We start from the raw sequence: 72,089 nt of genomic DNA, 5'->3' as shown, positions 1-72,089 counted from the left end.
TGGTATAGTTCGCACACTGCTGTAGTGTACACTTACTACTAATAAATAACTTTAGTGCCGAGTTACTTATTTGCACTGTAAGAGAGAGTATATCAACGCAGCCTCTGTCGGTCTTCTCACTCATACTTTCCCGCCACGTCTGGCCGAACAATGAAACCTAGCCAAAGTAGCTAGATAGCATTAAACATATAGCTGCTGATGCTATCAATATAATGCCGATTGAAGAATGATGGTCACAGAAAAGAGTGTAAACTACATTAAGTTAAAATAAAATAAATATAATAAAAAAGAAGAAGAACGGCCTAAAGGAAAATAATTGTCATCCAGGCAGCTAAACTCAAACAATAGTTAGATGTTCAACATTGGCAAAACATACACTGAACAAAAATATAAATGCAACACTTTTGTTTTTGCTCCCATTTTTCATGAGATGAACTCAAAGATCTAAAACATTTTCTATATACACAAAATAACCATTTCTCTCAAATATTGTTCACAAATCTGAAAATATCTGTGATAGTGAGCACTTCTCCTTTGCCGAGATAATCCATCCCACCTCCAGTGCATGACATTAAGGATTTTTGGAGATGGCCCTGTGGGCCATCTAATGGCGCGTTTCCACTGCAGCGGGTAGCTCGCTTTAAGCGTGCCGAGCCGTGCGGGGCCCGTTTTTGGTTGCGTTTCCACTTTGCCTAGTTTTGGCCCGGGGCTACTTTTTCACCTTTTTTCTGGCCCGACTAAATCGTGGTTCGAGGGCCAGGAACAACCAGGCTGAGTCGGGCTGAGTATGCTAAACTAGAGAGAGAATCGCTGGCAAGGGGGCTACAACTACAACAAGATGAATATATTTGACCGTGATTTAATTGTAATACACGTTTCAAAATTATGCCGAAGTAACAACATACTGATACCGGTTAGTAAAAATCATGAATTAATGCTTTGACAAATCTGCAGACAGACGGCAGGCGAAAAACCCTTTTAAAATGCGTGTTTTCTAAATGGAGCTTGGCTAAGCTAACGTTATATATGCTCCGACCGTCCACACTCACAACAACGGCCTATACAGACATAAATAAACCAGCGACTGTATTCGCCATGACACAGGCAGTCTGTGGTTTGTACTTGTTTAACTTCTGTCTAGTTTCTGAACAGATATGAAGAGCTGTGAGCTCTGAGTGCTAACAGCTAACGGCTGTGTTGTTTTTCTGGGGCTCTCATTGAAGATGACGTCACGGCTCCGCCGACACTGCGTTACTATAGTAACTACCCCAATTCCTAAACTGTAATGGAAGCGCAGCATTAAAGTGAGCCGGGGCTAATAAGGCCTAACCAAACCGAGCGAGGCTTGCAGTGGAAACGCGCCATAAGCTAATTTACAGATGGCCCTGAGCCCAATAGAGATTGCCCTGAAAAATGCACGCGAACGAAATGACGCACGAAGGGTTTGGGGGGCCTGCCCCTAGACATTTTTGATTTTTGCAGGTCTTAGATGCTGTCTGGTGCATTCTCTAGACTGAATTATAAGATGAACCACCACAATATTATATTGTACAATTTCAATTTTATTCTTCATTTCACTTGTTTGTTTGTTTTTGTTTGTGTTTGCTCGCTTGCATGCCCTGCATAGCTATAAGAAATACTTAAGTTGTTGGTCAAGACACTTTCCATCTGATGAAGGCAAATGCCTTCCCAGATGTAAAAAAGTAGAACACATTACATTCAGTTATAACTGCCAAAACAAACATTATTTACACTCTTATGGCCCCTGTTAAAAATGTTTGTAATGTTATCTATTGTAAGTTGGTCGAACGAATGCCTCCTCATCCGGAAGCTGACCCGAGCAGCAGTCGAGAGGAGCCGAGCGCATCCGCGAAGCACACAAAATGGCGACGTCAGAGTTCCTGTTAGCCGGCAAATCGAAATCTCTTCGGTCAAAATGCCCGTTCAAAATGATTTCCCTTTAGCACAATACCGCTTCAGTTGAGCCACATATGTGACAGACAAGAATAGTCAATTCTAATGTCTAACACTTAATGTGGAGAAAGAGATATCCTGTATGGGTTGATTGTGCGTTGATCTGTTGGTAATGCCTGGGGGTTCCGGTGGGCATGTAAACAAATGCATAATGCTGCACAATACTTTGTGGCCTCACCCAGTTGCATAGCGACCCTTATTGTTTAGGTGTCTTTTAATAAGCAGGTAGTCATATCATTAGCTAGAACTAGCTGGATCTGATCGATATGGACATAAACGCGAGTGAAGTCTAATCTGACGGGAGAGAGATCAGCTGCTGGTGACGAGTCGACAAGCAGCTCAACATGCAGCGGTGAGCGGACAAAACACACACTTCAGGTTAGAATATCACACGTAGCTATTTTAATTACCTCTCAAACTACCTAAACTAGTTATAGATATGTTTAGTTTTACGGTCGGGTCACTCATTAATGGATCCGCGAGCTGCATGATACTGGCATAATAGATTGCCCGATCGGGCAACCAGCAGGTGAGGCTTCATTGCCCGAGCTAAATACTAGATGGCCCCGGGCCATCGTTAATGTCGAGCCCTGCCACCTCACAGGTGTGGCATATATCAAGATGCTGATTAGACAGCATGATTATTGCACAGGTGTGCCTTAGGCTGGCCACAATAAAAGGCCACTCTGAGACGTGCAGTTTTGCTTTATTGGGGGGGTCTGGGGGGGTCCGAAAACCAGTCAGTATCTGGTGTGACCACCATTTGGCTCACGCAGTGCAATAGGGCTGAACGATTAATCGATTTTAAATCGAAATCGCGATTTTAAATGATGCGATTATCAAATCGCAAAGCCTGCGATTTTTTTAACATTATTTTTTTTTTTCTTGTGTGTCAGTCATCCACACCAATCAGAAGTGCTGTGCTCCACATGTACCAGACATTGTTAACCAATCAGAAGTGGCCCATGATAGAAGGTGATAGACAGATTGATCCAATCACCTGCCAAGTGTTTTTGAAAGTGCCTGCTCTTTCCAAATGGCTTCCAATGGAGCTTTCCTAGATGGTTTGGTGAAACAAACCATCTGAGTCAGGTTAGTAATGCTCCATCACATGTTTCTATTACAGGGCGAATCTTAAACTGAAGCTTGACTTTAAAGCAACCCAACGGAAGTTACATGTAAGTTTAGTTTTTTCACTCGTAGCTAGGGCTGCGGGGGTGCTAGAGACGGGAGCACGTTGATATGACCTTCCTAGCCGGAGTTATGGCCGCATTTTACAATCAACTTCCGTTGGGTCGCTTAAAAACAAATATCGCAATACGAATCGCAATTGCAATATTTGTCAGAAAAATCGCAATTAGATTTTTTCCCAAAATCGTGCAGTACAGTGCAACACATCTCATTCGCATAGAGTTGATCAGGTTGTTGATTGTGGCCTGTGGAATGTTGGTCCACTCCTCTTCAATGGCTGTGCGAAGTTGCTGGATATTGGCAGGAACTGGAACACGCTGTCGTATACGCCGATCCAGAGCATCCCAAACATGCTCAATGGGTGACATGTCCGGTGAGTATGCTGGCCATGCAAGAACTGGGATGTGTTCAACCTCCAGGAATTGTGTACAGATCCTTGCAACATGGGGCCGTGCATTATCATGCTGCAACATGAGGTGATGGTCGTGGATGAATGGCACAACAATTGGCCTCAGAATCTCGTCACGGTATCTCTGTGCATTCACAATGCCATCAATAAAATGCACCTGTGTTCGTCGTCCATAACATACGCCTGCCCATACCATAACCCCACCACCACCATGGGCCACTCGATTCACAACATTGATATCAGAAAACCGCTCACCCACACAACGCCACACACGCTGTCTGCCATCTGCCCTGAACAGTGAAAACCGGGATTCATCCGTGAAGAGAACACCTCTCCAACGTGCCAGACGCCATCGAATGTGAGAATTTGCCCACTCAAGTTGGTTACGACGACGAACCGGAGTCAGGTCGAGACCCCGATGAGGACGACGAGCATGCAGATGAGCTTCCCTGAGACGGTTTCTGACAGTTTGTGCAGAAATTCTTTGGTTATGCAAACCGATTGTTGCAGCAGCTGTCCGAGTGGCTGGTCTCAGACGATCTTGGAGGTGAACATGCTGGATGTGAAGGTCCTGGGCTGGTGTGGTTACACGTGGTCTGCGGTTGTGAGGCCGGTTGGATGTACTGCCAAATTCTCTGAAACGCCTTTGGAGACGGCTTATGGTAGCGAAATGAACATTCAATTCACGGGCAACAGCTCTGGTGGACATTCCTGCTGTCAGCATGCAATTGCACGCTCCCTCAAAACATGCGACATCTGTGGCATTGTGCTGTGTGATAAAACTGAACATTTTAGAGTGGCCTTTTATTGTGGCCAGCCTAAGGCACACCTGTGCAATAATCATGCTGTCTAATCAGCATCTTGATATGCCACACCTGTGAGGTGGGATGGATTATCTCGGCAAAGGAGAAGTGCTCACTATCACAGATTTCTTCAGATTTGTGAACAATATTTGAGAGAAATGGTTATTTTGTGTATATAGAAAATGTTTTAGATCTTTGAGTTCATCTCATGAAAAATGGGAGCAAAAACAAAAATGTTGCATTTATATTTTTGTTCAGTGTATTTAATTCAGTTAAAAAATATGTATTTAGACCCCTAGCTTGCTCACATTATGACAATATATCTGCTCACTTTGTTAAAAACGTTTTGTTTCTGTATAACTTACTTAGTGTTAAGACTCTCCTCCGCTGACATCCATCCTCTACAGCAGCCAGAGGTGAAATGGCAGTTGGGATATTTGATGGACAGTGGGACAGTTGAAAAATGATACATTTGAAATAACTCAACCGTGATTTGGCAGGACAGTGGATACACTAATGTGTTGACTATGTGCATTTTGTTTTATACTAAGTCGAGCGAGGCCTGCGGTGGAAATGTGCCATTAAAGTCCTTGCAATTTCATTTAAGAATGAAAAGGAAAGAAAAAGAAATATCTACAATGTCCAAAGCACAAACCATCTCCTGGAAGTAGGATTTTAAAATACAACACAGACTTCTAAGAGTTTATAGATGTTGATAGAAGTGAGAACATAAGTGACTTTGACAGATTCCAAGTGCACTTTTCTGAAGCACCGGATCTTCAGCCTGTCCTAAGAGAAGTCTGTCAAACTCAGGTATACATTTACCATGCTTGTTAAATTGTGTTTCAAAAAATCACAGAGGCCAGAACTTTACTTTGTGCTGTGCTTATCTTATTGTTGTGTTCAGCCTACACAAGAACCAGTTCTTCTGAATGGCCTATAACTGAAGAAGAAAATTCCAGAAGTATTTGACGAACTGCAAACTAATGGCATTCTTACGGAGAACACCAGGCTTAAACTTGTCAACGTTTTCATCTCTGACTTGGTGGAGAGGCATGGGTTGTAAGTATGAATGTGAAATGTGTTTATATATAATTGTTGCATTTAAGTGATATATTGGTTGGTTTTTATTTGCTTGATACAAAAGGACATTCTTTATAACCAATTGCTCTATTATCACGCATTTGTAATATTTGTATGCTAGAACTTTTTGTATTCTTTTGAAAAATAAATAGCTCGGTTGTCATTCATTTTTATCCTTAGTTATCCATCCAACACTGAAAAGGTGGTCCTTGCGAAGAATCTCATCACTATATTCCCTCAGCTGAAAGTCATTTACAATAATAGTTTGCTGAAGATTAAGTTTGTTTTAAACAAAGTATAAGGTTTTTTTAGGTGTGATTTTATGAATGATCTGTTCCGTCAACATTTGATGAATTCGAAAAATATTAATGTTTTTAAATGTTAACAATTATTTTCTTAATGAGATATTGTGCTAATGAAATCCTTGTAAATAAATGTCCAATGAATGTATTTGATTTTTGAATAAAAACCATAACCACCACCTGGTACTTCCAGTAATCGTCATTGACACACAATGTACAGATATAACACAATCAAATGTTAATTCTGGTTAAAGAAATATAACAAAAATTTTGCAGAAATAACAAATGAGTGTGTTCATCTTGGTTACACATTTATGACACACAATGTGTAAAATGTGCACATTGTGTGTTCGGGGCATGTAACACATTTTATGTGAAAAAATGATTTACACATGAATAAACACAACACGTGTTGTCCCTGAGCACACTCTGTAGGTGGGTTGAAATTCAACACATGTTGTGTCATTTTTGACACATCCCTTCTAAGAGTGTACAACAGACAGTAGAAAAAAATATTTGCACCGGGGCCAACCACAACCTTGTTACGCCACTGATAAGCCCACAATTAGTATTGTCTCGCTGCGATAAAACATACCTTGTCAGCGCTGTCATCTGCCCCCAGTCACGTGACTTTGTTTACAATCTGACAGCTGAAAAGCAAAGGAAAGCCCTCCGAGTCCGGTCCGGCCTCAAATGGCTATGGTGATCATGTGCCTGCCTGGCTTTGGTGGCCGGGTCAATCTGTCCCCGGAAATGTCCCCGTTTTAAAAAATGCTTAAATTGATTTTGAGTTTTCTCATGGCAGTTAAAGTATAGGGGACAAACCAGGGGACTTTACTTCCTCTTGACACCGTCAGTTATTTACAAAAAAAACCACCTAAATATAAGCTACTTGTTATTGTGCTTGTGTCTTTTCATCTGCTCCGTAAACTCCCTCACCGCTCTTTCTCTTTCCTTGATCGCCCTCTCTCACATACGGGAGAAAACTTCACTGTCCCGCTTCATTGTAGGATTTCTGCCATGTCTCTACTTTAGTTTGACAATCTCTCTTATTAAGTTATGGAATACTAAATAAATAAGTGAAACGCACTCACACCTGAAACTCTCTCACACACTAAACGCTCTCCCACAGATATGGGATAGTGTGTTTTATATGTGTGTGTGAGAGCGTTTCAGGGATGAGTGCGTATCACATGTGTAAATGAGTGTGTTTCACATGTGTATGTGAATAACTTTGGATTTCATGTGTATGCGAGCGTTTCATGTGTATATGAGAGATTTTTACATATGTTTGTAAATGATTTTGGTTTCAGTTGTGTGTGTGAGTGTTTCACATGTGTATGTGAACGGTATTTCTGAATAATGTCCTTAGCGGCCTCTCATATATAAGTACCCTAATCACTTTTTCCAGTCGGCCATAGCCTTTTTGTATGAAGTAGTCATGTCACGGTCGTGAATGGCGTCAGTTATTCTTATAAATGTTCTTACCTCAAGGACGTGGAGCACAGCCTCACTTGCATGCCTTAACTTCTTGGGTGGGGCCATAGGTGATGGGAACATCTCTGGTAAAGCCTTCATCATGGCAATTGAGTGCTTTACTGTTGATAAAAGAACGTGTCATTCCGTTTCCTGCAGTCAGCTAATAAACAGACATGGTCAGAGATAATAATCACCTTTGTCAAGCTGCAGAGGCCTCATGAGCTTTTTGAAAACTCCATAAAACTGAGCCCTCTCACAAAAGGTCCCCCACCGGGTCTTAAGTTCTGTTAAGAAGTGGGAGTTGCCCTGATTGAGGACCCGCCGTAGTTCATCCATTAGCTAAGACAACGAGAGAGAAAATATATAGGAGAAATATTAAAAATCTACATTCCAAGGGTTAGTAATTTGTCTCATAACTGAATTTCCCAAAAAATATTCATATGTGATTGAAATGTGATTGAAATGGTCACTTAACAAAAATATTACAGTGCACATAGAAATATGTCTTTTTTTGCAAATGTATGTCTGATGCACACACTATTTTTAAATACGTATTGTGGACCAATACTACTCACAAAATAATGTTGTGTGTATCAGAAGCACATTTGTGAAATGTGTTCTTTTTAAACAAGTGGAGGGTTTTTATATATGCAGAATAACTATTTGTATTCAATAAGCATATTTGAGTCATTCATTTATAAATAATGAGACAGATCTGATTTAATTGTCATACCACTTCTCATTTCAAATTTGGTCTAACGTTAACCGAATTAGGAAGCATAGTTGTACATACAACGAAAACATTTGCTTACATGATCCAGTTCTCCAAAGCAAGGATAAGCTTTAAGAATGTTGGAAGGCCTGTCCTGCTCCTTTGTAACATCAGATTCAATGAAGGCCCTTCTCGCTTGGATTGCGAGGTCCAGGAGCTGAGCAACATCCATCTTGTTTGGTCTTGCCTTGGTTTTATACATCGCCTGTAGAGTCTTATAATGTCTCGCCTGGGTCTGTGGGCTCTCAGTTTCTGATGCTAGAAAACATAAACCCCACTATTTTCATTTCTGATGTTAAAGTTTAAATGAGACATTAACACACCAACAGCCATAGTGACTGACACAGGGCAAACATAGATGAGTAATCTTGAATAAAAAAGGGTTCTAAAATAGCTTATTGATATTGTTACATTTTCTTGAAGAGATTGAACCATCTACTATTTCAATGTCTGTACTTACCACATAACTGTTCAGCCTCCGGGGCGCTGCATCGAGATGGTGGTGATCTCTCCAAGATCAAGGTGGATGCGGTGGATTCATCAGTCTCATCAGTGGACGTCTCATGGCTGCTCTGAAAGCTTAAACTCCTAGGCCTATTTCTTGAAGGAGTTGAACCCTGCTTCTTTGTGGGGGTTGTCACATTCTGGATCCTTTTCAAAAGCTGCTTTTTCACAGTTTCCTTACAAGACACACACACACACACCAGGTTGTGTTATAACTCACATTAAACAAACTTGTATCAAACAAAATACACCATACAAGCAGTTGCACAGAGCTCTTATTGAACTGGATAAAACACATCACTCCCAGTTTGATAGGCAAATGATTGCAGTGCTTTGTCTGAACCATGAGTTGAAAACTTGAATAGTGACATACCCACTCAGCTCTACTGGTTTGAGATCTGTCCCGAAGCATTGGGTAGTACTCGATTAGCCGCTTCGCCATTACAGTGAGTTCACAGCTGCATGGATAGTTAAAGTCATCCCCAGCTGCTCTTTTAATGGAAATCATGCTTGTGACCGTATTCCTGATTAATCGACAGCGAAGATCTTTGGAAAGGACGTAGTCTCCTTCTTCTCCAGCACGCTGCTTTTCAGAAAAGGTGCTTTGTGATTGCTCCAATTCTGTGTCTGTGTATAAGACATACAGTGGACTAGGAAGCTGTACGGTTCTCCTGGCACCATGTTGGGGTTGTGGGCTTCGAGAGGGGAAGGAGGGTGGAGAAAAGACGGGGGATGGAGAGGGGTTGAGGCAGGAGGAGGAGGAGGAGGAGGAGGAGGAGGAGGAGGAGGAGGAGGAGGAGGAGGAGGAGGAGGAGGAGGAGGAGGAGGGAAACAAGGAAGGTTGGGGGCAGAGCCGTATAATAGAAGAGTTACGACATCTCCGTTCACTCCAATGGACCACTTTTTTACAGCAATGGCGGATCGTGGAGCCTCTCAATCGTTCCCCGGAAGTTAGCGCCAAGGCTAGCAGAGCTGCAGCATAATAGACCGTTCGTGACGGACTTTTAAAGGTAAGAAGAAGTTTAAAGATTTATATTGCGGATATTATCAGTACATCTGATTCAAATTAACATGTGCATTAAAGGATGTCAGTGGATTATCCCTAAATTAGTAGATTTAGGGAACGTTTACAGATAACAGATTAAGCTAGGATACCGAAGCAAGTTAGCAACAGACGTTGAACAGCCTTTTAATTGTAAATTCCATTCTCTTAATGTCATTTCGTCCAACGTTGTTGAATTAGAGAAGAGGGGCTTCTAAACGGGATTGTATGCGGGAGTTAAATATTAGATAAATATAACTTTGGTGCGTGTAAGAGTGAGTGTTTTTAGCAGAGCCATATTGTGTCCTTGTGATTATGTTGATTATTACCTGTCTGTATAATGTTGCAGCTCAGCTGATTTTGGATTGATGGCAAAGGGAGAGGGACTTAAAGGAGACCTATCATGCTATATTTAAATGATATAGTGTATGACCATACCTATATAAGGTATATTTATACATTTTATTTTTCAAAATACCAAACGGATCATTTTTAGCCATGCCTCGTTTCGCTCATTTTCGCTCTTTTCCAAGCCTGTCTTTGAAAATTCTGAGCAGCAGCTGACCACGCCCCCCTGCAGAAGAGCGGGGCATGAGTCGGTGAGAGTCACGTTAACATGCTTGCTGTGATTACGAGTGTGGAATAAACATGTCATCTCAGAGCAATGCATGTGTTCAAGCGTATTATCAATTTGATCCAGAGACTGACCCTGAAGCAGCGGAGGTTTTGGTGGAGGTGCAAAGATCTCGGTTGCAGCAGGACGTTTCTGAATGGTAAGTTGACAAGCTGTTGTTCCTATTTATTTTACTCTGTTACGATGATTGCTACTTATACCGTTCATATTTTGGCTAATTAGCAAGAATGCTATGTGTACAGTTTATAACTTAGAGCTTGTAACGCAAAAACAGCGATACATATATATATTTATAAAGGGAGACATTCATATTTTCAGCATATATACAATGGCCTCATTGCGTTTATTAATAGTTTACAGCCCTTTTCTTCCAACATCGTGCAACAACCGTTGGAAAGTTCAATAACTTAGGGTGATAAAAAGTATAACTCCAACAACACCTCAGTTGTCAGCAGTGTGTGTAGTTTCATGTGTTTTTAAAAGCTCAGTTATTGACTTCTTTCTACAGGTGTACATGTGCAAATTGCGCCACGATGCCTTCTGAACTGAGAATGTGTGCTGCATAGAGATACCACAGGTAACATTTTTGATAGCTTCACTAAGTTGTCTGTTTAGAGAATGCATTTTTAACATGTCATTCAATATGTTTATCACACTAGGTGTCAAGACGGATGCAGGAACTTGAGGACTCTGTAACCTGTATGGTGGACCATCCTGGATTGGAGCCTGTGTGCCTGAATGTGTTCTCCCTGCAGAATGCATTGAATATTTACAGAGCTGAACATGGTGGACTACAGTTGAGGCAAATAGAGCAGTGAGTGGTTTGTTTCTTTTGACTGAAATTGTAAAACGAATGCTAATATTGTTCATGGAAATAAATACTGGTGTATATGGCTTTATGCAATCTTTCATTGTACATGTACTATTATATATATATATATATATTATTACACAGCAATGGCATAACACACCCATGTGTACGACAAAAAAAGTCCACACACAACCTTATGCTTTTGAAATCAGAATATTCTTTACCCATCCAAACATGAATAATCACGACACATTTGATATCAACTCGGAACTTTATTGTCAAAATCAACGGTTCTTTGAACCCATAAAAAAAAATTAAATGTACTTGTATTTTGTATAAATTACACTAAATATATTTTTTAATGATTTCAGGCGTCACAGGTATCTAGCCTACAGAAGCTTTGTGAGCTGGTGCTGGGGCTTCCTTGGACGCAGGATCAGAGTGGTGATTCCGGCCTGCGTTGTCCTCAAGGAGGCAGGAGTTTCCTGATCCGCAAAATGTCGATGTTGGGTTCAGACAGCAGCCAAATTGAACCGTGTAGCATACCCGGCGATGACCTCGTCCCTGTCAGGTCGCTCATAATGGTGCAGGGTCCACAAAGACTTGGTCGAAGATGAGGTCCATCAAGTTGGCCACGTAGCCTGTGCAATGTTAAAAAAAAAGCACAACAAAAAATGTGGTTTAGATTAGTATATGCATGTAAAAAACTGAAAGTTCTTTCTAATTTTATATTTGTAAATAGTTGTATAATAAATATTTTAAACACTTACGGAATGTGGGGTCAGTCTTTACTGGTTTTGCTCTGCATTCTCCCTTCCTGGCCTTTGGGAACTGCAGTTTATACAGAGGGTTTCCAGTGGATGTTGGCTTGTGCACGCTCAGCGTTTTCATTGTAGTGCAGGGCTGCCAGGTACAGTCTTTCATTTCCGCCATGATACAAAAAAATGTAAATAATAGCAAAGGATGTACAAATTGTCACTAATTAGTAAGTATGTGAGGTGCTGGCCTGTAAAGAAGAAAACATAGTTAGAACAAAATCATCTCAATTTAGTATTCAGGATGAGAAAATACTATTTGGATAAATATAGTCTGAAATCCCAAAAGATGGGGCTTTAAAACTCTCTATTTAGCAAAGCTCTTTGCTTAGCCTTTTCCAATCTGAGTTAGTTTTGAACCGTAACGTGCATGCTGTGTTTCTGACTCAATACAGATGATATGTTGGAGAGGGGCTGAGCTCAGTAGACTGACTGTAATTTGTGCTAGCCACTAATTAGCCTGTTGCTAGGTAAGGCCTTGTCAACAACAACATACCAACGGGGCTTTAGCTCCGTTTTACTCGTGGTGTGTGTCCCCCCCTCGCATACATACAGTGTTGTATCCTCACACACCCCCATTTATATTCATGTGCGCAAACAATTAAACACACAAAAGCTTTTACATATAACGCTGCAAAAAACGGCATGTCTCATTAGCGTAGCGTAGCTTAGCTTACAGATCTGATCGTTCTTAGAGACTACAATCACAAAAGCTTTTACATATAACGCTGCAAAAAACGGCACTTACCTACAGAAGATTACGTTTGTTATTATAACTTACTCAATATGATTTTAGAGGATACAAAATACTAATAAATAGGAGAATAAATACTTGTGTTATCGGCTAGGGCGTGGCTTTACAGCCTTCACACAGATCGCCATTACGGCAGTATGACTGAACATGTTAGCAAATGCCTGATAATTAAAATAAAAGACAAACAAAGACTGCGGAGCGTACAATATAAAATGTTATAAAAACATATAAACACCTAACCGATTACTATTTGGGTTTGAGGCGACATTGATACGGCGAAGCTACATGCTACATGCTACATACTACAAGCTAGAGATAGCTTTATCAGGAAAAACACCGCTAAATAAAAACTTACAGCTTCATAATTGGATGTGTCCTCACTGGCCTGCTCCCGGATGGTTGGTATTGATCCCGGGTTTAGCATTAGCTTGGAGGCATATCCGTGTTGGACTTGAGAGAAGTTCATAAACACCTCCCGGATGGTTGGTATTGATCCCGGCAATGCACGTGGCCGTGGCTCATTCCCCTGATAGGTGGAGAGTTGACCAATAAGCGGAGCACGTCTCTTTGTGACGTAGGAAAGTGTTGAAATCTGGATCCGTTTTTTTCAGATCCGTTTCAGCCACTTTTTTAGAGATTTGGCGAAGGAGGAAAATAGAGAGGGTTGTGTTTTCTGACACTTGGTGAGTTCCCTGGAACACCGGGGACATATATTCATGTATACAAGACGTACAAAGGTGCATTTTGCATGATAGGTCCCCTTTAAGTGAGAGTGAAAACACAAGGTAAGTTTAATACTACTGTTTTATATAAGTAAGCATACTTAACATGTATTATATTACTGTATTATATAAGTAATCTTGTTAGTAACCTACTGTATGGCAGGTGGAGGGGCAGTGATGTTACAGGTGGAGGAGCAAAACTGCAAGACTGCAAACTCACAAGACAGAGAAATCTGAGAAAACTTGAGAGCTGTAACCAAGACAACTGTAACAACATGAGTAGAGAGCCACCAAGGTTTTTCAAGTCCCTCTCTTACTCCATTTTGCCAACCCAAACTTCCAGGTACATGACGGGACACCTTGCTTGTTTTTGTTGTTTGCGCTCCTCTGGCTGGGTGCTGGCAGGTGGAGGGCAGTGATGTTGGCAGGTGGAGGGGCAGTGATGTTACGGGTGGAGGGGCAGTGATGTTAGCTGGCAGGTGGAAGAGCAATGTTTAGTCCAAATATTTCCATTGCAACGGCTAATGGAAATGATTGCAGCTGTGGATCTGTTTGGGGGTTGCTGGATGTGGTAGCTTGGCTGCTGTTGTTCCTTTTCACCTTTTTGGATTGGCTCTTGCTTCCAAAATGGCCATCTTTTAATTTGATTTTTTTCTGTCATTTCTGATTTGTTTGGCCTCAATTCTCAGCCTCAGCCTCAGGAATCTTTTTACGAGTTTTTGTTGTACTCCACAGCATGACGGAAGCCTGCTGGAGAGGGCCTGAGCTTCTTTCTCCAAGACACCCACTGCGTTGGGGAGCTGCATGAAGGAGGAACCAGTCTTGGTCCTAAATAGTTCCACAATTTGGTGAATGAAGTCAAAGGCTTCTTGGGAGGGACGACAAATAGCACCTGCCTTGAAGTCTTTCAAGTCCACTAACAAGCTGTTGTCACCAGAAGGACTCTCATCATGGTGCTCTGTTGCAATTTTGCATTTTTCACAGATGCTGGCAAACTTGATGATTTTGTGGACGATGTAGCCTGCAAGATGGAAGAGAATACATTTCTCAGTTTTTGTGAGGTCAGGTGCTGCTGCTCTGTTCACCGCCATCAGCTGTTCCACTCTGACTGATGGAGTGATTTTTGGCTCCCCTGTGTCCAGGAAGTCTGCCAAAAAGCTACTGTGGTCTTCCTGGTAGCTCCCAGAGCTGATGGTGGTGAGGAACTGCCCCACAGATATGATTCTCAGTGCATGATGGAATTCCACTGGAGTTGGGACAGGATTTTTAGACCTCACACAGCTGAATGTATTTTCAAGGCAGTCTTGTGTGAACCTTGACGTTAACACAAACCTGTGTCCTTGTGTAGCATCTCCTCTTGTATGTCCAAAATTGATGTTGTTGCCATTATCACCCCTGTTTGAACAGGCTTCCAACCTCCCTTTTGACCTATCTTTATCCCACGAAACAGATGGACGATATTCTGGAGGAAGGTGATGGCCTTTTGGTACTCCTCCATCTTGAGCCTGCTCAGGGCTGTAATTGGATGGCGAGATGACATCAGATCAAACCAACGATCAACCTGCTCCAGGAACCACGCTGTCGTCAGGTATGACAGAGGGCGGTTTTCTTGCTGCACCATGTATTTCAGCCCAGCACTTGTAGCCTTACTGAACACATTTAGAGCAAGACCAACCTTCATCTTATCAAAGTGACTTGGCTCGATGGCTGCAGCTAAAAGATGGGGAGCTATTTTTAAGGCCATCCCTTCCTGAAAGGTCAATAAGTCCTTAATGGGGACCACAGAAACCTCGTTAGAGGGGAGGTTCTCTCTGTTAACAACATCCTCAGGAATTATGAAGACCTGCCGACGGACAAGGGCACTTTTTAAATGTTAACCAGATGTGGGACATCGGGCATGAAATAGAGCTGCCTGTCTGGTTTTGCTGGATGTGGCACCGATGTTTTATTTTGGTCCACCCCAAAGGATTTCCACATGGCTCGGTTAGGGCTACCCATGTCGGTGGTGACATCAAGCACATGTAGCCCTATGGATGCTGCCCTCTGTATTATATCAATAATGATTGGCCTGTACTCTGCTCCATTGGTAGAATTGCCAGTGTAATGATATGCCACTACTTGCTTCCACCGTGTTGTGTTTCCAGCCAACATAAACACACAAGCATGTGTTGCCACCCCTGTGTGACCTGGTAAAGTCACATCACCGTACAGTTTGCCTGTAATCATGTCTAACTCCACACTTGGTGTGATTGCCATTTCATCCAAGGTCAACACACACTCCCTTTCAAGGTCTGTCAATCTATCTGCCTTCAATTTTAGGAAATCAAAGACCTCTGTCAACACACCAGGCTCAAACTTAACACATTGCATCCTTCTTTGCAGTGTCCTTATTCTTGGAAGGGGAATCTTCAATTCCTGCAGAGTTTTGTAACCCGTTGGTCCGCTCGCAAAGAGAATTTTTAAAGCCTTCTTAATTGTCTCATTGCTCCATTTCATCCCCTTTGTGGTGAGTCTGCCTAATGCCTTCAGTTGGTCTTTTGAAAACGTTTTCTTATATTTCTTGTCCCTAATTTTCATTGTTTTCTTGAGAGCTGCATTTTCCTTCCTGATTTTTCTTAGTGCAGCTTTTGCTTTTTTGGTGATTCCTTCTTGGCTCTTTAATTTTCTCTTTAATTGTTGTAATAGATCTGTTTGACTGGCTGCTGGTTCCCTCGTATGCTGACTGGCTGCTGGTTCCCTCGTATGCTGACTGGCTGCTGGCTGAGTGGGTGGTGTCCGCCCTCCCTGTCTCTCCTCACTAGCCATGTCCTCTCTTTCTTCACCCTCACTTTCCTTTCTCTCAGTCTCCTCATCCCTTCTTCTCTCAATCTTTGAGACTAATGTAAGTAGAAGACATGGCACTGTACATTTTAAATATTATACCACTTAAAAATAACAAATATTACTTTTGTTACTAAGAGTTCATACTTATTATACCTGTGTCACCTTTCACACTATAGCTGTGATCATGAGCTATGGGCTTTGTAGATACAGGTCCCGGGGTGAATCGTGGTGCAGGGGCCCTTCTCTTTTTGACCACAGGGCGATGCACGAAGATGGTGGGTATAGCCTCTGCTCTCAGCCTTGCCCTTTTTTGTCTTGACAAACTGGTCTGCATCAAAATGTGCCTGCGGAGTGACTTGAGGTTACTTCACACACAGAACAACTCAGTTTTGTCTGCCCACATACATATTCCATAGTGGTTGAATACACAGTATTAGGAAACACTTTATACTTACTGGACATGTTATACTCATTACATACTGTATATAAAATATGACCAATAATGTGAGACAACTTTATAGAAATTCATATCACATCTGTTACTGATGCCATTTGTCATACTTTGTTAAACTCACAAATAATAAAGTTCCATAACTTCAGTTGGGAACAAAGACCACACCTTATCTCCCCAAGGCAATTTCCCATCCAATAGGTGTGCTGTGTGTGTATAACCCTTTCTCCTGTCTGTTTATCCCTCTTTCAGCACAAGAACCAGAGGGGGATTCAATGGAGCCTGAATACCTGCACTGAGACCCTCACCCTGCACCCTGAGTCTCAACTCTGTGTTTTTCAAGCCTTTCCCTGTTTTTTTGTATTAAACAAAACATTAAGCTTTCCCAATGGTGTGGTTTTCGTTTTGTGAAAAAGTGCAAATGCAGTGTTTGTATATAATTACCTCACATATTTTTTTGCTGTTGGTCGTGAAATTGCTCCTGCTGACTTGAGCCAGCCATTTTTTCCTCTGCTCTGTGTCAGTGGGGAAGCCGTACATTCTTACTCCTTTCTCGGAGCGATTTGAGCATCCCCAGGCAGCACAGCAAACCATGGTGGCGACTAGGAGGCAGCACAGCAAACCATGGTGGCGACTAGGAGGCAGCACAGCAAACCAGGACAACACGGAGGAAAAGGCACAGACAAACTGCATGATATGCTATTCAATGTTTATTGAATTCCATGTATTTGCAATGGATGTTCCTAAAACAACACATTTAACATCATCATCATCATGCTGCTGCTGCTAGTCCTTTGATAGTCACCTGTCGGTCTCCTGTCCTTTCTGAAAGCCATAAAGATGACATTAGTCATTTAGATAACTTGTGTCCTCAATTACCATGGGATTACTGAAACTACCATGAATTTAAAAATGGTAAGAAAATGGTAGACATTAATCTAATCTGAATTTTAAAGCATTACTTTAGATCCCCTCCCTCTAAATATATCAATAAACATTAGAAAGTGATGCTCCTGACTACCATACAAGTTTAAGAAGATAATATTGGTTTTAAAGAATTCAAAGCTATAAATAAACAGCAACAGGCTCTTTAACCAAGGCACTGTTAGCCTAACATGTAAACTAGTTGTTCACACTAATCCTAATATTATCACTTAATATTAGCAAATTCTATTTTATTTTTTAAAACATATTGATGTAAATACATACACATATCGATTTGTTGTATAAATATTGCAAATCAAAACCTTTATTCACTAATAATTACCAAAAATCGTAGTTCAATCTCCTGTTATCAATGCATTCACATTGCCCGCCATGAACTTCCGGGGAACGATCCTCGTCCACATAACCGTTTTTGGACTTCCGTTGTCGTAACTCTTCTATTATATGGCTCTGGTTGGGGGGTGGGAATAGGGCTGAAATCACAAGTCCCATGAGAGGTACTCGGTCTACACAGGTCTGTCTCCTGGCCCTGTATAAAAGATGCATATATATATATATATATATATATATATATATATATATATATATATATATAAAATGGTATTTAAAATGAAAAGAGCACTACACCGTGACAAAAGAAATAATCAACACAACCAAAAAAACTCCACTTCTTCAAATAACTGCATGATGACTAGGAAAGGCTTACTTGGTAACCGGTTTAAAGTCCCTCAAATGTTAGAATCTGGAATTACCTCATTTTCATCATGAGTGAGTCTCCAAATGGTTCTTCTTCTGAAGAAGTGCTCAGGCCCGGGAAGGAGATCACGCAAGTCCTCCTTAGAGTGGCTGGGCAGCATGTCTCTGCTTATATTAGCAGCTGAAAACAGATTTAACCACACAGTTAATAATAAGGTAAAAAGCAACTAATAACATATTTATCTAAATACATAAAATGAAAGAGTAATGTACATTTCTGGCTGGCTTCACAAGATTTTCTTTAACATTTAAAAAAAAAAATGTATTGCACTTACTTATAATTGACATTTAAAAAATTACTGTTACAATAGTTAAATAGTTAAAGTTATTTTGACCAAATGAAAATAAAAAGGCACCAGGGAAATTAATAAACGTGGCATGTTGTTAGGATAACTCCATAACACAAATGTGTAAAATCTCATAGGCTATAAAAGTTATACATTTTCGGCATGTTTTATAGTACAATAAAACAAATATTGATGTTTAAGAGCAAAGACAGTTAAACTTATTTTCAAAACAGTGTCTTTACCTTGAAATCTTTATTCAAATAAACATAATTTACGTCCCAAGCCAGCTTATATCCAAAGGACAGTGTACTTTCAATAGCATGCACTATCATGCAACAACGCATTTTGAAATGCTGTCTACAACAAAGAAGGGCGCCAAAGATGGCTATGCTAAATACTTTACTGTCAGTTGTGGAAGGCTCATTTGCTTCTTGACATTATTTCTGGCAAAAATACAGTATCAACTCAAATGTTAACCACGATTTGTCATTTGTGCAGTTATTAACAGTTTACAGTAGATATTAGCTAAGTTAACGCTAGATATGTAGCCAGCTAGCTAGCTTACTTTGCGTGCTAACTTGTTGTCCAACCGATTCAAATAATGTAAAGCTTGCTGGAGAGGTGCAGCATAAAATACACAATTACATTACCTTTTAATGCTGCAGTTGCTGTAGAATCCATGCCTGGATATGTGATATCTCTTCCATTTTCATCCATGGCGTAGTTAAATGTGAAATCACTTGCGGAGGTTCAGTCTTCTGCCTGAAGCAAAGCTAGCCAGCAACCCTGAAGCTACCTGACCTTAACCGACCCTCTTCGCGGTTCCCATTGGAAGGTACCATTTCTTAAAGAGGTGTGACAGAGATATGTCTCAAATATGTTGCAAATATTAGGAATATTAATAACTGATGCGGTCACATGTAACATTTCAAACATCTGTTTCTAGATGCACATCATTCCGCAAGTTATTCCCAGGCATTATATATATCATGTATATATATATAGGAACATGACTCACCGGCCTCCCCCATACAGCTAGAGAATGTGATAACCCCACTTCATTAGTTGTTTTTCCCAACGTTTACATGGCCTGCTGCAGAAACGTTTTAATAACTTAGATATTATAAGATTTCACGATGCTTTGGCGGTGCGTTATCTGCTGCGTTTTTATAACTTTTTCACTGAAATTATTATTGAGCCATATTAATCGACTGCACAGTCGCAGCCCTGGGGGGTGGCATTAGGATATTCTTTTTTTTAATCCTCTGGAGCAGAAAGAGGAGCTGTGGATTATTGTTATTGATTAATGCATCAGTGTTTCTTAGGGTCAAAAACACGAAACTCACAACTTAAAATGAAAGTGTTTAGTTTATTTAATAAAAGAGCACATGTTCAATGTGAAAAGGGACAGTAGAGATAGATTAGTTGCAATTTTGTGCTATATTTATATATATAAAATATATATATATTTTATTTTTTTAAATATGAATTTCAGGGGGGGCGCAGCGCCCCTCCAAGACAATGGGAAACACTGCTTAGGATTTGTTATTAGCAGATGCAAATGTTAGCTGTTTGGATTCCAGATGCGTTTTGCATTATAGTTTGTACGTATACATAAATCATCTGTATCTTTGTATAATACTGGGTCTTTCTTTCAGGTTGTTTTAAATGTTAATTACATAACATGTTATCAGCCATTTAGGTGTTTATCAACGCTGTTTATGTGTGCTAAATGCCCTTGGCCTGAAAAATGTTACCTACTTTAACTTTTCAAATGAGATATTTGCACATAGTGCTCAATCACTTTAGCTTGCTGAAGAATAATACATGCTGAAAAGAATGTTCTTAATGCAGTAGTTTGACTTGGCTGGTACTGTTATTTCTGTATACTGCATTTCATATATGGACATACTTAATTGATGTACTGGGTTTTAGACTGACCATAAAACAATGAATTTCATTTGGTCATTATCTGTTTTTAATATGTTAAGAGATGAAAAAGGATAGGATGCTTGCAATAAGATATTCTGACTTTGAAAAAGCAGTTTTCTACTTATCAGTGTTGATCTAATCAACCCACTCTCTTCAGTCTGCGTACAAATGACACGACTTTACACAAAACATGAAATGCAATAGATACGCTAAAGTCCGATTTTGCGTGCCTAACTGCCTATCATACTCCAACTATTCCCATTGAGTTCTGAGTCCGAGTTTTGCGTGCATACAGTATGAGATACGGATGGATACGGTCGGGTCTGAGAAGACCAGAAGCTGTGTGGTCCATAAAAACATGTTATTACTCAATATCAAGCGAGAGTGGGTTGGTTTTTCATCATCATGTCTTCATATCTGCCCTTGTTGATGTTTCATAAACTACTGAGTATAGTACGTCTAATATTTAAAAAAAGACATACTGTAGTATAGTATGTAAAAAACGATAAAGTATAGTATTTCGCATAATTAAAAAAACTACAGAGTACAGTACATCATATATTTAAAAAACGACATGTATGTCGAATATTTCAAAAAACGACATATGTCGAATATTGCAAAAAACGAAAACATAGTATGTTGAATATTTAAAAAAATATACATAGTACAGTATGTCGAATATTTCATAAAAACGACATATTATAGTATTTCACATATTTAAAAAAATACTACAGAGTATAGTACGTCTAATATTTAAAAGACGACACATTTTAGTATGTCGAATATTTCCAAAAAACGACAGAGTATAGTATGAGGAATATTTCTATATCCCTTACTTTTAGAGTTTGCTACACCAATATCGTAATGCAACCTAGAATTAGAGTAAACCTTTGTTGTGTATTTGGGTTTGGGATACCTTTACATCCAGCTCAGGCTTCAATGGTTCTCTTTTTATCTGCTGTTTAATTTTTTGCTAATTAACAGCGCTCAATGGTGGGTTGAAATGATTAGATATCAATTAAAAAGGTTTATCAACCTCTTGATCTAATTATAATTTAAACACAGTTGTGTTAGTCTTAAGTTAATTGTGAAGAGTAAATGTTAATGTGGTTGTAACCTCAACATGCAGAGGCACACATTCTGTATTCTGGGAAAATACAGTAATATATGCAATACATGCAGCAGGGTTATTAATCCAGAAACAAATATATATATATATATATATATATATATAATAGGGAACAATCGTATGCACCGTTAACACTAGAGTAGGCCTACTTAAATACCTACACACTTTAACTAAAGTGAGGTTTTGAATGCAGGATGTTTACTGGGTTATTTTCACACTCATTTTTACGTTTATTTCAATAACTTTGTTGAGCTTGTTTTGACCTTTATTTGTATCTCACTGAACATAGTCCCTGCATGACTGTGAACTGGTTCAGCTGGTAAGGCTGGTTATGAATCAAGAGGAGGAGCTGCACACAGGTGAGGGTGTTCAAGTCCAAATAAGAAGTCAGAATGCCAGACGCCATTTTACACCTGGACGGAGCAGGAGGAGAACAGGGTGAGTGTTAACACTAGGATCTGCTTTTTAACACATTATTTACTCTGTTTTACTGGATGTCAGAACATCAGCGTCCTAGAGTCCAAAGACACTTCTACAAGTGGTGTGAACTGGTTTTATTTCTTGTTTTCTGATTCATCAAAGCAACATAACATGCGACAGCCCAGCGCAGTCAAAATGGGGAGCGGCCTGTCTGAAGTCTGACTGATTTGATGTATTTTAACCAAGTGTTAAACTTCCCTGTCGGCTCCCAGACCGTAGTGGAGGAAGCAGGGGTGACTCTCTGCAGTCTTCCAGGGCCGAAGCAATAAACTTCGGGTTCAATAACCCACTTTTCAATAAGGCTGAGAGGCGAGCTCTTCTTTGGGAGGCCGTTGCATTTATTAAGGTCTTTGTTACAGATCTAACTTTGAAGACACTCGACAGACCTTTGCTGCTGCTTCGTTCACTTCATAAACACACACCACCGTGACCCTAATATCATAACACAAGTTTATTATTATGATGGTTATGATTGAAACAAGTGTGTTTATTATAATGTGTGTGTGTGTGTGTCTCCAGTGTTACTGGTGTATCTCTCAGACTGGAGAAGATGAGTGGTTTAAAAGACGAGGAAGAGGACACATCTTCAGTCTCCAGCTGTCTGTCTCTGAAGAGTGACCGGTCTAAAGGGGAACCTCCATACTTCAGTAATGAACCTGGACCCTCAGACACAAAGTAAGAGTTTCTGCTGTAACCTGACCTGAAGAGGATCCAGTTTTTATGTTATCTGATAATCTAACCTGTTCTTTAATGATCGCAGTAAAGAAACTTAGTAACAGTACAGTAACAAAGTTTAAACTCTTGATACCTGGCGTCATCAGCGATAGTAAATAATCTACATACAGACAGAAGTCAAAATGTGCTCTCTGAATGAACTAATGATGTTTAAAACATGTGTTGTTTCCACAGACAGAGAGCAGAGTCTCCAGTCCCCAGCTGTCTGTCTCTGAAGAGTGACCGGTCTAGAGACTCTCCTCCATACTTCAGTAATGAACCTGGACCCTCAGACACAAAGTAAGAGTTTCTGCTGTAACTGCTGTAGTGTAACTGTAGTGTAACTGAAGTGTAACTGACAAGTGTAACCGGTGTGGTGAAGCGGTATCTGTGTTGTGTTGATAATGGACGAGACCCGAGCCAGCGTGAAGTTGAGACGATCTCTGGAACGTTTACAAAAAGGGCAACGTACCTGACAACAGATAAAACGATCAGTTTCACATCAATTTCCCTCACAGTGACTCCTCTCACGTGGAACGTTTACAAAAAGGGCAGAGGAAACATGAGGGACACAATATATAGGGGGGGAAAGTCCTCACAGCAATAAACTCCTGAGCACAGCGACCACACGCCCACTGATCTCCGACCTTGCCAGGTATTTAACATTCAATAAAATGAAGAACACAGAATAAAATAATATAAAACAGAATTTGTGTGATAATACAAAATTAAATTAAATAAACCCCACTGAATATTTACATCTGTTACACTCTTCCCCCTAGAATTACACAAAATTCTGAGCACCAAAACAATCCACACATACAACACATCGGCCATGAAATACACAAACAAAGTGTATGGAATCAGCAATATAAACTTCCTACTGAAAGGATAAGAGAATCAGAGCATTACCCGGCGCCTAGCAATAACATATGACACCCTCTAGACAAAGTGAGATGGCTTATACATCACACATACGGCCAAACCATGTGGATACACAAAAGAAAGTGTGACATACAGCAGCAGAGTTAACCAAAAAACATTCCTTTGTCACAAGAAAAAAACATTATACATATAATAACAATAAAACAAAACGTCAATCCTATGCCACCCCAATTTCTCACACGTGGATAACAGCACCGGGGCCTGAATCAACCCCTAGAACAGACTCAAGTTGTGTCATGGACTCAATCAGACGACACACTGGCCTAAAGATTCTGCCAAACCGAGAGGCAAGCCCCCCATTGGCAGTCGGACACTGCTGTTGACCAGGATGGGCAGACAGTGACTGTGACAGGGGAACAGGGATTGGGGCAGGAACATCCAAAGCAGGGGAAATTGCCAGAGAGGGAGACAGTGGACACTAGGGCTGCACGATTTTGGGAAAAAATCGAATTGCAATTTTTCTGACAAATATTGTGATTGCGATTCGATTTGCGATATCTGTTTTTAAGCAACCCAACGGAAGTTTATTGTAAAATGCGGCCATATCTCCGGCTAGGAAGGTCGCATCAACGTGCTCCCGTCTCTAGCACCCCTGCAGCCCGAGCTAAGAGTGAAATAACTAAACTTACATGAAACTTCCGTTGGGTTGCTTTAAAGTCAAGCTTCAGTTTAAGATTCACGCTGTAATAGAAACATGTGATGGAGCATTACTAACCTGACTCAGATGCTTTGTTTCACCAAACCATCTAAAGCTCCATTGGAAGCCATTTGGAAAGGGCAGGCACTTTCAGAAGCACTTGGATCAATCTGTCCATCACCTTCTATCATGGGCCACTTCTGATTGGTTAACAATGGCTGGTACATGTGGAGCACAGCACTTCTGATTGGTGTGGATGACTGACACAAAAGAAGAAGAAAAAAAAAGTTTAGAAAAAATCGGAGGCTTTGCGATTTGATAATCGCATCATTTCAAATCGCGATTTCGATTTAAAATCGATTAATCGTTCAGCCCTAGTGGACACTCTGAACTAACTGAGCCATCAATGGAGGACTGTTCGTGGACCCATGGGTTGGGTATCATTTGAATTTCCACGATTCTGATTCCGATTCTACTTTTCGATTCCGGTTCTTAACGGTTCTCAATTCCGATTCTTTGAGGGGCAGGGTAAAAAAATGATACATGCTTCTTCCACCAAAAAAATTACATTTATTCGAGAAACTTTTACACAGGTTAGTTTACAGTAATATTCACATTAATCAGTCTGTTTATATTCACTGCTATGTAACTGTAACCTGAGAACCACTGAAGCTACAACAATGCAACTTTTAAAGGAACCCCCCCCCATTTAAAAACAGTTCTTGTTGAGAAAAACAAGCTTCGATCTGGTGCACTTTAAGCAGAATTACTAGAGACTAGATCTAGGGGGTACAACTCTAAACACCCATATAAAAAAGATCGGTTTACATTTTAATAATTAAATAAGTATGTGAACATAACCAATAACCTACCATAGCCAATAACAAATACATGTAACGTATTTTATTTTTGTTGTTCATTTATATCTTATTTTACTATTTTATTTGTGCATATGTTTTTTATCTCTCCAGTTTAAAACGATATGTCTGGTTTACTGTCCTATAGTATACATTGGAATGATTTAAAACCTGTTTTATCCCAATAATTATAAAGGAGTGCCTTGGAAATATGTGTTTACATAAATTGTGATCAAAACGTTTGAGACCCACTGAGATAACTTAGACTAAAGTGAACTATCTAAACACTCAGAGTCCTTTACCTCACTGAGCTGAAGTTATCAGCCTCTCAGTCTGACTGGAGAGGACTCTCCCTCCACATTATTATAGAAACATCTTCTTCTTCCATTAGAGCAGCTAGCACCAGATGCTAATAACAACAGCGCTGGTACTGGTGCACCCTCCCTTTCCCTCTCGCTCGCTCCCACGCTCTCACTTTGGCTGTGAGCTGCGGGTGCCAGATAAGCCAACATCCCCCATTTTCATCACTTACAGCGCCCATCATACAGGGCAAATGAAAAGTGTAACCGGGATGAAAAGGGTGTTACATTTACTTAATTATGAATGTTGTTACATCAAGGCCGAAAATTAGGATGAGCACCAACAGTCAAAACATTTTTTTCCCTTCCCAGAGCTGTCAGCGCAGCGCCTCCACAGATCTGGCGCCCTAGGCGAACATCTATAACGCCAGTGCGTGTCCCGGCCCTGGTCCCAAGTTACGCTGTAGGAAGTGTAGGTACAACGCTACATTTCCCGCCCGCCGCAGTCATACAGTAGGCTACGGAGAGCGGCGAGAAACATTTCCTCAGGCATCGAAAAGCGGAACCGAAATTCACATTTCTAAATGATGCCGTTGGAATCGAAATGTTGGAACCGGTTCTGAACCGGAACCAGTTCTCGGTACCCAACCCTACCCATGAGGCAGTGCGGCTATCTGCCCAGCCAACAGCACTCGAAAGGGAACCAGCAAGAGACGATCCGGCAGCAGCATCTGTAGTATCCAACTCAGAGATCGCAGTCTTGTGCAAATCAGTTGCAGGGGGAACATCGGCCAAGCTAACAGTCGGCATGGACAAAGGAGCAGGACTGCCATTTGAGGCCTCTTCCAGGGGCAGGAAGTCAACCTGGAGCAGCAGGTTCCAATGGACAACACGTTCATTCCCTTCTTGATCCGGTATATATGCAAGGCAGGTTTTGAGGCCACCACGGTGTAAATGACCATCCACTTGTCAGAAAGCTTACGTTTCCCCCTGGCTCCTTTGTTCGCCAGCAGCACCCTGTCACCAAGAGATAGGGGATGACCTCTGACCCGTTTATTGTACTGGTCACATTGATGTTGTTGCTCAGCAGTGCTGTTCTTTTGAGCCAGCACCATGGCGCAGTGAAGGTCATCCAAAAGGGATTTGACATAAGCGTTGTAGTCACACACTGTGTAATCATGCAATACATTCTTGAAAAGAAGGTCAACCGGCAGTCTGGGGACCCTCCCGAACATCAAATAGAAAGGCGCAAACCCAGTGGTCTCATGAAAGGTACAGTTGTACACAAAAATCATGGTCTGGACCATTTGTGGCCATTTCTGTTTGGAATGGAGGGGTAGAGATCTCAGCATGTTGCCCAGGGTGCGATTAAACCTTTCAGTACTGCCATTACCCATGGGGTGGTAAGGTGAAGTACGAGACTTGTTGATGCCTGACAACTCGAGTAGCTCTGCGATCAGCTCACTTTCAGAATGGAGGCGCTGAGGGAAGCCATAAACACAGAAAAAGCTGTCCCACAGCTTCTTCGCCACACTTTTAGCGGTCTGATCCTGACAGGGAAAGGCATGAGCCAACTTGGTGAAGTGATCGGTGATCACAAGAACATCCACAGACTTGTTGTTATTATCCTAAGCCGACCAAAAGTCACAAGTTCCAGAGGGGCAGAGGTCTTAATACTCTCCAATGGGGCTCTTGCGGAGGGCTCAGGGGCCTTGCTGAGTATGCATTTGTGACAGCTCCTTACATGATTGCGAAGATCCTTTTCCATATCATACCAGAAGAACCGCTGGCGGGCCAGAGAAAGTGTGCGGGGCTGACCTTGATGACCAGCATGGTGTTAAAAGGATATATGTTCTTTAGGTGATAGTAAGCTGATTTAGTAACTGTTTTAATGTGACTGTTGAAACTCAGGTCAGAGTCCATGACTACACCTAGATTTCTGGCTTTATCTGTTGTTTTGAACATTGCAGAGTGAAGCTCAGCGCTAACTTTTAAACGTTCTGCCTTGGCGCCAAAAACCATTACCTCAGTGTAGAGGAAACTTCTGTGTAGCTATGCTGTGGGAGTCACCGACTCAGGAAGGAAACACGGTAGGAGCAGTAGCTTTGATGTCAAACACTGATGGTTTATTTGGAGTTAACGGCCGGAGGATTCACATTACAAGTCCAAGAGCCAGAGGTTCTGACTTCACGGTAGAGTTGCCACGTCAATTCTCAAGAACTCTACCTCAGACCCATGTATTTAACTAGTTCTGAGAGCATCATCAAACTGCTGCATAACAAGATAAAATCATAACACCTCTATCAGCTGACGCCAACAGGCAGGAACAGGGAGACAGAACACTGAGAGCAGCAGCCAAGGTTACGAGGTGTGTGCTCAGTCAGGACAGTTTGAACTGATAAACTGGGTCAAAGTTATGGGCCTTGGAAATTATTTCCACAACAGTTTCTTCCTTTTTATCAATTTTGATAATCTAAAGTTTCTTTCTTTTTATCAAGTTTGATAATCTAAAACCCTTAGTCTAATAATATTTAGTTCAATACTTAAATCAATGGGAATCTTCAGATTTGAGTGTGGACTTACACAACATCAATTACATCAATAACAATCACATTAAGATTGAAACATTCAATCAAAATGATTGATACAGCCAATCATAATAGAAAATCATCTCTCATCAGTGTTTGATCATCCTTTGTCAAAGGCCTAATAATGAACACACATAAAACACAGGTGCACAATAGCAAAAATATTTGTTTTGGGCCAAAACTGAAATTAATCCAGTACTTGAAACATCATTGTAGGTCTTTCTGTGCATGGATAATACATTAAAGAGTAGTGTTGTTAAGCCTGATTGCTGGACGATTAAGGATATTAACATTATCTGTGATAATAGTAGAAATATCTTATGATTCAATACTTTATAATCTGAATTAATTTTGTTTAGTGCGAAAGTGTAATCTGATCCGGCAAAAATATATTAATCAGCACTATTCAACACATATCTGGCCATTGGAAATATAAAGACAGTCATTAATTGTATATATGTAAACATCCAAGATATAAAATCAATTCAAAGTTCATCTTTGTACGAGAGCTGTAAAAACGTGTCCTTCAGTCTTTCTGACTCGTTCTCCTCCTCTCTTTATGACAACGAGTGTCTGGTGTGTAAAGGCATCCTGATACTGTAGATTAGCACTGAGGTGCTGATTGGCTCAAACTCTTCTTCATCAGAGCGCCATATTTAAACCCCCCAATTGCTCTGCTTTTGTGTGGCTCATTAGTGAGCACTGTAGTTGATCCCCCCAGTGAAACGGAGGCTCATCCGCCTGCATTCCTTCTGCTATCTGCTTGATAGGGTCTCTAGGTCTCCCCCCGTGATGGGAGAGGTTAGGAAGATATCTGCCCCCCCAAGAAACAAGGAACCTGGTATGAAGCCTCTGAAGTCCTCGCTCGTCCCGCAGGGTTGTCTGCCTGAGCCCACCGAGCAGAAAGATGAAGAAGCATCCCATCTCCTCAGAAAGTTGAAGATTAGAATCCTCTCATCTCGAACGACCTCGTGCCTCCTTGCCCGTGGCTGGGGTTGCCCTCTGCAGCCGGAGAGTGTGACCCTTTCTCTCTGACCCTTGGCCTTCAGAGCTGTCCTAGTTATTGGGTTAACACTTGATAGGGATGTTTTCCTGAGTGCAGACAACTCAAAGTAATGGATTAGCACATTATCATTTAATTACAAAAATAGGATAGGCCCCCCAGAATTATTTGGGAGCCTTCCTGACACATGCACATGCATAAATGTAAGTTTTGTGTTAGTCATTTAACATGCAATAATCATATACTCATCAGTCCAAAGCAGAGAAATGTTATTTTAAGTTAAAGGTGAGCTCGTCCCTGTCGATATCACCCCTTCTCAATGATTATAAATGTTATATTAATTCACCATTTACCGTTTGATAACATATTAGTTTATCAGAAATATTTTCCTCTTCCATAAAACAGGTTTGAGAAATAAATGTTCCAATATAAAATCAATTATTCAATATAATTGACTCTTCCCTCCCTTTTCTTACATATGTCACATATGAAATAATAACTTAGGAGTCTATTTAAGCATGGTGTAATCTATTACTCGAGAAGACTCAGTATCACCTGTGTGCAGCTTACAAAAAAACAATTGTGAGAAACATATATTATGCAGGAACTGTATACCTTTGTTGAAAAACAAAGCATATCTGATTTGGGAGGAAAAGCTTCATCCCCCTTAAAGGGATAGTGGAAATCCGCGAATTTTGGGTTTAACTTATGTATTTTTATTAAAAATAAGCATAATAAACAATTTTTTTTTATTTCATGCGCCTAGTTTCATTTTATTTTCAATTTTACTGCGCCCTCTCAATGAAACGAAATACTTCGGGAATCGTCGGGAATCTTCGGGTGATGACGAGAGCATAGGAAGACGGGCACAAACAATGACGGACATTCAATAGCATTTGCATGTGAATAGCCGACCTTTATTATGGTGAATAGATGTGTTTTGTATGGCTGTAGTGCGACAGCAAATGCAGAGAATGGCGTATCGACGCATGCGTTTCCAAGAAACCCAGCCATTCGTCGTCAGTGGGTGAAATTTGTTCAGATAACACGGGCAAACTTCACGGAGCCGAAGCTGACGAGTACTTCGGCAGTCGTGTGCTCCCGTCATTTTACTGACGATTGTTTCGAGATTCCTCGGTCTCTAGCTCAAATTGAAAGTGGAATACATAAGAAGTGAGTATTTTATTATGTTTTCTTGTTGATTTAATGCATCATTAGCCTGTACCATTTTGTACAACGCCATTTATCCGGTACACAGTGTCGAATGTGTACACTACAGTCATCATATAGACATGATAGACTAACAGTACTGTGAGTACAGCCTACACTTGACAGGCAGCCTGGCTAGCCTAGGATTAGTGATGACATTACATGTGTGGAATCTGTGGAGTCTCAGCTTTAAATCGTATATCTTGTTTGTGCAGTTAAGATAGTAATAAGGGCATTTCTACCGTGTGTTGTGTGTAAAAAAGCGTTAGCATTAGTTAGCATTGTTTCGCTAAATGCTAATTCAAAGGCTTGGTATTACTCTTGTGTTTTTTCTAGCTAACAATTGTTCTTATTGTCAGTTAGCGGAGTTTCTTACCTTTAAAAGGGTATGAAACATTAATAGTTTCATAAATGTTCAGAAGCCCTGAGACATGTGAGAGAAAAAAAACTGTGGGAGGGGTCCACTGGGGGGACCTTCGGGCTTAACTGGTTAACAATGATTAATATTTGTAAAGGCTACAGGTGATCTTAAGATGCGTGAGCTATGCTTAGGGACCTACCAGTCAAGATTATTTGTGCGTAGGGGTGCATCATCTGGCGCCTGGTCCCGGTCATCCTCGCCATTGCCCATGCCGTGAACCATCACCTCGGGCTCGGGCTCGAACAAATAAGGACGTAATGGTCCATCGTCTGGCTCAATATTGTCACCATCGTCGCTTACTGAACCGGATTCAGATTCAGTTCCTAAAACGACATTTTCATAGGAAAGCCGAGAGGATGTTTCTGACTCGCTATCATCACTGGATACCTCGTACAATCCTTCTTCTTTGTCTGGTATATTTGCCCTTCCACGTTCATTCTGCATAGACGCCATGGTTTGTTATCGTATCGTCTTCCTGAGTTTTCGTCACTTTTCGTCACACCAGTTTGGCTGAGTCGAACATTTCGTTTCTAAAAAACTTCGGGGAAGCTGCAATAAAGTGCTTCTAACATGAGTAAGGCAATTATTATATTTTTTTAATCAGGTGTGATTGTTTTGGTACGTAATTATGCTTGTATATAAGTTAAAACGAAACTATTTGAGGTTCCATTTCCACTATCCCTTTAACATCTGAGTTACCACTGAAGGCATAGCATGAATGATAGTGGGCGTCTGAGGGTGTTATTACTGAGGAATGTCAAACAAATTCAAAACCTTACATTTGAAAACAGGTTTGCATTCCTCCACTTAAAATGACGTTATCATTGGAAACAATAAAAGCTAATTGTTTTGAAGTAGAATCTATCAATTGAATCGTTAGAGCAGAACATAATGGTCGTATTGTAGCCTGAGTACCGTGCAGCCTTTAGTTTTACCAGGTGGAAACATTGTTCATATAATGTGAATACATGTAGAACTAAGAGGCCCCTGACATTAGGCCTATTTTTAAAAATAGTAGGGGCTTTGAACAGCTTGTCAACCTACAGGCATCCTCTGCATAGCAGTATGAATAGCCTTAAAAAAAACAACCCACTCTGCGGTAACGAGAGTCATATTTCTGAACCAAATGGCCAAAGCTAAGCCGTTAGTCCCATCTGACTGACCCAAGGGTTGGTGCTGGTGTGACCGGGAGGCTTCCAGGTGTTCAAAGCAGATGTCAAGCTTTCAGTTCATGGCTTGGTGGGGGGAGTGGCCCACGTGAGACAGTATTGTTCAGTTTGAGGAGCGTCATTGTCTCTGGGAGTGTCATTTTATGTAGAGCAGCCATAGCATCTCTGTGACTGCACTCAGCCGGACTGTCAGAACTGGGTGACTCTTAGTGAAATCGTCCAAGGCCATAGACAGAATGGAACCACGTACCAACAAAAGGGACACAAGGTCATCAATGTCTCTCTTTACCATTGGCCTAATTGCACAACAAATTAGTGGGAAAAATGTGGAGCACTAATCCATCATGTGAAATGTTGAGTTAATCTAAATAATTCCATATGGGTTGAAATCAAATTAACATTAGAACTAAAGTCAGTCAAAATTGGACTTGCACGGATAAGAATCGAATCAATACACCATTTTCCCAGCTCTGTAATGAAAAGGACAAGATTAGGTACATTACAGGAGTGTTCCACACCCAAACATGCACACTTATCTTATTCTAGTAGATATTAGAGGACAAGGTCTAATGTTGTGAACAAAATCATCAAATCAAAGTTATTTTGTTTATTCTATGTTATGTACCTAATTTAATTTAATAATTAATCTTGAATTACTAATAACTTTAAAGAAGGCAACAATTTACAATTTGGATAAAGTGATTACTCATCCAAAGTGTGCGTGTGTGTGTGTGTGTGTGTGTGTGTGTGTGTGTGTGTGTGTGTGTGTGTGTGTGTGTGTGTGTGTGTGTGTGTGTGTGTGTTTGTCTGCCCAAGGTTTAAAACATTTGGGACAGCACAGCAGTGAGAATGTTATGAGAACCAATATGTTGTTTACACTAAACTCGAAGGAAGCTAGACTGGAACATTTTAAATAAATCAAAACACTTGCACATTAATTAAATACATTTGACATTTAGCTCGAGCTGGGTTCAATAGTTCATAGAATCATAACACCTCTATCAGCTGACGCCAACAGGCAGGAACAGGGAGACAGAACACTGAGAGCACAGCAGCCAAGGTTACGAGGTGCGTGTGCTCAGTCAGGACAGTTTGAACTGATAAACTGGGTCAAAGTTATGGGCCTTGGAAAATATTTCCACAACACTCAGTTTTATCTTTGTTTAATTGGAGAACGTTCTGACACATCCAGTCATTGATTTGTTCAATGCACTTACTCAGTGTTTGAATTGGAGCATAGTCTCCTGGTGAAATGGTTACGTAAATGTGTGTGTCATCTGCATAGCTATGGTAACTTATTTTGTTGTTCTTCATTATCTGAGCCAGTGGTAGCATGTAGACGTTAAAGAGAAGAGGCCCCAAGATGGAGCCTTGAGGAACCCCACATGTCATATTTGTCAACTCAGATGTGTATTTACCTATAGAAACAAAGTTGTTTCTGTCCTTTAAGTAGGATTCAAACCAATTTAGAACTGTTTCCGAAAGTCCCACCCAGTTTTCTAGTCGGTCTAGTAATATGTTGTGGTCAACAGTGTCAAACGCACCACTGAGATCTAATAATACTAACACTGAAGTTCTGCCACTGTCTGTGTTTAAGTGGATGTCATTGAAGACCTTTACAAGAGCAGTCTCAGTGCTGTGGTTTGGACGAAAGCCTGACTGGAACACATCGAAACAATTATTTAAATGCAAGAAGTTACTCAACTGTTGAAAAACAACTTTTTCAATGATTTTACCTAGAAATGGGAGGTTTGATATGGGCCTGTAATTGTTCATTACTGAAGCATCTAGATTATTCTTTTTTAAGAGCGGTTTAATGACTGCAGTTTTCAGGGCCTGTGGAAAAATACCTGAGTGAAGAGATTTGTTTACTATATGAAGTAGATCTGAGGCCATGCAACGAAAAACATCTTTGAAAAATCCTGTTGGAATAATATCAAGGCAGCAGGAGGAGGATTTCAGAAGTTGAATAATGTCCTCTAGGTTTTTATCATTAATCTGATGGAATTGTGTCATGATGTCTGAATTGATATTAGGTGGACATAGGGACAACACATTTGCTGTACCTGATACAGAGGCACTGACTGCTGATTTTCTGAATTTTGTCAGTGAAGAAGGCAAAATCATTGCACGCCCTGGTGGATAGAAATTCAGAGGCTACTGACACTGGGGGGTTAGTTAGTCTGTCGACGGTAGCAAACAAGGCACGTGCATTGTTTTTGTTTTTGGTAATGATGTCAGAGAAGAAAGACTGTCGTGCGTTTTTCAATTCCAAATTATAAAGGCCAAGTCTCTCTTTATAGATTTCAAAGTGAACGTGGAGATTTGTTTTTTGCCACCTGCGTTTTTTTTCTTATTTTTCCGACATTCTCTTTTTTCTGTTTTCACGGTCATGGCCTTTCTCCATGGAGATATTTTCTTGCCAGACACTTCCTTTACCTTAGTCGGAGCAATGGCATCTATGACATTTTTAATTTTTGAATTAAAATGATCTACTAGCTCATTTACTGAGATGTTAGCAGATGTTAGTGTGGAAGAAAAATTCTGAGTAAACATTTCCCTAGTGTTTTCAGTTAAATATCGCTTTGTGGTTACCTCTTTTTGAACATTTTTGTGAACAGAAATAGAGCTCTCAAAGAAAACACAGGAATGGTCAGAGAGTGCAACACCAGTCACCACAACCTTAGAGATATTCAGACCCTTTGAGATAATTAAGTCCAGAGTGTGCCCCTTATTGTGCGTGGGCTCCGTCACATGCTGAGTCAGTCCATAGCTATCAAGAACACAAAATAGTTCTTTAGCCCCTCTGTCCTGGGGGTTGTCAACATGGATGTTAAAATCACCAACAATGACTAGACGGTCAAAGTCAATACACACTATAGACAGCAGTTCAGTAAAGTCATCAAAAAAGCTTGCACAGTATTTGGGTGGTCTATAGATATTTAGGAACAGAGCTCGAGAGGCGCATTTCAGCTGAAGGGCCACATATTCAAAATAAGCAAAGTTTCCATAAGATGTCTTCCTGCATTGAAGGGAATCATTGAATAGAATAGCAACTCCACCCCCTTTCTTATGCATTCTTTCCTGGCTCACAAAACTGAAGTTGGGAGGTGTTGATTTGATAAGAACAGCTGCACTGTTATTTTGGTTCGATCCAAGTTTCTGTTAAAAACATAAAATCGAGATTGTGCTCAGTGATAAAATCATTGATTAAAAATGTATTCCTGCCAAAGACCTGACATTTAATAAAGCTAGTTTAAGTTTGTTGAATACACTATCAGTCAGGTTTTTTGTAACAAGATGTGGCTGACATCGAATCATTACATTACATTGCATTTAGCTGACGCTTTTATCCAAAGCGACTTACAATAAGTACATTCGACCAGGAAGACACAACCTTGAAGAAAACAGAATCATATAAGTACATCAGGTTTCATAGAGCCAAACATTTCAAGTGCTACTCAACTGGCTATAGATAAGCCAGTCCTTTATTAGTATATAAGTGCTTTGTTAATAGTTCTATCGCTCGAAGTGGAGTCGAAAGAGATGAGTTTTCAGTCTGCGCCGGAAGATGTGAAGGCTTTCTGCTGTCCTGATGTCAATGGGGAGCTCATTCCACCATTTTGGAGCCAGGATAGCAAACCCACGTGTTTTTGCTGATGGGAACTTGGGTCCCCCTCGCAGTGTGGGTGCAGCGAGCTGTTTGGCTGATGCAGAGCGGAGTGCACGTGCTGGGGTGTACGGTTTAACCATGTCCTGGATGTAGGAAGGGCCAGATCCATTCGCAGCATGGTATGCAAGTACTGGAAGCCAGTGGAGGGAGCGGAGGAGCGGAGGAGCGGAGTGGTGTGGGAAAATGTAGGAAGGTTGAAGACCAGACGAGCCGCTGCATTCTGGATGAGCTGCAGAGGTCGGATGGCACATGCAGGTAGACCAGCCAGGAGGGAGTTGCAGTAGTCTAGGCGTGAGGTGACGAGAGCCTGGACCAGAACCTGCGTGGCTTTCTGGGTCAGCTGGTCAACACAGATATCGGCAAAGCTACAGGCAGGCAGGGCCCCGGCATGTCCTGGAAAGAGTTGAGAGTGCCATACGCCCTTGAGCCTGGACCCAGCAAATATCAGTTTGCAGCGTTTTGTACACACACATCTCTATCAGGCTTTGAAGGGGAGGGAGGACCCACCACCCTGCTCCTCTCATCATAGGAGGGCAGGGTGAGGGCTACACTGTAGGGGGGTTTGGATATCTGCTTCCATCTTCCTTGTATTGTTTTGGTTTGGATGATTGTGGTAGGCATGGTGATGAAGCCGGGGGAGATGGTGCGCGTCTCTGCTTCGGTGATTTTGGTGGGCGTCGTTGAGGGGCGGGGGTAAAGGACATGCTGCCAACCCTGCGTATCGCCTTCGTGCGGTCATCGAACTCCAGGGGGGAGGGCGAGGGTGAAAGGGTGAGCGGAGAGTAGAGAGAGCTGGGGGATGAATGAAGAGTATCCTCAAAGGTGTTGACAGGGGGGGTGACGGGCAGTGGAGACTCCTCCATTTGTGTCATAGGTCTCCCATAATCAGAACATTCCTCAGGTGGGTGTCTTCAAGGTTTTCTGCGCGATGTGTTGTGTCTTTCTCCTGTTTTGATTCCTCTTGCCGCTTGTCCTTGGCAGAGGGAACAGATTGATGACGCAGGCAGTTGAATATGTTAGAGATAAACAATTTCACTCCTGACTTGTTCAGGCAAACTCCATTTGCCTTATAAAGATGTCTGTTTTCCCAGAAAAAGTTAAAATTGTCAATAAAATGAACAGAATGGTCAATACAGACAGTTGAAAGCCAGGTGTTCAGTGCAAACAATCTGCTGAATCTCTCCACTCCTCTTCTGACTGGCGGTAGAGGGCCACTGACGAACACCTCTGCATTTAGAGAGCTGACAGTTTCCAACAGACATTCTTTCAGCACTTCTGACTGTTGTTTCACAACATCATTTGTTCCAATGTGCAGTACCACATTCTTCACAGTCGGATGTTCAGCCCCTATATGCAGGATCTTCTCAGCCAAGTCAGAGACCACATCCTTGGGAAAACAGAGTACTTTGGTGTTGTTCTTACTACACAGACCTTTTACATCTCTTACAGCAGAGTCGCCCACAATCAGAGTTTCAGGCCCAGTCGTTAGCTTTCCCTCTAGCCTTTTACTTTTGGGGTAGCTATTGGTCCTTGCCCTGCTGTGTGAAGAGGACAGGTTATCCAGGTCATCAGAAAGAGATCTCCGGTTCTCGGTCAGCGGAGCGTATCTGTTCTGGATTAGCACACTTGGTGGTTTAGGAGGATTTTTTGTAGTTCTCCCTTTAGCAGCTGTCCACGGCTGTTTCCTAGTAGGAACAGGGGTTGAAGAGGCGCTCTTCCTGGGTGATAACAATGCAGGCCAGCCGGTCGCATCACAGATTTGAGAGCGCTGGGCTCTGCCTGTTATCCGTCCTCTGCCTGTTATCCGTCCTCCCAAATCCCATGGAAATGATTTACTCTTCGGCTTTGCACCCAGAGAGTTCCAGGGAGGACTACCACTTGTAGATTTATTACCCAGTACACAGCCCTCCTGTTCCTTGGAATCCTTGTAGCTGCTAACTAGCTGTGAGTTAGCATACCCTTCTCCATTATTTTGCAACACTGGTAAAGTCGTGTCATTCCCACGACATAGTCCATTCACTTCCACGTTAACTTCCAACCGTTGCATTTTCATTTCCAACACAGCCATCTTCTGTAGAAGTTTGTGGAAGTCATCTGTAGAGAACGGAGGCCTTTTGCTACCAACTAGCTTAAGCGAAATAGCAGTAGCCTACCAGGCTTTAGCTGTTGCTAGGCCACGCTACTGTCAGACTGAGGTCGTCGTAAAAATGTTGAAATATGGCTGAAACCCTCCGTCTATTTACGAAGATGAACTGTCCCAGTGATAAGTTAATGTCCAGGAGCCGCTGCTCGAAGTTTTCAGAGAATAAGAATAGGAAAATCAGCATAAAAAGTAAGCAGAGGCAGGAGCAAGCAGAAAAAGCATCTGCACTGTAAGAAAGATAAGCAGTAGTATGCAGCGTGACACATTTCATATTTCATTTCCTTTCATTTGTATTTGTTCCGTTCATGGTATGCACAACTTAACGTATAACAAACATTTACAAAACACGTCTCTATGAACACACCTTTGACCCGAAAAGGAGCAGGGAGCAGAAAATAATCTTCTGTGACCTGCCCCTTTCTAAAAACATAAACAGATGGTCTGTCCTTCATATGTTCTTATTCACAGCCACACATCACAGCATCGTAGGATAATAAGAGAAACACAAACACGAACTAACAAAAAGACTTAGTTCCCACTTGACAATTAACGGAAAGAAACAAAGCAACAACAACAACAACAACACCAAAACATCACATGAACAAGGAAAAGTGCAGCACCCTCACCTGAGTCCTCCTGGAGAGGAAGAGTCTTGAGAGAGACGTTTGTGACGCTCTGCCCATTGGTGAGAATCAGCTCCACTAATGTAACGTGCTGTAAAGGATGTGTTCATCTCCACAGAGGGAAGAGGCAGAGTGGTGTTCCTGTGGAGGAGCAGCTGTCCAGCTGTGCTCTGTGTCAGGACGTCCTGAAGGATCCAGTCTCTACCAGCTGTGGACACTGGTTCTGCAGACAGTGCATCACCTCATACTGGGAGCAGAGACCTCCATCAGGAGACCCCTCCTGTCCCCAGTGTGGGAAGAGATCCAGAACCAGAGCTGGACTGCAGACAGCCAGCCAGACCAGAACTGTACGAGGTAAGAGGCCGAACACACGCAGCGTTTTATTCCTCTTCCTGGTTCCTTTGTTTCTGAATAGGTATACTGTTGTAGAGCAGAGACAGTAAGCTGTTTATACAACATTTAAACTCAGTCTGTTTGTTGTTTTATTGTTATAATTAGATTCTCAGAGCATTTTCCTCATTCTCTCACGTTTCCTTCTCTTCCAGCAGAACGTGGTCTGTAGGAGGTTTTAGATGAACATAGGCTCAGTCTGAGGAGGAGATGTGAACGTGTGACTGACGGAACTGATCAAAGTGAAACCCTCCTCAACAGCATCTTCACTGAGCTCTACATCACACAAGACCAGAGTGAAGAGGTTAATACCCAACATGAGGTGAGGCAGCTGGAGGCAGCTTCCAAGAAGAAGCCCCTCCATGACACTCCAATCAAGTGCCAGGACATCTTCAAAGCCTTACATGACCAACAGACTCTCATCAGAGCGGTCCTGACCAACGGAGTCGCTGGAGTTGGAAAAAGCTTCTCAGTGCAGAAGTTCACTCTGGACTGGGCCGAGGGTTTGGGAAACCAAGATGTCAGTCTGGTGATCCCGCTCTCCTTCAGGGAGCTGAACCTGATCAAAGGTGAGCAGTACAGTCTTCTCAGGCTGCTCCATGTTTTCCATCCAACCTTACAGAAGGTCACAGCAGAGCAGCTGGCTGTCTGCAAAGTGCTGCTCATCTTTGACGGCCTGGATGAAAGCAGACTTTCTCTGGACTTCAGAAACAATGAGGTTGTGTCTGATGTCTCACAGCAGTCCTCAGTCAACGTGCTGCTGACAAACCTCATCAGGGGGAAGCTGCTTCCCTTGGCTCTCGTCTGGATAACTTCCAGACCTGCAGGGGCCAATCAGATCCCTCCTGAGTGTGTGGACAGGGTGATAGAAGTACGAGGCTTCACTGACGCCCAGAAGGAGGAGTACTTCAGGAGGAGATGGAGTGATGAAGACCTGTCCAGCAGAATCATCTCTCACATCAAGAGCTCCAGGAGCCTCCACATCATGTGTCAGATCCCAGTCTTCTGCTGGATCACTGCTGCAGTTCTGGACCACATGTTGACTACAGAGCAGAGAGGAGAGCTGCCCCAGACCCTCACTGACATGTACTCACACTTCCTGCTGGTCCAGACCAAGAGGAAGAAGCAGAAGTACGAAGAGGGACATGAGACGAGTCCACAGCAGCTGACGGAGGCTGACAGGGAGCTTCTTCTGAAGCTGGGGAGGCTGGCGTTTGAACATCTGGAGAAAGGAGACATCATGTTCTACCAAGAAGACCTGCAGCGCTGTGGTCTTGAGGTCAACGAGGCCTTGGTGCACTCAGGAGTTTGTACAGAGATCTTCAAAAGAGAGAGAGTGATCTTCCAGAAAACAGTCTACTGCTTTGTTCATCTGAGCATTCAGGAGTTTCTGGCTGCAGTCTACGTGTTGCACTGTTACACCAACAGAGACAGAGCGGTACTGAAGGACTTCCTGAGGAGAGACGGGGACGAAGACAATGATAGCAGTGATGATGATAACCCATCCCTCAAGGACTTCCTGCAGGGAGACTATAACAACATCAGTGATCAGGATTACCCATCCCTGGATGTCTTCCTGAAGGGAGCCATGGAGAAATCCCTCCAAAGTGAAAATGGCCACCTGGACCTGTTTGTCCGCTTTCTCCACGGCCTCTCTCTGGAGTCCAACCAGAGACTGTTAGGAGGCCTGCTGGGTCGCACAGACAACAGACCAGAAACCATCCAGAGAGCCATCAGCAATCTGAAGAAAGAAGATGAGAAGTTCTTCCTCTCCTGACAGGAGCATCAACATCTTCCACTGTCTGACAGAGATGAAGGACCTCTCAGTACATCAGGAGATCACAGAGTTCCTGAAGTCAGGGAACAGATCAGAGAAGAGACTCTCAGAGATCCACTGCTCTGCTCTGGCCTACATGCTGCAGATGTCAGAGGAGGTTCTGGATGAGTTGGACCTGAATAAATACAACACATCACAGGAGGGACGATGGAGACTGATTCCAGCCGTGAGGAACTGCAGGAAGGCCAAGTAAGTCCAGATGTGATTCACTTTATAAACTAAAGTGGATCAGGAGTTTAATTATTCAAATAAACACTTTAACATTTCTGCTGTTTAAATACTGAGAGCAAAATAAAACCAACACTGTTCTTCTATTTATTTATAATGTTAGTTAAACTGAAGCGTTCCTCTCTTCATATTGAGTGAAGGAGGCGACATGTCAAACACATGAAGGACTTGAGAGGTTTCTCAGCATGTGATCACACCACACAGCAGGACTTACAGTTATCACAGAAACATGTTATTATTACTTTCTTTGCTTTTTAAGAAAATATTCACAAAACATTCAGAACAAAATAAACACATCTAAATACATAGATTAACTACATAACAGATGACCAATCTGAAAATACATAATAAAATAATAGTATTAATAATATTACAAATAAAATAATGGATACATTGTGAATACATTATGAATACTCAGGTACACATTAATTATATTCACTATATTGTTCTACACTGACCCATTCCTCCCACCTTTCCTCAAAGATATGCATTTGGTTTCTAATCTAGTTGATTTCTCCGTTACATAGATTTCATTTATTAAGTTATTCCATTGTGAGTTTACTAAGTTATTATCTTTCAGACAATTCCTTGTCATTTGTTTGATCTCTTTTCTAATGACCAGAAATAGATAGGAATCTTTTTGTATCTCCTCTGGTGTTCCCCCAGTGATAGGGAGAATGGGTTTTTGTTGAGAGATCAAGATATTGGACATTTCTCTTCAAACTGTTTCCCAGAAGTCTCCCAACACATTACAGGCCCAGAATATATGTGTCTGGTTTCTGCTCAGCGCGTTCTCTCCAGCGTTTGGAAGTGAGGCTTTCTTTGCATTCACTTTGAATCTGGGGTGTCTTAAAGTGTGGAATTAAAAGCTTCATGTGTTTTCTTTCCAGTAGTTTGAGTTGGTTGTGTTATGAATGTTTATGCACATTTGTTCCCAATCTACTGGTATATTGCAGGATCATTCATTTCCCCATTGATCTGTTGCATTCATAATACTGTGTTCATCTTGATTTCTTTATTGTAATATTTGAACCATCTTAGTTAGAAATGTTGTTTCCACTCCAGGGTCATAAACATAAACATTTTAAATGCCGGAAAGATAACTCCTCACTGGAAGAATCTGAATAACTGCTATTTGAGTAAATCATATTGTAACGAAAGCTGTTCAAAGGATTTCACGTCTTTATCACCGAACATTTGTCCAAATGTCCTCAAGCCCTTAGAAGCCATCCATCCATCCATCTTCTCCCGCTTATCCGTGGTCGGGTCGCGGGGGTAGCAGTTCCAGCAGAGAGCCCCAAACTTTATTTTCCCTGGCGACATCAACCAGCTCTGACTGGGGGATCCCAAGGCGCTCCCAGGCCAGCGAAGAGATATAATCCCTCCACCTGGTCCTAGGTCTACCCCTTGGTCTCTTCCCAGCTGGACGTGCCTGGAACACCTCCCTAGGGAGGCGCCCAGGTGGCATCCTAACTAGGTGCCCGAACCACCTCAACTGGCTCCTTTCGACGCGAAGGAGGAGCGGCTCAACTCCGAGTCCCTCCCTGATGACCGAACTTCTCACCTTATCCCTAAGGGAGACACCAGCCACCCTGCGGAGAAAACCCATCTCGGCCGCTTGTATCCGCGATCTCGTTCTTTCGGTCATGACCCATCCTTCATGACCATAGGTGAGGGTAGGAACGAAAATGGCCCGGAAGACAGAGAGCTTTGCCTTCTGGCTCAGCTCCCTTTTCGTCACAACGGTGCGGTAAAGCGACTGCAGTACCGCTCCCGCTGCTTCGATTCTCCGGCCCATCTCACGCTCCATTGTTCCCTCACTCGAGAACAAGACCCCGAGATACTTGAACTCCTTCACTTGGGGTAAGGACTCATTCCCTACTTGGTGTGGACAGTCCATCGGTTTCCTGCTGAGAACCATGGCCTCAGATTTGGAGGTGCTGATCCTCATCCCAGCCGCTTCACACTCGGTTGCGAACCGATCCAGTGAGTGCTGAAGGTCGCAGACCGATGAAGCCATTAGAACTACATCATCTGCAAAAAGCAGTGGTGCAATCCTTAGTCCACCGAACTGCAGACCCCCTCCCCCATGACTACGCCTCGAAATCCGATCCATGTATATTACAAACAGGATTGGTGACAAAGCGCAGCCCTGGCGGAGGCCAACCCTCACCGGAAATGGGTCCGACTTACTGCCGAGGACCCGGACACAGCTCTCGCTTTGGGAGTACAGAGATTGGATGGCCCTGAGTAGAGACCCCCTCACCCCATACTCCCGCAGCACCTCCCACAGTAACTCCCTGGGAACTCGGTCATACGCCTTCTCCAAGTCTACAAAACACATGTAGACCGGATAAGCGTACTCCCAGGCCCCCTCCAGGATCCTTGCGAGAGTAAAAAGCTGATCCGTCGTTCCACGACCAGGACGGAATCCGCATTGTTCCTCCTCAATCTGAGGTTCGACAATCGGCCTGACCCTCCTTTCGAGTACCTTAGAGTAAACTTTCCCGGGGAGGCTGAGTAGTGTGATGCCTCTGTAATTGGCACACACCCTCTGATCCCCCTTTTTAAAAAGGTGAACCACCACCCCGGTCTGCCACTCCTTCGGTACTGTTTCCGACTTCCACGCAACGTTGATGAGACGTGTCAACCATGACAGTCCCTCAACACCCAGAGCCTTCAGCATTTCCGGGCGGATCTCATCCACCCCCGGGGCTTTGCCACTGTGGAGTTGTTTGACGACCTCAGTGACCTCCCCCCGGGAGATTGGTGTTGATCCCCCGTCATACTCCAGCTCTGCCTCTAACATAGAGGGCGGAGTTGTCGGGTTCAGGAGTTCCTCAAAGTGTTCCTTCCAACGCCCTAACACTCCATCAGTTGAGGTCAACAACGTCCCATCCTTGCCCTTAGAAGCCCATAGTTTAAACATGTGATGGTCTTTGTTAAGTTTGTGAGGAGGGAAGTCTTGATCAGTTCGCAATTCTTTCAAGAAGATTAAATCTTCATATAGTTTTTGATTACGACAGACTTCCCTCCAAACTTTAAGTGTGGCAACAACCCATATTTTAATGATTACTTTCTAGTTGTTTCTTTATCATTAAACACACGTTTTCATCACAATATGTTAGAGTTTAAAATCAGATCTATATCATTTCCCCCCAATAACAGAGTTATCTCTTGATGCTGATATACTGGGAACATCTGATGGTATCAAGTTGAACATATTGAAACTTTATTGGTTTGTTAATTGTGTTTGTGTGCGCAATAAATGTTCAGATGCTCAGAGAAGCCAAAACATCCTTCATCCATCATTCACATCCAAATGTCAACTAACATTTAAATATGTTCATCTCTAATATCGTCAAGTGATTCATTTAATTTCTGTTTCTTTTGGTAACAGTCAGTGACAGCAGGAGCACACACATGAGATCAGATCACACTGACAACTCATTACACTCTATTATTATATATTATTATTTATTATATTAAATGCACTAACAGCAAAGGTCTATCAGAACATGTCACATCTTTTTTCATCAAATGCTTGATGTTAATATAATGTTTCCTCTTTTTAACACATGTTGTAATATATGTTTTATTATAGACTTGCTGGCTGGATAATCACAGAGACTGACTGTGAAGTCGTGGCCTCAGCTCTGAAGTCTGACCCCTCCCATCTGAGAGATCTGGACCTGAGTCTCAACCCTCTGCAGGATTCACATGTGGAGCGTCTGAGTTCTGGACTGAAGAGTCCAAACTGCAGACTGGAGGCTCTCAGGTCAGTTCACTGACTGCAGTTCATATTGATCTGTTTGTGTTCATGATTTTCTGAATTTGAACAAATACAATGTTATTGTTATTTGTTCCGTTTCTGCTAATGACTGAATATTGATCAGAGTAACAGAGAGAAGGTGAATGTGTGAGAGAGAGAGTTTGAGCTTCCACAGACTCACCCTGTGCTCCAGGAGTCAGTGGAGATGCTGTCAGTACTGAGGAGCTGTGAGGGAGAGGAAGGAGTTGTTCAACATCTGATCAAAGTTAGAGTTCCAGATTATCAGTGGATTGTTTCTGCATCATCTCTGACATTAAAACCCTGTTTGACTCTGAACAGATTATTAAACCTGGAGTTATTTCAAACAGGAACATTGTTTTCTAAAGTGACATCATGGTTTCTTTCTTCAGTCTGAAGGGCTGCAGTTTGTCAGAGATCAGCTGTTCTGCTCTGATCTCAGCTCTGAAGTCCAACCTCCATCTGAGAGATCTGGACCTGAGTCTCAACGCTCTGCAGGATTCAGATGTGGAGCTGCTGAGAGATCTTCTGGAGAGTCCAGACTGCAGACTGGAGACTCTCAGGTCAGTTCACTGACTCTCTGTTACTGCTGGAGATCTCACATGTTCGCTTTGTAACTGAACCTCATTTATATTCATTAATAACTTACATCCACAAAGTTGTAAATGTCCTTTTATTCATATTTCATGTTTAAGAGTAAGAAGTAAGAACTTCAGACATACATGTTGACTGTTTCTTAAAGTTGTGACAGTCGCAGATTGATCTCAGTGTTTCTTATAAACTTGAGGGGCAAAAGTTAAGGCATGTGGTTTAGATTGAAATTAAATTAAATCTATGATACATGTGTATTATCCTCGCAACTACAGTTGTTAAATGTCCACTTTTATGTAAGGTTTGAGTGTGTGGTTCTGCAAGCCTCATTTGCATATTCACCTGCGTCCAGAGGCTTTTTAGTGGGCGCGTCACCGGGATGCCAGGGGTGGTTCTCACGGGAGGAGGAAGCGTATGTGTGGTGAATGCGGGTATTCAGCGGGATAGTTACGTTTTCTCAGCATGTATATCTATGTTCAAATGCAACGGGGAAGTAACTGAAAGTAACTTTTTGTGGATATTGCATCGACCGACCTGGAAGCACGTCTCCTTGGAGAGGACGCGCACAGATAGAGAGAGAGATTCTCTCCAACACAGGGTGAAATCGCTCCTTTGTGCCACGCTGATCTTCGTATTTTTCTTTTTGTGGATTATAGCCTGAAAAGGCCTACAAACATTTCTGTTTTTGCCGCCGACGGGCACAGGAGCAACAGCCTTTTTTTTTATCAATGAACTATGGCCTGGATTAGGCAGTAAGGACAATTTCGGTGTATCACCGAGCGGGCTTTTTGTTGGGTTTTGTTTGTTTTGTTTGGCTCAAAAACTGTGGATACACTTGAATAACGCAGAAAACCTGTCTTTGTTTATTTTGTGAATGTGTGCATAGACTGTAGTTAATACACTTCCGTGGGGACTATTTTGTGGAAAGAGCAGATTGTCCGTTTATCAGTTCTGTTTACCTTTATAATATTATTTAATTCAAGAACCCCTTGTGCGTTTAATGAACACATTTTAGATAGTTGATCGTTACAAAGTAACTGAAATAAATGTTAGTTGTAAAAAGTAAATCTATGTATTTAATATTTAGTAAACGATAACGTCTGAATAAAGGTCATCTGAAGTTTTACATGATAAAGTTCACTTTCTGAAGTAGACAGATTTTTCTGTTCCCATTCATTTAAATGTTGAGAAACATCTGATTGGATTATAAACTGATTTTTATCCTCATCATGTTTTCTTTATTCAGACTGGAGTACTGCAGTTTGTCAGAGATCAGCTGTTCTGCTCTGATCTCAGCTCTGAAGTCCAACATCCATCTGAGACATCTGGACCTGAGTGAGAACGCTCTGCAGGATTCAGGAGTGGAGCTGCTGAGAGATCTTCTGGAGAGTCCAGACTGCAGACTGGAGACTCTCAGGTCAGTTCACTGACTCTCTGTTACTGCTGGAGATCTCACATGTTCACTTTGTAATTGAACCTCATTTGTATTCATTAATAATTAACATCCATAGAGTTGTAAATGTCGTTTTATTCATATTTCATTTTTAAGAGTAAGAAGTAAGAACTGCAGACATACATGCTGACTGTTTCTTAAAGTAATTGAAATTGTCAAGTTCTTCTGGGTTTTGGCCTGTTTTCAGTGTTATGCCCAAACTTGAGAGGCTGGAGGGCAACAGAGGACGCTTGGACAACTCGGATTCTTTCTTTTTGTCTTTATTTTCTGCTCAGCAGTTATTTATATGACACTTTGTCAGAATCTCCTCAGCTTTGCATCAGGTTGAAAACCTTCAAACACAGAGGACAAACAAATGTTAGCACACATGCAAACAAAATCACAAACATTTTGTATGCCTCATTGCCTTATTTCTAATAATAATAATTCAGTCACATTCCATTTTCAGGGTATTATAATTCAAATGATAAATTGTGAGTTATTTTCCAAAACATCATTAACTTAAATGAATTAATAAGAGTTATAACCCAGAAAATCTCACTGAACATCACCTGCGCTGTCTAAAATATACACTAAACAAAACGGAGCGCACACAAACCACGCTGCGTAAAAGCCGTTGATTGCGCAACAGCACTCTCACACAATAAGGCAACAGATCAAGACGCAATAAACAACGGAAAACATACCAACGGCGTCTCTGGAGCCTCACACACACTGTCGCCAACTTCTCCGTCCGTGGCTTTGGGAACAAGAGAGCGGCCATCATAATTCCTGCCCCTTTTGTTGCCGCGTTACCGGAAGCGGCATTCATATTTTTTACTAACTGGCGCTTCTCATTTAGAAAAAGTAGCCTACGCTATTCAAAATAAAACGAATACCCCCCCTGGTATTGAACAATGCTATACACCATAATATCCTAAACGAAAATACATACAAATAATTATTTATCCGTCCGTTTTTCTCAAATATTATTATTTTTCTTTCAATATTGACTTTCGTCTCGACAGAAATAAATGTTAGTTGTAAAAAGTAAATCTATGTATTTCATATTTAGTAAACGATAAGGTCTGAATAAAGTTAATCTGAAGTCATTTTAGTTTTACATGATAAAGCTCACTTTCTGAAGTAGACAGATTTTTCTGTTCCCATTCATTTAAATGTTGAGAAACATCTGATTGGATTATAAACAGGTTTTTATCCTCATCATGTTTTCTTTATTCAGTCTGAGTGACTGCAGTTTGTCAGAGATCAGCTGTTCTGCTCTGGTCTCAGCTCTGAAGTCCAACCTCTATCTGAGACATCTGGACCTGAGTGAGAACGCTCTGCAGGATTCAGGAGTGGAGCTGCTGAGAGATCTTCTGGAGAGTCCAGACTGCAGACTGGAGACTCTCAGGTCAGTTCACTGACTCTCTGTTACTGCTGGAGATCTCATATGTTCACTTTGTAACTGAACCTCATTTATATTCATTAATAACTAACATCCATAAAGTTTTAAATGTCCTTTTATTCATATTTCATTTTTAAGAGTAAGAAGTAAGAACTGCAGACATACATGTTGACTGTTTCTTAAAGGAACTGTAATAGATGTTAGTTGTAAAAAGTACATCTATGTATTTAATATTTAGTAAACGATAACGTCTGAATAAACTTCATCTGAAGTCATTTTAGTTTTACATGGTAAAGTTTACTTTCTGAAGTAGACAGATTTTTATGTTCAGATTCATTTAAATGTTGAGAAACATCTGATTGGATTATAAACAGATGTTTATCCTCATCATGTTTTCTTTATTCAGACTGAGGGACTGCAGGTTGTCAGAGATCAGCTGTTCTGCTCTGATCTCAGCTCTGAAGTCCAACCTCCATCTCAGAGATCTGGACCTGAGTGTCAACAATCTGCAGGACTCAGATGTGAAGCTGCTGAGAGATCTTCTGGAGAGTCCAGACTGCAGACTGGAGACCCTCAGGTCAGTAAGGGGTCTCTGCTGGTTCAGCAGTATTGTATGAAACACAGGGAGGTGTTTCTCTCACTGGGAAACAGATCAGTGATGTTACCCACTGACTGCAGGCTCTCTCATTCTTCCATCAACTAGAGAAGGCCAGCTGAAAATGCAAAGCCACATTTAGTCAGTCATCAACTTTCCACCAGACATATGGGGTTTGACAGAAGAGTGGAAAAGGTAGTCTGTGTTTGATGGGATGTTTTTAGCTCCTTGACTAATGGCTGTTACTTCCTGTCATGCAGCTGAGAGCTGTGGCAGTCAGTCGTAGTGTTTGCAGAGAAGATATGATGGGATGTAAAGCATGAGATCAGGACTCTGAAGCTGACTCAAAGAACAAACACTTATTTTAAACTGGATCCATAACTGTTGGATTGTGTTCATCCCTACAGGATCAGAGATGATGAGACGATCAGAGCCAAGATCCAGAAGACCTGTGAGTACTGAATATCCTCCATTCATCCAGATATGAGACTCTTTGATGGAGCACGTCCTCAGAGGAAAACAACACTCTGGTTTCTCTCTTCATCATTTTGTCTGTTTCTCTTCACAAGAACTGTCTATCAACACAGTGACGCGTTCACTGACACTCTGTAAAATGTACATAAACTCTGAAGAATAAAACACATGAACACATCAACATTATAATCAGTCTGTTACAGTATTACCATCAACATATACTTCAGTACAAGTAGAAGTACTCAGATCTTGTACTTCAGTAAAAGTAGACGTACTCAATCAATCAATCAATCAATCAATCAATCAATCAATCAATCAATCAATCAATCAATGTTTATTTATATCCCAATATCACAAATGTTACATTTGTCTCAGTGGTCTTCACAGTTTGTACAGAATATCAGTACAATACGACACCCTCTGTCCTTAGACCCTCTGTCCTTAGACCCTCTGTCCTTAGACCCTCACATCGTACAGGAAAAACTTCCAGAGAAAACCCCACAGTTTAAAGGGGAACATGGGAGAAACCTCAGGGAGAGCAACAGACCTTAATCTGTTATTTAATGTTTAAATAAAGGTTAATTCGTTTTTCTGTTTTGCACATCCTCCTATTAATATCTGTGTACATCCTGCACTAAACTGTTTCATTGTAGAGATCACTTATAGTATCTTCTTGATTTTTTATATTCTATATTTCTATCAGACCTTCTACTTTCCCCCTATGAAAGTATGTACTCTTAATATTTTTTTAATCAAATATAACACATAAAAACAATAATTCAATAACGTGCTTTAACCACTAGGCGGTGCACACAAGGTACACACAGCCATAACAACTTTGTATTATTAGTGTAGGACACTTATGTATGTACAACATCTGAAGATGTGTAGTTTTATTCATGTTTTCACATAATTTTACAGCATATTGCTATACTATTTCAGACTCAGTATTTACATTCTTATATTCAAAGAAAATCAGTAATATGTTTAAAAACTACAAGTCCTTTTATATCAGCTGTGCACCGTTATGGTGTGAATATAACCTATCTGTGAATTAGATCAAATGTAAAAGTCAGCCGAATTAGTGTTGATACTGCAAGGAGACGTATTGTGTGAAGAGAAATTGAAGATGTTGTTTAATTGTTGATATATTTATGATCCACGTCAAGTATTCAGTTTCGGCGGCATTTCTTCAGTTTTTCCAAAGGTCTTCTCATCAGGGCTCTATAAATAAAGAACTACGGCAGATCTGTAATATACAATGCAGCCGAACTGTGTATTACAATGCCGTTATGTGATGACTTTCAAAGAGAAAAGCAAGAGCGCTCGGAATTAAGTATTATTTTATTCTTTTAAAATGTTTTCCAGATTTCATATCATATAAACACCAAATCCCAGCATGCATTGCGGCTAAAATATCCAATCAGCAAGCTTAAACCATAGCAGAGGATCTTGGGTAATCGCTCGAAATGCCTACGTCTGTTTCCGGTTATTTTTATTTTGAAATTCAGTTCCTGACGGACGCCAAAAAAGCCGGAGATTATGGAATTAAACCAATAAATAAAAGCAAGGATAATTGTGTGTTATTGGTGAGTAAATAACAGTGTGTTATTTTGAAAAGAATAACAAATTAGAAGGAAAAAAAGATTTAAAAAAATACAGATTTCAGTATTCTGAGGCTCTGAGCCCCATTTATTTTCCTCACAGACGGCAACAAAAGTCCGAAATTATACGATTTAAAATAAAAGCAATAATTGTGGCTTGATATTGAGTAAGAACATGTTTTTATGAACCGCACAGCTTCTGGTCTTCCACGACCCGACCGGAGAAAAAGACGTGCTGCAGGCACGAAACACATTACCAGTAGAAATACATTGCTTTTAAAATTGTGCTGTGCAACACGAAAAAAAAAAGGGGGAAATCGTGTTGGTGAACACGAATCAATAGATTACGAAATGCCATGAGACTGGGTTCAGATATCGGTGACATTTCAAAGCGTCTCAAGGACCTTGAGTATCTGAAGTGTAATTTTTGTGTACTTTCGGGTTAATAATGTGGCCTTTTTGGTAGTTTAACTAAAGGTGTGCGGCTGCTGCTGTGAGGAAATATCAGCCTGAAATTACAATGGGCTTCAATGGAGGCATGTTGAAAGTTGTTGTCACTTCATGCCCTCAAGAGGCATTTTGTTGAATTATTTTTGCATAATTATTTGTAATTTTTCAAGCTGTTGTTCTGTTTTCCTACGTTTGTAATGAAAAATGATGTCTCAGGAATGTAGGGTTTGGGAATTATGGCAGTTTAAAAAAAATATGTGAAGGCAAATTTGAAAATTTCCTAACCTCTAGCTGTGACATCACGCACTCTAGGTAATGTTAAAATCTGAAGAAAACCTCTTTAACAAGGTCTGAACAATGTTTAATATCTCTAAAAGTAAGAATCAGATTTAAAAGTTATTTAATATGAATAATGTCAGAAAGATGTGTAACATTTTAAAGTTGGAATGAGGTTTCTGAGTGAAAGTATGAATGAACAGTTAGCAGTTGAATTCGCATGAAGATTTTGAAGATTTTCTTTTCTCCATTGACTTAAATGTTAAAAATGTGATGTATTATGGGATGTACAGTGGGGCAAAAAAGTATTTAGTCAGCCGCCAATTGTGCAAATTCTCCCACTTAAAAAGATGAGAGGCCTGTAATTTTCATCCTAGGTACACTTCAACTATGAGAGACAGAATGGGGCGAAAGAATCCAGGAAATCACATTGTAGGATTTTTAATGAATTCATTGGTAAATTCCTCGGTAAAATAAGTATTTGGTCACCTACAAACAAACAAGATTTCTGGCTCTCACAGACCTGTAACTTCTTCTTTAAGAGCCTCCTCTGTCCTCCACTCGTTAACTGTATTAATGGCACCTGTTTGAACTCGTTATCAGTATAAAAGACACCTGTCCACAACCTCAAACAGTCACACTCCAAACTCCAAGACCAAAGAGCTGTCAAAGGACACCAGAAACAAAATGGTAGACCTGCACCAGGCTGGGAAGACTGAATCTGCAATAGGTAAGCAGCTTGGTGTGAAGAAATCAACTGTGGGAGCAATTATTAGAAAATGGAAGACATACTGATATATACTGATAATCTCCCTCGATCTGGGGCTCCACGCAAGATCTCACCCCGTGGGGTCAAAATGATCACAAGAACGGTGAGCAAAAATCCCAGAACCACACGGGGGGACCTAGTCAATGACCTGCAGAGAGCTGGGACCAAAGTAACAAAGGCTACCATCAGTAACACACTACGCCGCCAGGGACTCAAATCCTGCAGTGCCAGACGTGTCCCCCTGCTTAAGCCAGTACATGTCCAGGCCCGTCTGAAGTTTGCTAGAGAGCATTTAGATGATCCAGAAGAGGATTGGGAGAATGTCATATGGTCAGATGAAACCAAAATAGAACTTTTTGGTAAAAACTCAACTAGACGTGTTTGGAGGAGAAAGAATGCTGAGTTGCATCCAAAGAACACCTACTGTGAAACATGGGGGTGGAAACATCATGCTTTGGGGCTGTTTTTCTGCAAAGGGACTAGGACGACTGATCCGTGTAAAGGAAAGAATGAATGGGGCCATGTATCGTGAGATTTTGAGTGACAACCTCCTTCCATCAGCAAGGGCATTGAAGATGAAACGTGGCTGGGTCTTTCAGCATGACAATGATTCCAAACACACCGCCCGGGCAACAAAGGAGTGGCTTCGTAAGAAGCATTTCAAGGTCCTGGAGTGGCCTAGCCAGTCTCCAGATCTCAACCCCATAGAAAATCTTTGGAGGGAGTTGAAAGTCCGTGTTGCCCAGCGACAGCCCCAAAACATCACTGCTCTAGAGGAGATCTGCATGGAGGAATGGGCCAACATACCAGCAACAGTGTGTGAAAACCTTGTGAAGACTTACAGAAACCGTTTGACCTCTGTCATTGCCAACAAAGAGTATATAACAAAGTATTGAGATGAACTTTTGTTATTGACCAAATACTTATTTTCCACCATAATTTGCAAATAAATTCTTTAAAAATCTGACAATGTGATTTTCTGGATTTTTTTTCTTCTCATTTTGTCTCTCATAGTTAAAGTGTACCTAGGATGACAATTACAGGCCTCTCTCATCTTTTTAAGTGGGAGAACTTGCACAATTGGTGGCTGACTAAATACTTTTTTGCCCCACTGTATCTCTGGAATTATGAAAGTTATGAATGAGAAAAGTAATAGCCATCGATTCCCGACCGAGCTGAACGTTTTGATGTTTGAACAGAGTTTCAGCGATGTTCAATGTGGAAGGAGAAGAGGGCCAAAATAAGTCGGCGGAATAATAAACTTTTCGTCCATAGAATAACATATAGTTGGAATGCTGTCATCAGCATTCCCACTCAATAAGAGTAAAATAACTATCAGCATATATTCATATTTGGTTATATAAATTATGAAGTACAAAATGAGTTAAGTGAAAATGGACATCTGTACATATAGTGACATAGCTATCTACATATTTGGTCTACTACTAATATATATGATTATACTAATAATGAGTTGTTGTCCAGAATGTGTCTGGCTTTCCCCAATATTGCGATAGTCTTAGCCAGTTTTGCTTTTACATGATTGATATGAGGTTTCCAGCTGATTTTGTGGTCTCAAACCACACCAAGGAACTTATTTACATATACTCTTTCTATGTTTATCTTGTCTAGTATTAATTGCACCTGAGGATTTGTTTTATGTGTTCTAAATAGCATAATCTTTGTTTTGCTTATATTCAATGATAGTTTGTTCTTAAATCTTGTTTTCTTTTCTTGTGTATTTCATAAACAGGATATTTTTTTTTTTTCATGAAGCTTTAAGACTAAATATTATTTTCTCAGCTCTGTAATAAATAAACGCATTTAAAAAATAAATATCCCATTCGTTGTCCTTATATCCTGATTGATGAGTCAGCAGTAAAGCAGCCAGGCGGTAACGGTCAGCTGGCATGTGTATCTGTTCATTGGCTCATATGTGTAGCATGTTCAATGGCAGTGTTTTGAAAATGGCTGCCAGGTGAATATGTCAGATCTCTGTGTGTTACTCAGAGAACCGTGTGCAGGGTTTTAGAAAGTACAGAGTTGAATTGCAGATTGTGTGCAGAGCTGAAAATGTGTTTAGAGTTCTGTTTGATTGAATCCAGCCAGTGTTGCCGCAGCAAAGCATAAGGGCTCAGAGCTCAGACCTATTGTGTTCACATTATATACGCTTCCTTTAGGCGATAAGGAATCACCCGGGACATTTTCATTGTTATGCGGATGATACTCAATTATACACAATATAGACAAAAGTATTGGACCACCTGCACATTAGAGACCTGCAGCGGTCAGACTATATAACCACCACGACCCCTAGTAGACCCCCGACAAGGCAAGGCAAGGCAAGTTTATTTATATAGCACTTTTCTGTACCCGACAATTCAAAGTGCTTTACAAAACAAATTAAAAGACTTTTTAGGAATACATACAGTAAAAACACATTATATATAATGGCATTTTACAACAAGCATTACAAAGCAAAGATAATAAAATAATAAAAATAAACACCACAGGTATACAATACATTTTAAAAAGGCATACTGTAGTTTGAATATGATCATCTCAATTAAAAGCAGCCAAAGAGATATGTTTTCAGTCTCGATTTAAAAATAGTAAGCGTTTCTGTGGACGTGCATGATTTGGTAGTTTGTTCCAGAGTGTCGGGGCATAACAGCTAAATGCTGTCTCTCCATGTTTTGTTGTTACTCTCGGAGCCGATAGCAGATCCATCCCAGAAGACCTGAGGCATCTTGATGGCTCGTAATTATGTAGGAGTTCAACAATATACTTTGGTCCTAAACCATGTAATGATTTAAAAACTAGCAGCAGTACTTTAAAATCAATTATTTGGCCGACTGGAAGTCAGTGTAGAGATTTCAGAACCGGACTGATGTGATCCACTCTTTTAGTGTTAGTGAGGACACGAGCAGCAGCGCTCTGAATCAGCTGCAGCTTTATGATGGATTTTTTAGTGAGCCTTGTGAAGACACTAATGAAGCTTAGCGCAAGTTCAGACAGGAAGACCTATCACTCCGTATTGCACGTCATGGCAATACTCGCTCCCTGCACTAAATGACAGGGAGCGCCACTCCTCAGCTAACCTATCACTCCCCTCCATTTACAAGCCTAATTATCGCACCTGTTAATCTCTCTATATATGCTCTCCCCTTTCCTATCAGCTGTCTTCCAGGTGTCAACGTGCAAAGCTGGTAGTTCACACTCCTCTTACGCCTTAAACACTGGATACGAAAAACAAAAACAAAACAAACGCTCAACATGTCTAATTCAGACTCTCGTCTGAGTGCCCGCAGTGGCTCTCGCTCAGCAGAGGCAGAATTCCTCGTTGCCCACCTCCAGAAGCAGGGCTTCACACCAGCCCCAGATCTCCTGCTTTCTCAGCTCTGTGAGCTGTCGGACCAAGCCTCCGGCGCGGTCTCCCAGCCCAGGCCAGCAGCCCCAGCCAGCCCCCCCGGAAGAGAGCGAGGGCGCGCTCGCGGCCGCGGGGGCAAAAGGCCTAAAAAAGCGCGTCCTCCAGGAGCTCACTCGGCCAAAAAATCCTCCACTCCTCAGGCTCACTCCAGCGGTGCTCAGCAGCCCAGCACCGCTGAGCCCGGGAGCTCCGGCACTCAGCCCCCCTTCGACGGCAGACTAGCCAACACTCTGCAATCTTTGGCAAGTTCCATGCTGTTAATAGACGCTCGCCTTCAGTCCATGGAGAGAGGTCAGGCTGGAGCTTTAACCTCTTCGGCGGCCCTGCCGGGTCAGGATTTTACATCTGGCACGGTAGCTCCATCTTACTCTCTGGCTTCCGCCCTCCCGACTCCTCTCTCAGGTAGGCCCTACATCCCCCAAGCCGCTAACATCTCCTCACGGCTCCGGGCAAAAATCCTCGACGGGAAAGACATTAATTTGGTCAGCCTCATCCTGCCTTCCCCGGAGTGCGATAAAGCCATCGCCACGGGAGGAAGCATAACCCCCTAATCCCACCAGGAGCGTCTGCGCTGCGTTGCGCTGCGGCTGCGGCGTTTTTAGCGATCGCGGCCACTCTAGTCAATGGGTGCTATTCCACCAGACACGCTGCGCCGCACTGTGCCGCGGCTCGAAGCGTCCCAGAAGCTCCTCGCCGCAAGGAATTTCTAAAATATAGGATGAATCCTATTTTTGACGCGGCGCAGCGCGGCGCAGGCAGGAAGTGGAATGTTCATCCAACAACTGCGAGGCTGCACACAAGACGCTCCGCTTCCGCAACGTTTTGAAACGCGCCTGGTGGGTTAGGACGCAGTAGGAGGTCGCAGCGCATCGCAGCGCATCGCAGCGCATCGCAGCGCATCGCAGCGCATCGCAGCGCATCGCAGCGCATCGCATCGCAGCGCATCGCAGCGCATCGCAGCGCATCGCAGCGCATCGCAGCGCATCGCAGCGCATCGCAGCGCATCGCAGCCGCAGCGCAGACGCTCCTGGTGCGATTAGGGGGTTACTGCGGTATTTAAATCCGCAGACCCCCGGCTCCTCAAAGACCTTTCTATAGGGCAATTCCTGGTAGTTTTTAGCATTTTCCGCGATGTTCTCTGCACAGTTTACCCTGGAAGGAGAGTGGAGTTAGACGCTTATCTGGCCATGATCGGAAATCTTCACATCAAATACGGGAAAATAGTGTTCTATCAATACCACAAAAGCTTCTCTAGCAAAGCAGTGCTACACTTAGCTCATAGCAACATCCGCCTGGACTGGTCCGTGCTGGATACCGAGCTGCTCGTTATGGCTACCGGCGGGCAACAAGTCGTCTCATGCATTAGCTGCGGAGCGCAGGGCCACACCTCTCCGCTCTGCCCTTCAGTACCTCTCTCCGGGTCTAGCATTTTCCCCACGCAGTATTCTGGGAACATTAAAACAAACCGTCAGGTGATTAAGCAAAGGGACAATAAGATTTGCGGTGCTTTTAATGAGAACGTATGTTCTTACCCCTATTGTACTTTTCTCCATATTTGCAGTACTTGCAGGGAGGCCCACCCGAGGTCAGTTTGCCCCAGGTGCCGGCTCCCTTTCCCGCGCCAGAATCAACGTGGTGGAAAAACCTCTTAAAACATCACCCCTCGACTCCCATTAACACCACACACTTAGCAGCTGCACTTTCGACTCACCCAAATCCCATGTTCGTTGATTATCTGTTGTCAGGGCTCTCTCAAGGGTTCAGGGTAGGGGTTCTCTCTCCCCCCTCAGTGACTCTAGTGGAGAAAAAAAAACCTGCAGTCAGCTGCCAAAGAACCCACTATAGTCTCTCAGCTCATTAAAAAAGAGCTCAACAAAGGATATTTAATCGGTCCTTTCCATTCCTCTCCGTTCCCAGTGTTCCGGACAAGCCCAATAGGGGTCGCTACACGCAAATACTCCGAGAAGAAAAGGCTCATTTTCGATCTGTCCGCTCCTCGCGCTGGGCCGTTCTGCAGCATCAATAGCCTTATTCCCCCCGAGTATTTTTCACTTCACTACGCTTCAGTCGATAATGCCATCAAGCTCATCAAATTCGCAGGGCAAGGAGCGTGGCTCTCCAAAGCAGATATCACTGACGCATTCAAAATCATTCCCATTCACTCATCTCAGTGGCACATGTTCGGTATCAGGTGGGAGTCCAAATTCTACTTCGCTGTCCGTCTAACCTTCGGGTGCAGAAGTAGCCCTTGTAGCTTTAATTCTTTTTCCGAAGCCCTCTGCTGGATCCTCCTGAACATCGTCAGAATCCCCTCCGTTCTTCACTTATTGGACGATTTCCTCCTCATAGATCCCCCTCGGGACAACTCTAGCAAAACTCAAAACATGCTTTCAGGAGTTAGGCGTTCCCCTCTCAGAAGAGAAAACGCTAGATCCCAACACACGCCTGGAGTTTCTGGGCATTACACTCGACTCCGTAGACATGGAAGCGTCTCTCCCCACGGACAAACTGCAGCGCATTCGGGACATCTCAAAAGCCTTCTGCGAGCAACAAGTTATCACCAAGCAGCTCTCCCTGCTCGGGCACCTCAATTTCGCCATGCGTATCATCCCTCAGGGGCGCTCTTTTATCTCCCGGCTTCTGGATACAGCGTCGGCTGCAGAAAACCTCCATGACCACGTCTTTCTAGATGAAGGCTGCCGCTCAGACCTACGGTTTTGGTCCCTCCTGCTCGCACACTGGAATGGCGTCACCTTTTTCTACGACGACCTCGTGTACTCCTCCGACTCCATGAGATTCTTCACGGACGCTGCCCCATCCGTGGGTTTTGGGCTTTTTTTTCAGGGAGAGTGGTTTGCAGGCTCGTGGCCTCCGTCATTCCCCAGCCATGCCTCTTCCTCCGCTCTGCATGAGATCTTTCCGATCGCTGTTGCCTGCCACGTGTGGGGTCACCTCTGGCCCCGGAAGCGGATCTCAGTACTCTGTGACAACCTATCAGTGGTCGGGATTATTAACAAAGCACGCTCCCCGTGCCGTGACATCATGCCGTTCATGAGAAGCATCACGTGGTCTTCCATCACCCACAACTTCCTCATCTCCGCTCGTCACGTTCCCGGCCACCTTAACTCAGTGGCTGATTCCCTCTCTCGCTTCCAATTCCAGACGTTCCGGAACCTCTGCCCAGGAGCCAGCGCTCAACCCGTCAGGATTCCTCCCCTGCATCTCCTCTCTCTCTCCTAAATAGAAGCCCCCTAGAAAGGCACCTCGAATCAGCCAGGTTTTTTATGAGGAAGGGCTTAGCCGCGTCCACCCTCAAAACATATGATTTCACTTGGAGAACGTTCGCGATGTTTTGCTTTTCCGTAGGCATCACACTTAAACCTGTTCTCATCTCCAACGTGTGTGCCTTCATGTGCTACTGCGCCACTGATCGCCACCTCAAACCCCAATACATCCGGGGCCTCTTAGCAGGAGTGCAGTTTAATGTTCGCTGTTCCGATCCCGGCTTTCCCAGCCTGTTCGCAAACCAGTCAGTCAAACTCATCCTCAAAGGTCTCATTAAAACTTTTCCCCCCGTCTTAGACCGGAGACGCCCTATTACACTCTCCACTTTACGCCTCATGCTCTCCAAACTTAGAAGTGGGTTATTCTCCCCTTATATCGATGCGCTACTCGATGCTCTATTTCTCCTAGCTTTTTATGCCTTTCTCAGACCAGGTGAATTTACCACAGCTTCCCTTACATTTGATTCCAATCGAGACGTCAGCTTTTCTGACATATCCTTTCACGCTAGCCACTTTAGCTTATATCTTAAACACTCCAAATGCGGCGGCGCCTGCTCCGTCATCGCCGCCCGCATCGACTCCCAGTTCTGCCCTTATAAATCCATGATCAAATTCCTACAGCTTAGACCTACCTCTAATCCTCTCTCACCATTATTCCTTATCTCAGGGAATTATCCTTTAACTCAACGACAGTTCAATATCTATTTAAAACAAGTCCTCATTAAATCCGGGTTATCACCCCTTCTATACACGGGGCATTCCTTTAGAATAGGCGCAGCTACTTCCGCTGCTAATCAAGGTGTCTCATCCTCATCCCTGCAACAACTCGGACGGTGGTCCTCCTCCGCTTTCTCATCCTACATTCGCCCTGACCTCAATGCCGTGCTGGCTATCCAAAGGTCTCTCCAACCTTAAAATTGGTACGTATGCATATAACTGGTGGTGGTTCTTAGCATGTCAGCACGTATGTCGCCCCGCGGCTCATGTTTATTCCTGCATATCTAACCCTGTATGTCCAGGTTGTAAAACCTTCGGGTCTGTATAAATGTGTCCCTGCTAAGGCAGGTTGCCCCGCACGTTCGGGATGCCCCGTACGTCCGGGACGCCCTGTATGTCCAGGATGCCCCGTACGTCCGGGACGCCCTGTATGTCCAGGATGCCCCGTATGTCCGGGAAGCCCCGTATGTCCGGGTCGTTAACCTCCGGTCCGTATAATGTGTCCCTGCTAAAGTGAGGTTGCCCCGCACGTTCGGGAAGCCCTGCACCTTCCGGGCGCCCCTCACGTCGGGTCGCTCGGTGCGTCCGGGATGCCCCGTACGTCCGTGATGCCCGTACGTCCGGGATGCCCCGTACGTCCGGGACGCCCTGTATGTCCAGGATGCCCTGTATGTCCAGGATGCCCTGTATGTCCGGGATGCCCTGTACGTCCAGGATGCCCCGTCCGGGATGCCCTGTACGTCCGGGATGCCCCGTACATCCGGGAAGCCCTGTACATCTGGGAAGCCCTGTATGTCGAGGAAGGATGCCCGGGAGGCATCAGATGTTTAAATTCTCACATGTATTAACCTCTCATTTCCATCCATAGATTTCCACTGCATCCCACAAGGTAAGATTCTTCACGTTCAGTACTTCATACTTCATTCTTTTGGGGGTTCATCGGAAACGGTTCTTCCCTTCCCGATTGATATCCTACAAAACCTGGGCCTAATCGCCAAAACACCATTTCATTCACTTGTTATAAACTGTCATCATTATGTTTCATTTATATAATGTGACCGATAATAAATATGTATTCCATACATCACGTCTCTCCTGATTGAAATGAAGCTTAGCGCAAGTTCAGACAGGAAGACCTATCACTCCGTATTGCACGTCATGGCAATACTCGCTCCCTGCACTAAATGACATTGAGCGCCACTCCTCAGCTAACCTATCACTCCCCTCCATTTACAAGCCTAATTATCGCACCTGTTAATCCCTCTATATATGCTCTCCCCTTTCCTATCAGCTGTCTTCCAGGTGTCAACGCGCAACCCTCCTCCACCCCTTCGCCTCCTGCTTTCAACTCAGGGCCAAGCTTAACCTTCTCCCTTCTAACCGGACCTAACCACTTATCACCACCACCAGTGTCTAGACCCAGGGGGGTTCATCGGAAACGGTTCTTCCCTTCCCGATTGATATCCTACAAAACCTGGGCCTAATCGCCAAAACACCATTTAATTCACTTGTTATAAGCTGTCATCATTATGTTTCATTTATATAATGTGACCGATAATAAATATGTATTCCATACATCACGTCTCTCCTGATTGAATTGCAGTAGTTGAGTCTACTGAAAATAAAAGCATGGACAAGCTTTTCTAAGTCCTGTTGCGACATTAGTTTTTTAATCCTCGATATATTCTTCAGGTGATAATAAGCAGACCCAATGACTGTTGTAATGTGGCTGTTGAAATTCAGGTCTGAGTCCATCACTACACCTAGATTTCTGGCTTTATTAGTGGTTTTGTAGTCTGCCGACTGACAAACACAATAACACAGACTATAACACCTATTGTAAAAAAAAAATCTTTGTTGTATGCATGCTTTAGGTAACATGAAGCTGTCTTTGGCTCTTTTCTGCTGTAACAATGTACATTTCTCCTCTGTGGGACTAATAAAGGGATTCTGACACCTACAGGAGCTTTCAGGACATCCCATTCCAAACTCTTAGGCATTCATTTGAACTTGGTCCCCCTTTGCAGCTATAACAGCTTCTACTCTTCTGGGAAGGCTTTCTACAGATCTTGGAGTGTGTCTGTGGGCACACTCCAAGATCTGTTGCTCATCCAGAAGAGCATTAGTAAGGCCAGTGGCGGTTTTATATGTAAAAAAGGGGTGGGGCACGAACGGCGGTGGGGGGGAAATTACATAATGTCGGAAGCCATGAATGAAGAACATGGAGCAACACTGTCAGCGCATACATTTACGTACACAGCGTGGGGATGTCATATTGTAATGCACCTTAATACATGCAGTAAAGGGCACCCTCACAAAGCAATACTTAACAACAACAACCGTAATGCTTCAGCATTACACACCATAGACTGTAAATATAAGGAAACAGACACTCATCACCGAGGTCACAATATCAATCGATCCAGCAAAGCAATAGCCTATAGGCAACACAATAAATGACATAAAAGGAACTTACCAAAGCTGAAGTAGATGGTCAACTTCATTCATTTTCTTTCCGTTTTTACTGATTTTAATGGCTATATGCTGCACTTTTCGCGGCACACATCCTTACAGCCAATCAGCTCTGAATTATGAGATGACGTTTTGCTGGGGTTGCCAGCACTTTGCCCCACTGGTGATTATTTTTTTGCCGCACACATTGAATACAAAAATACTCGGAGCTTGCGCAGTGTAGTTTTTACATTCATTTATTTTGACAGCGAGAGAGGGGCTAGATCGGGGCTTGTCCCACATCGCTCTACACGGCTCAATAGGCACACTGTAGACACTAATTAGCAAAATAGCAATGTACAGACGAATCAGATGACTAAACATGATTTTAAAATATATTTTAAGATGTATATTCTTTGCATATTTTTGGAATTATAATTGTAATGACTTTCTGCTGACACTAGGTGGGGCTGTCCCTAATGACGAGTCGCCACTGGTGAGGTCAGACCCTGATGCTGGACGAGAGGCTCTAGTTCATCCCAAAGGAGTTCAGTGGGGTTGAGGTCAAGTTCTTCCACACCAAACTCATCCACCCAGGCCTTGATGGAGCTGCTTTGTGGGGCTCAGTCATGCTGGAACAGAAAGGTTCTTCCTCCCCAGACTGTTTCCACAAAGTTGGAGGTAACGTTCTCCTGCATTCCCCAGACTGGTCCATCAGAGGACAGATAGAGAAGCGTGATTGGTCGCTCCACAGAACACGTTTCCACTGCTCCAAAACTCTGCAGTTATTGAGTCGGCAGAGCTTTGTACACTTTTACGCACTATGCACCTCAGCGCCCCCATTTGGTACAACTAATTCCCGAACAGTGTCCTTCACATGCTGATATCCAAGAGAGGGAGTTACACAGTCACAAGATGGAGGAATAGAAAGCAGTATTCAATGTTTACTTCAGATTAGCTCCACGTCAGAAATGAGCATGCTTGTCATATGTCTATCTCCATAGAGGCTGAATCATCATGTTAATCACATAGCTATCATATGCCTAAAACAGTCCTGATGCTCTATAGGTAATAAAGTAACGTGTTATAGCAGGAAGTTTAATACAGCGTATTTCTGGTATATTCATTTTAATGTCACCTGATATATAGGATGTGTGTTAAACTTGAATGGACGAAAAATGATGTCTCCTTTTAAGTAGAAGTAGATTAGCGCAAATGGTCTTTTCTTCCACTTTTGTGTTATAATCAAAAGGTGGTTTTTGGGCTATTTGTGAGTAGGTAAGGTACAGTACAACCTGTGATTTCTGCCTTGAGTAAAATGATTACCCGTTGATAAGTATTTTTCAGAAAGTCATTTTGGGCTTTCAAGGGCGGAACTTAGTAGGTTATCTGTAAGAGTTTTTTGCATGATCTGGAAACTTAAATTAATAAAAGGAGGAAATATTATGTCAATTCTTGGACCTTCTCAATATAACTATACTTTAATTACAGTTTCCAGATGTTAGAAGAGGCCATGAGACGATTGGGTCACACACAAGTTAGAGAGACAATGGTCCTTCTGAATTATCAATAGATGCATTCATGTTAAGTGAGCTGACTTCGAGGTTAGAGGAATTTCAGAGAAGGCCTTAGGGTATGAGAACAGTTAACCTTTGTTAGTTAACTAATCCTAAGGATGTCATGAGACGATGACGTTTAAACATATACAAATATAGCTTTCGGAGAGAAAAACATGTGACATTTGTGTGGTAGGCTGCATGATAAAATGTGTGTGTGTGATCCCAGCTTGGTCATCTGTTAACATCTCCTTGTAAGAAGATGGGGCGGAGTCAACGGCTGCTGACTCATTGCCTAGGGTTCGCCCAGAAGTGAAACCGGCCAATGGAGAACTACCAGCTCACTGTCTAGGGCTCGCCCAGAAGTGAAATCGCTAATAACAAATAGCTAGGGAGAAGCAACTGGCACAACTCCTCCCACAGAATTTGTATTTAAGCTGTCCCAATGTTCATACTCGGCGCTGTCTTCTGACTGACTGTCCTGAGACGTATCTCACGCGGTAGTAGAATTCAGCCTGGAGTACTCTGTATTTTGTACTGTTGCAGGGTACTCTGTATTGTGTATTGTTGCTTTTTACCATTAAACTCAGCTTATTGCTTATCTCATTCCTCGGTGTTCGAGTCCTTTCCTTGTAGGAGCCTACTCATCAACGGACGGCGCAGAGCAGAGGTGAACCTTCCACCACCGCCATTGTGTGGTGCTCCAACAGTAATCATACATCCTGTCATGAACACAGCTACAGTTGGGATACCTTTGTTACTCTCAGATTGGAAGAGTACATTCAGTATTTTCCCAACAGTGGAATATCTAGGAGAGAAGACATTTCACGAACTGACTTGTTGTAACTGTGGCCTCCTATTACAGAACCACGTTGGAATTCAGCGAGCTCTTTAGAACAGTGGTTCTCAACTGGTGGGTCGCGACCCAAAAGTGGGTCGCGGACCCGTTTCGAGTGGGTCGCGGATGTGTGAGTGAAGAAAACAAATTGAAAAAAAAATATTTTAATTTTTTTTTTGGGGAAAAAGTCCAAACTTTTATTTTGAAGGCCCAATTTTCTAACGCTGTGCATGCAGTCGGCGTTGGACTGGAAGTACCGGAGACCATAAACGGGTTTGAAAACTTCTGTCACATAGTGATCATCTTCTCAATAAAATATATTTGCTAATGTTTGTTCGAGTCTTCTGGCCAATCAGAATCAAGATTGTTGCCGGAAGTCCCCACGGAGAATAACTTTGCGGTATAACTCTTCTTTATACATCCATGGGTACAACTTCAGATAAAAATGAACACATAATGAAATATGACCCCCGGTCTGATGATTGACACGTCACAGAACAATGGGAGCTATCTACCCTTACCCACAATTTAAAGTAAGTCACACAGACTATCTCCTGTTTACTCTTCTCGCAGCAAGCTGTCAGAACAAAGTGAAAAACAAACAATGGCATAACATATTATTAATATGTCGGGTAGTAATAGATTTATTTATTTTCTTCTCAGAGTGTACCAGAATGCATAGTTTATGTTAGTATTTCTAAAAATCTCCTGGGGGACAATCCCCCCAGACCCCCCTGCTGGGGTTGGGTTTTCAGCATGCGTGCCTTTTTATACAGTTCAGCTTTGATTCCATCATCTCATTAAACCTTTTTTAAAAGCATACTTTAGTTCTGTGAAGGGATATAAGGGATATATGCACTGTACTTCACTTTTATTAATATTGTATGCTGAAAAGCGTATATTACAGCACGATATTTTGTTGAATAGATTTGAGTGCTTCAAAATGTTGGGTCGCGATGTATTGACCAAGTAAAAAGTGGGTCCCGAGGCCTGACCAGTTGAGAACCACTGCTTTAGAACGACCCATTCTTTCACAAATGTTTGTAAAGGCAGACTGCATGGCAAGGTGCTTGATTTTTATACACCTGTGGCAATGGGACTGAATGAAACACCTGAGTTCATTGATTAAGAGGAGTGTCCCAATACTTATATAGTGAATGTCATAGTGTATAATGTTGAAAAAGGTCATAGTACAGTATGTCGAAAAAATAAATCGAAAAGTCAATCATCTTCGACAGCAAACACCAATCTAGGTGTTATTGACAGAACCAGGTATTTTGTCATTTTTGAACAATATACGATAATACTTTATTTTGAAGGATTGTCTTTTAGATACATTTTTTCAACACTTTTTTTGTCGTACTGTAATGTGTACGGTTTTTTCATCTCTTTTTACATACTATACTATTAATTATATAAATATACTATTAATTAATGGGTTAAAAACGATTACAAAGGGTTTAACACAAGAACATATGTAGGCGAATCATCACAGATGAGAGAGGGGGGGGGGGTCTTATATAATGGAGACTTTACTGTAGAATCAACAGCTTCATAAACTTTATTAATTATTAAATGTTTACTTAAAAACAAACACAAAACTCAGGACGACTGTGCAGTTTCTGAACATTTAATTTAAAAAACATTTATTTTGCAGTAGTGTAACAATGATTTTTCACCCATTTGACACAATACAAGTACAACATGAGCAGTTATATATCTGGACGTTGATCGTAATACATGTATTTTACCACTGGAAATAATAACATCATCAACATTTAATCAGCAAGACTCTGAAATGCCAACATTAAATATGACATCAAAGAATAATAAAGTATTTGTCATTTAAATAGAAGTAATTACAGAAGATACATTTTTTGAATGTGTTTTTTTTCCCTGGTATTTTCAACATTGTACACTATAGGCGCTTTCACACCGCAGTACTTTTCCCAGTATAGTTCCGATATAGTTCTGAAAATGTGCATTCACACCAAAAAAATCCGGAACTAGAACTTTGTTCATGAGAACCTTTTCTCCCCCTTTTCAGTCCCTGCTAGAGAGCAGGGACTTTCATGGGAGAAAAAGGTTCCCATTTCTGATTGGCTGGGCGGATTGCAAACCAAGCCCCGTAAAACTCCCAAAGGTTTGTGAAGCCGCCATTTTATTATCCTCGCATTAGCATTATTAGCATTAGCGTTAGCAAACGGAGAGAGACTAACTTATGGCAACACAAAAGAAAACATGGGAGTGGTGGAGATGAGGAGGTGTCGGCGTTCTGGCGATTTACTCTGAAGGCTTCAGTAGAAGCTGCTGGGAGTCCCAGCAGCTTCTACTGAAGCCAGTCCCCAACTCCGGGGACTTCCGGCCGGGGACTTCGGGTGGCAGTATACGCCGTGAAGTGGTTTGCGGCCTGCCAGTAAACCCAAAGCAGAAGAAGACGAAGTGACGTCAGCGGCTTCATTTGTCTAATCCTCCCTCAGGGACTTATTCCGGTGTGAACGCGATCTGTACTTAGTTCATGAGAACTAAAGAGTTCTCATGAACTAAGTACGGCAAAGTACTTGGTGTGAAAGCGCCTTATGACATATATGACGTTTTTCTTCTCTATTTACATACTACATTATGACTTTCAGTTAATAACCTGTATAGTGATGTTTTTTAACAAACTTTAATATGGACTAAATAAATCTTCCTCCACAGCAAACATCACTCCAGATATTATTGACAGTTGTAGATATTTTGTAATTTAACACAGTATTTTCTACGATATACGATAACACTTTAATGTCAGATGAAGTCTGATATGTTTCCTGCATCACAGCAGCTCCATTTGCACTTCAAGCAAGGACAAATATAAAGAAAATACATCACAATCACTGAAGAGAAACACGGTCAAGAACTCTAACATTTGGGATTGAACTCTTTATTTAACTTGAGGATTGACTGGTTCACAAAGGAGTGCTTCAGTCTGACTTTATTAAATGGTGGAACGCTGAATCAGAATCAGAATACCTTTATTCGTCCCACAGAGGGGACATTTACATTTGTTACAGCAGAAAAGAGCCAAAGACAGCTTAATGTCAACAAAGAAGCATGCAAAAAAAAAACGAGATGAGGTTAATATGTTGTTATAGTCGGCTGATTCACGACGTTTCTCCCAGGGTTGACCTACAATCTTTGAGCAGATTTCCCACTGTTTGTGATTAAACTACAGCACAGCTTACCTTTATCTCCTGCTGGAGGGGGGGGGGGGGTCTGTCCTTCCCTGTAACCGCTTCAGATGGAGACGCAGAGAGACTCTGAGCACCAGCAGAAAGCGCTCACCCTCGGGGAGAGGACACTGAACATCTGTTCCTCCACACTCCTCCACACAGAAACACACTCCCCACCCCAAGAACACTGATTTCAAATGGTGCTAGAAAGATGATGAGACTCTAAGCCACCACATGAAACCAGCTTCCAAGGGGGGCCGCTCTGATGGGGGGGGCCGCTCTGATGGGGGGGGCCGCTCTGATGGGGGGGCCGCTCTGAGGGGGGACACCGAGGATCTGAACACAGAAAGAGGAGAATGACTGTTGTATTTTTGGTTTGGTTTGTAAGTAAGAGTTTCCGAAGAACGCTTTAATTTTGGCACTAACCTTTATAATTGTTTTTATTTTATTTTTCTGAATTTAATTTAAAACGCTTTTAAATTAAGGATACAAAATATATTTTTCTATAAAAACCTGTCTGAAAATTAGCTGATCAGATTTTTGCCACTTTTTTTGGCTTGTGTAACCATTAGCAACAACCAAGGTAACCCCCCCCCCCCCACCTTATCACCTGCATCTCCTCCTAGAGCACCATTGTGTTTTTTTTAAACCAATCATCTCTCAGAGGGGCGTGGCCAGCAGCAGCTCATTAGCATTCAAAGCTACAGACAGAGAATCAGCACTTTTGAAACAGGGTGAATAGCCTGAACAGTAGAGATGTTAAGATTCACCAATTCGCATCGGTGCACCGGCATAAACGTTCAAGATGCGAGTGCACCGGTTGAAAGAGTGCACATCGGCTACAGTTTGGGTTGAACCGGGTTGAACTCGCGATGCATCGATGGCGTAGCGTCTTTGCATCGGTAAAAAACCGATTCATTCATATAAAATCCCCTAATCTTGTCAACGCTCAGCAGAGACGATCTTTGATATTTGCTTCGCCACTACGGAGGCCGAGAGTCTCAGTTATCAACACACACGGAAGTCGAGGAGAAAGAGAAACACAGCGCACCGAAAAATACCTACAAATCAAACGTTTGGCAACACTTCGGATTGTTCAAGAAAGACGGTGTAATAGTCCTTTATGCTATATAGTTGACCGCAGGTCATGGAGAGTAATAAGGTATCCGTAGACCTTTGTATGAGGTATCTTTATTACTTAACAGGTCTACAGCCATGATACATAGATCCGTCCTAGATGCGGGCTTGCATACACACAGTATCACTCCGCAGCCGCACCCCATCAGTAACGTCCTGATGGTATATGTGCGCGGCACAGACGGTCAACTTGAAAAATCGCTCGCAAATTGTTAACGATGCCGAGCCGATTTAAAGTACACAAGTAGTACGAGGAACTTAGCGACGCACATAAAGAGTCGACATGGGGTCTGCGGCTGAAAAGAGAAACCTCAAAGTTAGACATATGAGTTAAATCACTCAGTGAGGTGTTCTGTCAGAGAGAGTGGTGTTTAGTTTACAGCAGCCTGTGACGGCCAATAATAATTTAAATGTCTTCCTCACTGTAAGCAGTTATGAAATACCTGTTTGTGAAAGGTTATTTGTATTCTTTATTGTTCATATAGAACCCACCGCTTTCTGCTCACTGGTGAGTTAGCCTATGAATGAGTGTTAAGCACATCAGGCTGGCAGCTGTATGGGCATTGCTCTATGGTAGCTGTTATTTGCACATTGTTAATCATGAGCAATGCATCCTTACATTGTTTAACTGTGAGGTGTTATACAATTGTACTCTGGAGAGCTTTTAAAGGTAAAAAAATAAACGGCATGATGGGATGTGCAGTACCAAATATGTAAAGCACTTTTTTGTTAATGTATGATTTGCTGCATATAAGGAATAAAACAAAAATCCTCTGTCGTACCAAATTGAAGTATCATTATTTTTGCATCGTGTTGAATCGCATCGTATCGCACCGAATCGCATAATGTTGAATCAAATCGTATCGAACTGTATCGCAACAGGGGTGAATCGTATCGTATCGCATCGCCTGGTGTTTCAAATGTATCGTTAATGTATCGTATCGTGGCAACGTATCGAGATGCGCATCGCATCGGCCTCAGTGATGGAGATGCACATCCCTACTGAACAGACATCAATCTAAATGAAAGCCTCAGGAGGAGAATCGTTTAGTTTGAGTTGTAATTTAAGAGCACGGCTAACTTTTACACTTGAATGTACCTGTTTTCTGATATTTTCAACATATGTTGTCTCTGTATCTAAGTCGTTTTTCGGAAGTTGAATTTTTTCTGATTTTTAAAAACAATTTTTTCCTGACAATCTGACTTTTAAGTGACATTTTATAACGTACTATACGTACTTACTTTTCCCCTATTTTTAGACATTCTATGCTATGATTGTTTTTTCTACATACTATACTGCTCACGGGCGCCGGCTAGACTGGCTGCCTCTGCTCTGACCTCTCAACTGCATGTGCATGTGTGCATATAACTGTGTGTATTTGAATATGTATGTGCATGATGTAATAAATGTGTACTGTGTGTACCTGTATAAGAAACGCATTTGTGTGTACGACAGAGTGGAAACTGAATTTCCCCCTCGGGGGATTAATAAAGGTCCATCTACTTCTTCTTCTTCTACTTCTTCTTCTATATTATGAACATTTTCAACAAATTATATTTTCTATTTATTTTTGGACATATTTAATTTCAATGTTTTATGGTTTTATTGACATACACTTATAGTATGGGCATATCAACATTGTATAATATGTTTTTTTTCCTACTATTTATGACTTTTTCGTATTTTTCTACAACATATACAAGGATTTTTGTCTGCATGTATCAACAAACTATATACGACTTTTTTTTACGTCAGAAATGTCAGTGTATAAAAAGCTAAGAGAAATTTGAGAAAAAAATCATAGTGTACTTAAATACATAGCATCTGAACATTTGTACTTTCGCAAAAAATAAAACATATCGACAGATCCTGGTATTTTGCAATTGAACTACAGTATTCTGTTATTAAACTACAGTATATTGTAATTAAACTAAAGTACTTTGTAATTAAACTAAAGTACTTTGTAATTCAACTACAGTATTAGTAATCAAACCAGAGTATTTTGTTATTAAACTACAATATTATAGTATTTTGTAATTAAACTACTACAGTATTAGTAATCAAACCAGAGTATTTTGTTATTAAACTACAATATTATAGTATTTTCTAATTAAACTAGAGTATTTTGTAATTTAACTGCAGTATTTACTTAATCAAACTTTAGTATTTTGTAATTAAACTACAGTATTTAGTGATTAAACTACAGCACAGCTTACCTGTATCTCCTGCTGGAGGGGGGGGGGGGTCTGTCCTTCCCTGTAACCGCTTCAGATGGAGACGCAGAGAGACTCTGAACACCAGCAGAAAGCGCTCACCCTCGCAGAGAGGACACTGAACATATGTTCCTCCACACTCCTCCACACAGAAACACACTCCCCACCCCAAGACCACTGATTTCAAATGGTGCTAGATAGATGATGAGACTCTAAGCCACCACATGAAACCAGCTTCCAAGGGGGAATTTTGTCATTAAACCACAGTATTTTGTAATTAAACTACAATATTACAGTAGTTTGTAATACTACTACAAATTACAGTATTTTGTAAAGAAACTACAGTATTTTGTTATCAAACTACAAATTATAGTATTTTGTAAAGAAACCACAGTATTTTGTGATTAAATTACTACAGTATTTCTTAATTAAACTACTACAATATTTTGTAATTAAACTACTACAGTACTTTGTAATCAAACACTACAGTATTTTGTAATTAAAATAGTACAGTATTTTGTAATTAAACTACAGTACTTTGTAATCAAACTACTACGGTATTTCGTAATTAAACTACTAGTTTTTTGGAATCAAACTACCACATTATTTTGCAATTAAACTACAATATTAAAGTATTTTGCAATTAAACTTCAGTATTTTGTAATTGAACTACAGTATTTTTTAAATAAACTACAGGATTTGTAATTCAACTACAATATTACAGTATTTTGTAATCAAACTGCAGTATTTTGTAATCAAACTTCAGTATTTCGCAGAGGTGGGGACTCGAGTCACATGACTTGACTCGAGTCAGACTCGAGTCACATATTTTTTGACTTGAGACTTGCTTGACTAACATTGATAAAAGACTTGACTTTGACTTGGTATTCATGACTTGAGACTTGACTTAAGCTTGAGATAGATGACTTGAAAGGACTTGACTCTTTAAAATTAAATATTTGCGTTTGTTTTTGTAGTGAGATATTACGTTTAGTTTTTTCGAAAAACGTGATTATAGCGCCATGAG

At 41.9% G+C, this 72,089-nt stretch overlaps 1 protein-coding gene and 1 pseudogene across 1 annotated transcript; both read left to right on the top strand.

The window, feature by feature from the left end:
* Window positions 1–22,616: 22,616 nt before the first annotated feature.
* LOC117559099 lies at window positions 22,617–49,426 on the top strand (annotated as a pseudogene).
* Window positions 48,727–60,705, top strand: LOC117559108. The gene is made up of 2 exons (XM_034235775.1): window positions 48,727–49,101; window positions 58,816–60,705. Exon 2 carries the CDS (start codon window positions 58,938–58,940, stop codon window positions 59,850–59,852), a length of 915 nt encoding a protein of 304 aa, XP_034091666.1. The 5' UTR covers window positions 48,727–49,101; window positions 58,816–58,937; the 3' UTR covers window positions 59,853–60,705.
* Window positions 60,706–72,089: the final 11,384 nt, after the last annotated feature.

This window comes from Gymnodraco acuticeps, unplaced genomic scaffold (assembly GCF_902827175.1).
Source record: "Gymnodraco acuticeps unplaced genomic scaffold, fGymAcu1.1, whole genome shotgun sequence".
Lineage (NCBI taxonomy): Eukaryota > Metazoa > Chordata > Actinopteri > Perciformes > Bathydraconidae > Gymnodraco > Gymnodraco acuticeps.
This window is presented reverse-complemented; position numbering and strand designations above follow the sequence as displayed.

Bases quoted from the DNA above. Each gene is read 5' to 3' on its own strand.
- LOC117559108 (XM_034235775.1), top strand. From the start codon at position 58,938: ATGAGGAAGGGCTTAGCCGCGTCCACCCTCAAAACATATGATTTCACT.